This window comes from Canis aureus, chromosome 7 (assembly GCF_053574225.1).
Source record: "Canis aureus isolate CA01 chromosome 7, VMU_Caureus_v.1.0, whole genome shotgun sequence".
NCBI classification, from domain to species: domain Eukaryota; kingdom Metazoa; phylum Chordata; class Mammalia; order Carnivora; family Canidae; genus Canis; species Canis aureus.
Genome location: NC_135617.1, coordinates 15,612,193 through 15,684,281, shown reverse-complemented (window position 1 = coordinate 15,684,281; position 72,089 = coordinate 15,612,193). Strand labels below are relative to the sequence as shown.

General features: G+C 38.9%; 1 long non-coding RNA gene across 1 annotated transcript; it reads right to left on the bottom strand.

The window, feature by feature from the left end:
- Positions 1-18,371: 18,371 nt before the first annotated feature.
- LOC144316770 (uncharacterized) lies at positions 18,372-65,993 on the bottom strand. Its single transcript, XR_013382621.1, has 5 exons — positions 65,857-65,993; positions 62,782-62,863; positions 36,945-37,096; positions 34,308-34,361; positions 18,372-18,647 (listed from the first exon to the last, which is right to left on the bottom strand). It is a non-coding gene; the product is annotated as an uncharacterized LOC144316770 (long non-coding RNA).
- Positions 65,994-72,089: the final 6,096 nt, after the last annotated feature.

Sequence of the window (72,089 nt, the reverse complement as noted above, 5' to 3'; positions counted from 1 at the left end):
CTTAAACATTCTTGGAGATGATTGAATACTGTGGCTTTCAATACAAAGAAAGGAATTCTGATACAGCTCAGTGTTGCCCAGCTCCTGCTCTCAGGTACTTTTCCCCATGACAGGAAGAAATCAGAAGCTTGTAAATCATAACCAGAATGTTCTGAGAAAATTTCTGTTCTTGGTTTTCTCTGCCAATTATCTGTCCACTGACAAAGAATTAAAAAATAGCGTAAGTGATGTGACATTTTAAGGAGCAAGAAAAATAACAGACAAGCCGGTAGTAGGCTGCCAGGTGCATAGCTACTGAGCACCTTTACCAGTCCTGTCACGAAGTGAAGTTATGACACCAAGTTTTCCTACAAGAATCTTCTTTCTCTGTGGACTTCTGATTCCTACAAATCACTCTGTAATGCTCCTCCCTCCCCCCACACCATGATCTATCCCCCACTGCTCATCCCATTCCACCTCCACCCCGTGCTCACGCACACACAGACAGAAGTCTAGTTATATCACTTCCCTCCCAGATGCACCAAAAACACGATTTTGCAAAGATGAAGGTAGGGTTGCTAAGTTTTACAGCAATGGTGTGGGGCATTCTGTAGTTGCAGAATCATGCCCTACTAGAATTCTGAGACTTTGTAACAGTGGTACTCCAAGAATAAGAACCCAGCTACCAGCTTCTTCAGGAGCATTAAAACTACTTCCAGACAGGCACTGTATCACATGAACTCGAGTTTACTGGATAATTAATCATAATCAAATTGAAGGGATTCCTCATTTATCCAATTTTTACTTTATTCATATATTAATGTCACCTTGCCCTATTCCAGAAAACCTCTTTGGACTTTTCCTTTTTCTGGCCAGGATGATCATAATGCAACTCATCTGTATGCAAAATCATTTACAATGTCAGACTGCCACTGACCCATCCTTTATTCTGGTGCTTTTCTCTCTTCACATCACTCACCTACTGCTCCCTTTCTCCTGCCTTCCTTTCCTTTATCCTCTTGATTTTTCTTTCTGTCCCTCATATTCTACTCCCTTAAAAAGGTCTTTGTTTCTGATCATCTCTCTCTCTCTCTCTCTCTCTCTCTCTCTCTCTCTCTCTCTTTTCTGAAGCAGCACCCTCTGTGTCTCAGTACCAGTGATGTCCTCCAACAGGCCACCCCAGGTTTGGGGTTCTGAGTTGATAATAAAACCTTGACTCTGAGGTAGGGGAAGCTTTCCCACAACAGAGAAGGCTGTGGTCATGGAAAAGTCACTCTAGCCAAGTGGATAATTTGTATTCCCCTGGGAGGGAAATGGAACAGTTTATAATGGGAGTCAGATTTCTTTTACCAAAGGTCCCTACTTATATTCTTGTAGATGTTATCAAAAATACCCTTAATTTCCTATCCGATGATTTTTTAAAAACTTCCAACATTTTATATAAATTCATGCAAAAGGCAGTAAATGAAAATCTAACAAAATAATTGTAGTTATTCAAGAAATCCTACAAAGTGTTTAGGAAGAGAGGGGAGGAGGAATTGCTGATCTGATGAGTGCTTCCTTAGTGGACTCCTACAGAATGGGGGTGAGGCTGGAAGTCAAGGCATTCTCCCAAACCCTCTGCTCCTCTGCTGCCCACCCTGTTTACTTACCCAGCTCACCCTTGGGGCAGTCCTTAGAAGTGCACTCGACATTGCAGCCCTGATCCTGAAACAGGGAACTGGGGAAACCACAGTCCTTGCCCATGGGGTGTTTCTAATATCACTGGTAGATGGATCAAAGAGTCCCTTCCATAACCCTTTGGTCAATTATTAAACACATAAAAACAGGTTTTTCTCACATCTTGGTTTTCTAACAAAATCAGAAGTATTGTGTATATATATTTTTTTCAGATTAATTATGTTATCTGAGCTGCAAGAATCAGTGATCTACATTTTGAATACAAATACAGGGGCTTTTTATTATTGAACAGTTATTTTTAATCCAGGAATTATTATTTTCACTTATATTTTGGGTTTAATATTTATAAAGCCAGAGTATATTTTAAGAAATCTTAATGAAGTAAGCATTCACATAAGTTATGGTGGCATTTGGTGAATATATACTATAATGTAAAAAAGATAATTTTCCTATATTGCAGATGTAGGAAAGAGGCGGAAATCTTGAAAAGAAAATATATTTGGTGAACAGCTCCTGGGTATGTGGGCCAATCTCAGCCAATTAGAGGCTATTCATTAAGGCCCAAAAAGTGTTGCCTGGGTAGCAGATTAATAATGGCACAGACCTCTTTCAGGTTTCATGACAGGGCCTATTCTTTGCCAAATGTATCACATTTGAGAGTCTGTAGCTTGTTAAGTGTATTCATTAGAAAAAAAAATAATTATGATTTCCCAAGTTTTAGGGATTACTTTAAAAAAATTCTCCACATTTCCACTAAACTCCAATTTCCTAATAATGTTACCATCCAAGATAATAGTCGAAACTCACTAACTAGTAACTCTGTAGAAAAATTTTGTATGTATTGTGTGAGCAAATGTTTGGTAAATTTGAAATGCTGCTCGCAATTGCAGCCACGATTTATACTTTTGCTTTCTGAATTTCTCCGTTCTCCCTTCTGTCTTCCCTTTAGCTAAAACAAGGGAGCAGTTTGACGTAATTCCAGGGGGGCAGGTGGAACTGAGTTTGGTTCTCTGCTCTAAATTATCCCTTCTTTTTGTTTCTCTCCCTCCTGTCTTTCTCCCCTCTTGGGTTTTCTCCCTTCTTTCTGATGCCCTTCTCCATAGTAGTCATCATCACCATCAAACCTCCTCTGTCACTACCCCTGTCAGAGCTGGGTACTAGGCACCAGGGAAAGGGCAACAGAAGCATAGCATGCCTTCTTCCCTCTGGGAATTGGCAGCTTCATCAAGAAGACCAAACTTGTGCGCATATCCTTTCTGCTCTTATTCCTTTACCCTACAAACACTTCTTGAGCGCCTACTATGTGTCAGGTTCTGTGCTAGGTGGTATAAAAGACAGACCCCACCCTAGCACTAACTACCAAAATAAAGTAGCTAACACAGCAAAACATAGTAATCACCAAACGTCTCATAGGCCAAAGGTGTTCTGGAAGACCAGAAGAAAAGATTTCAAATTGAAGGGATCATAGGATCTAAACAGAAAAGATACCGTGGGAAACTGCTGTCCTAACTCCATGAATATTGAAATCTGCTCTATATAAATTTGAATAGCTCTATGTCCCTTCTCTACCATATGTCAGATAGCAGACATATGTTTGTGCTTGATTTGGAATTGTGGGTAAAGAACTGGAATCCAAAACCCGGTTTAAGTCCTCTATCTGTTCATTTAGCCAGCGTTAAATATGATCAGAAAATTAAAACTCCATCATAGATGTAAGTATTATTTGTCCCTAAAATGCCAGGTGATTTTGCTAAATTTCATTTCTTTGTCCTTTAAAAGTGACATTTATTGGTCTTGGAAAAAGAGAATTATTGAGAAAGCAGATAATAGCATCATTTTTAGGAGTCTCTGTAGTACAACAAAACTAAAGGGTCTGTATTTACAATAATTAGCAGAACCAGAAAAGGAATTCCAACTGTGAATGTACTTTGTGACATTTTTCTTCCTCGCAGATAGGTGGAAGACTAAGTCAAATGACACATTCTTAAATATCACCATACCTATACACACTTGATATGTAAATATATTGCCAGACACTATGTTCTTGACATAAAGATAAGTTGTTGCTGTTTTTTTAATTCTGACTCAGCCTCCTTCCAACATTTTTTTTAAAGAATCCTTGTAGAGTTTTCAAGCTAATTATTTACCAATTATTTATTTACCAAGCAATTGGAGGTTTTAGTCTGGAAAAAGTCCATTTTAATGTAATTCTCCTGGTGTTTAGCACATCCTAGTATTTGTCATCTGTTGCTCTTGCTTTGCATTCAAAAGGTTTGGGATATGATGCCCTTTAAAAAAAAAAAGAAAAAAAAAAAAACAACCTCCGTGGTATTGTGTAATACAGCACCACTTCATTGTAATGCAGAACGCATAGCTTCAAGTGTTTGCAACACTCTCCAGCCAGTTCCCTTCACACTGAAAATAGACATAGGGCCAATGTGAATGCACGCTTTTTTTTTTTTTCCAGCTCCACTAATCTTGCAGCTGACATCTTAGCAAACAATTAAGCATTCAAGAAAGTTTAGGAAATTTAAAGCCAAATTGCCAGCCACTCCCTACGGATAATCTCAAAGTCACATATTTTGCCAAAAATTGCATCAAGGAAATATGGTCATTTTAAAGGGACAAACTCGGTTATTATCCAGCAGCACAACTACCTGGACCAACACAAGCTGGCTATTTAACTTATTAAAATTCTTTTCTGTTATTGTTGTTGTTAGAAATAAAGACATTTGGGGGAACTTCAAGAAGGCGTCACCTGAAATTGTTGTCATTTATAAAACATTATGTATTTATTTTAAAGAAGCCTGTAAAAGCCACAGTGAATCTCTGCATGGCCTTTTTTTTTTTTTTTTTTTTTTTGAGATTATAGGAAAGAATGTTAAATATAAGAAGTTACTCTTCCAGTTCTAGAATTTTCTTTTTTTTTTTTTTTTTCAGTTCTAGAATTTTCCATTCCCAAGGGAGTTGTACAGATACTGTCATCAAATCACAGTTTTGGAGAAGAGAAGACAGACTCTTTCTCTGTTTTCTTTAAACTCATCATGCATCATAAGAGTGTAACACAGAAGTGCTTTTCTGGGCCACAACCTGGCCAGTTTCCAGCCACCCTACATTGTAGCCCCTCACACTAGGCTATGTGATCATAAAAGTCATTGACGGAGGCTTTTTGGGGGAGACAGCCTTCCTGGCATTTCTCTCACATGTTGAGTTAATTGACAGTTCTCACCTCCCCACCTCCAAGCCTGAGCTGGGTTACATGCCCTTCTCTTGCCTTGCCAGCTTCAGTCACTCGACCATTTTCCATGATCAGGTCTAAGTCAACCAAAGCCAAACCCCCATCACTGCTGACAACACTGCAGTGGTTCCACTGTTTCTGGCATAAAAGCAAAATCACTATTTGAGAATTCCAGCTCCGGCCCTTCTGCATCAAACAAACAGTTTTGGTCAGCACCAATACTACAATAGGAACATGAAGCACTTTCTGGATGGCTCTGCCCACCTGGGTGTATTTTCATAGAAAATGCTTACCATGTTTTCATCACCTTTGTCATTTTCAGACATTCCTTTGCTGCTTTTCCTCAAGCAGGCCCCGTTTCTCAGGATATTCTCCAGAAGGTTCTTTATAATCATCTCAAGTCCTTGACGCCTCCCCAGAATTTCAGTAGCATGTTACTTTAAATTCTAATTATCAGGGGATCCTGGGTGGCTCAGCGGTTTGGCGCCTGCCTTTGGCCCCAGGGCCTGATCCTGGAGTCCCGGGATCGAGTCCCACGTCGGGCTCCCGGCATGGAGCCTGCTTCTCCCTCTGCCTGTGTCTCTGCCTCTCTCTCTCTCTCTCTTCTATATCTGTCATAAATAAATAAATTTAAAAAAATTCTAATTATCGTTTCAGACACAAATATTTTTTTCCAGCTAAATTATAGGACAAAGATCTATAGGCAGTTTGTATTACAATGCCTGGGAAAGTGTACTCTTGGTATTTCAGAGAACTTTTTAAATGATATTTTCTAAAAAGCTACACCCTGAACAGAAGAACAAATACATAGATTCAAGATTGATGGTCTTTTGTAATGACCCTGAAACTTTCAGATGAATATCACATTAAAAAGAGTGGCCCCTGGAGACCCAGGATCGAGTCCCATGTCAGGCTCCCTGCATGGAGCCTGCTTCTCCCTCTGCCTGTGTCTCTGCCTCCCTCTCTCTCTCTCTCTCTCTCTCTCTCTCCTCTCTGTGTATTCTCATGAATAAATAAATAAAATCTTAAAAAAAAAAAAAAAAAGAGTGGCTCCTGGAATGAGGAAAGCGACTTGCTGGGTCTGCACATTCTGGATTCCACAACCTGAAATTAGCACCAGACTCTCGTGATCACCATCCTTCAATCCTGACTCCGTCTGTGGTCTTGGACAAGTTGGCTTATCTTTACTTTTTTTTCAGTTTGCCCTTTTTGGGAAAAAGACATTAAGATGTAGCTTTCCTGGAAATGTGGTGACACATTATGGTTTCAGAGAAGTACAATGTGCTTAAATCAAGGAAATCAAGCTAATCAAATGCTCATAGTTGTTTTCGGAAGGTATTTCAACAGAAGCAAGATGGCCTTTTTCTCATTGAATTTGTTTCACTGGATGATGACTTGACTACCAGAATTTGAAGTTCTCAAGCTTTCCATGTGAGTCTTAATCCCTGCCAGTTACTTAGTTTTTTTCACATTATCACTGAGAGAGAGAGCGCCCGTTACAGGCCATCTAGCTACCGCCAATACACTAAGAGATTTTATCTTTTTAAATCATTCTCTACATTCTGCATGTAACAATTTATTTGTTTTTTTTTTTTTTTTTTCCACAGAATCTTTACAGAGCTCTAATGGCATTAGATACCCGACATTCAATAGGTTGGATGGCACTTGGTGGCACTGGCCTCAGCGTAGTCAATGAGAATACTGTTTGGTTCTTTTTCATTTTAATTGCTGGAATGGCTGTGGATATAAGTTGCTCCGCACAAAAGGGTGACAAATAATGATGAAAGACACCAGAGTGCTCTCATGTGTGGCTTCGTCAAGAAGGAGAAAAGAGATTATTGCAGCTGAACTGATCACATGGAATTTGCTGGGCTTTCCTTTACCCTCCGCCCCCACCCCCATCGCCACCATGTCCCGCTACTAAAATGCCGTTCTTACAGGCTAGGAAGGATCCAGTTGAATAACACACAAAAATTGATCCTATTAACAATGATCTTTAGAATGTTCAAGGACATAACGCCGCTTTTGTGAGGTTCCAACATAAGCATTCTCAAATCCTTAAAGGAGCAAATTGTTTCTGCTCTGTTGTTTTCTTCCTAGGGAACTGTTGCCTCAAAATAGAGCTTCTTTCAGAGGTGGGGGGCCTGGGGCCGGGGGTGGGGGGCAAGGAGAGTACAGGCCTCCAGCTTAAAACAATGTTCACATTGGCCTTCCCAGCAACTGAGGTGGCACTTTATATTTTTAATTAACATTTTAATCCTTTAAAATCATTTAATACAAAGCAAATACGTCAATGTTGCAAAATCAATGCCAAGAAAAGCGTCAGAACAACATAGGTAAAGTTAATTATTTTAAGATCTACCAGGTTTTCAGTTGTTCTTTTCTAAAAAAAAAAAAAAAAAAAGGCAAACAAACAAACAAACAAAAACAATCCTTTATGACTCCTACAAGGAGTATTAACGATCTTTAAGGTAAGAATGAGTCTGTGTCCCAAATTACTGAATACTTATGTGCCTGATAAAGCCTGGATATTTCAGCCCCTCTCTCTGATGCGAAAGTGGCTTTTTTGTTAGGCAGCGTGGGCCAGATCTGGGCTTCCTCCTCCTGCTAGGGTTACTCCTCCTTTTTCCTCCCCTCTTCCTTCTGTTACAGGAATCGCCCCTGCTACTTCAGAGGTGGTTTTCCAAATATCCCTATCCTGTGCCCTCCCCAGGCCTCATTCCGGATGGCTCTGTGTCCCCTACTCTCTGCAGCCAGCCTGCAGGCCCCAAAGGCTGTGGCCCTAACTGCGGGCCCTTGCTTCAAAGTTTTTTTGGTACTTTTCTTATTTAAGCCATGGGAAAGATCCGATGAAAGACTGTGACTCATAATAGGATAAATAACTGTGTGCATATTGCACAAACACTTCGGCAGTGGAATGCTGGCTGTTTCATATTCTGTTTTTGGATCTTTCAAGATAGAAACATACTCTTTCTCTCTCTCTCTCTCTTTCTCTCTTTATCTCTGTCTTCATTCCTAAGCAAGCAGCGACTTGCAGGCATTTTCATTACTTCATGGGGAGCCTTATCCATAAACCCCGGGCTTTACAGTCCATTCAGATAAGGATTGTAGTTACTTCTCTCAATGGGCACTTTAGGAATCATGCCAATGGTGTCCATTCCATGTTAAAGGTGAACACCTATATTAGGCCTTGGACACACACGTCAGTAAGTTATCAGCTATGTCTTCCCACTAGAGCGCCCCATAATTTTCATCGGGGAATTAGAGTCAGAGAAATGTTTTCCCATTAAATCTTACTCATTCTGTGTTGGCTTTTTAAGTTCTTCAAAATTTGGGCAGTAGAAGATTTATGTGGAAGAAAGGCAGCCTCTCTATATACCTCCCCAAGCTGAACTTCAGAGAATAGGAAAAATGATAGGCCTTAATCATTTTTGCTAAGCCTAAGGTCCGTTTGTGTGACAATATGGCTTTTTATTGAAGGATCCAACAGTGGGGGAGGATTCGGGTTTATGTACAGATGAAGCCCTCAGTGGCTGGCAAAATGAAGTTTAGCGTCTTAGGACTGCAAAGATATTTTTTAAAGATGAAAGGTGGATAATGAAGTAGAATCTGATTAGAATTGAGGGGGGATCCCTCAGATTTAAGAAAGCCCCTTCCCATCACACCCAGGTCTTCTTCCTTGTGCTGTGAGATGGTATAAAAGCTCTCACATGGAAGCCCCTATTGATCCTGAATGACCACGGTACATTTCTGGGATGACCAATTTCAGGGTTTCCAATCTTCTACTGCAACTCATATTTTATGTGTAAAAAGCACACACACACACATATATATTTGCATATGTATATATACATATGTGTGTGTGCATATGCATATATATGTATATATATATAGTTGCTGATCATGAGTTAATTGTCTTCTTTGCTTGTTGTCTGTTTTTATAATACACTCAGCCAAAGAGAAAAATTAAGAATTAAGGATCTGTTGTTATTAATTCGACTTTCCCAATTTCCAAATTCCTAAGTAGGAAACATAAAAAGCCTCAGTAGACTGTAATAAACGCTAAGACCATGAAAGGTGTCATTGGCATCCACTCTCACAGCACTGTAGTCAGACACTTCTCTTTTTGAAAAAGAAACCCTGGTTTGTTTGTTGAGGCTGATGCTGTGGTTTTAGCAGGACCTTTCAACACTCCAACACCTGATGGAATCAATGGAATCAGAACATTAGAGCAAGTGTTCACGTGAGATAGCTATCCTGACCTGTGTGTTTAAGTTTCAATTTTTTCCTCCTCCACAACACACACATACACACATACACCCACAAAATCCCCCAAAAACTTGTTGATCCGAATAGTTTAAAATCATTTTCATTGCAAGTGGGAGGGGTGGCACTTCATGTCAGGGAAAGGTCTTTTTGAGCCTCCACGGAGCCCAGCATTTTATTCTTAGGGCGCATGTACAGTGGGAGGGAGGTTGAGAAGTGTGAATGGGAACGGAAAGCACGGTTCTTTGTGCAGCTCCCTGTCTCCTGATGTGGTATGTGTTCCAGGAAAGAGGACAGGCACTGAGACTAAACACAAAAATCCAAATGGACTTTGCTCCGCCTTCAGTAAACAGCATGGCACAAAAGTGCATTGTGCTATGAGATAACCGCTGAGATGAATGGAGTTGGCTGTCACGGAGGTGATTGTGGGGCCGGTCTCTATTGGATCACAGTCCGGGGCTGAATTCCTTTCTGGTTCATCAGGGTCTGTTGGTACCACAGGAAGTGTCATGATCCTTTTTTTCACTAGGGCCAGATGGTGTCCTTTCTGAGGCCTTACTAATGCCCAGTTTTCCACATGTAAAACTCCTGGGAAAATGACCTAACTCACAGCTGCTTAGTGAGGCTTGAGCAGATCTTTAGAAAGACTTCTGTCAGGAGCAAGAAGATTGTACCACTGGCAGGATAAAGGGGGAGGCTGGGGCCAGAAATGTATCAATTACAAACTATTTTTAAACTACTATCATCATTTGAATCGTGATTTGCACCATGTGTGTCCTCATAGGCAGTGGCTGTCAGAGTAGTTCACAAAAGCTACCGATTGCTAGGGATGCGGATTGCTTTCTTAGCAGAAGTTTTACCTTCCTGGAGAGCAGATGGCCTGAATAAGAAGAGAAAATGTGGTCCAGAAGGGTCGGGAAAGGACAAAAAGTGAAAGATTCCCTGGATAGCTGCAAGAGGCCTGGGGAGAGAGGAGGGATCTTGGTGTTAAAAGAACTGGGGGAAAAAAATGGAAACTTTTGATGTATGTGGATTGTATTCACCAGTGAATTGAATGATTCCCAGGGATGGATGGCTGCAGGTGTGATTTTCAGAAAGCAAGATGCCTTTTTTATTAACTGACTTATACTGAGAAGGCATCCAAGTTGTCAGAGGGGTCAGTGAGATTCCTCCTGAAAGTTACTGTAGGATTTTTCTCCCACACCAGAAAGCTCTGGTGACAATTACCTTTGGGCTCCAGCTACTCTTAACAGCCTCTTTGAATCTTTGCTAATTTTGGGGGCTTACATCGTAACTGATTCTTACTCGTTTGTGTGTTTTTCCCTTTGTGGGAATTTTTAAAAATTTTATCTTGATTGCTGTTTTCAACTTGTTTAAAGGGGCTCTTTCTAGCTTATTGAAATTTTCAGGACATTTTAATAATGTGTGACAAACTATAGATTTTTCACCTCACGTTTAAATGGAATGCTGATTTTTAAACCAATCTGAAGCCATGTAAAAATAGGTTTGTATGTTTTTATTCCAAACTGTAACTAAAAAAAATTAGTACCGTCACTTTGCAAACAAGTGAAGCATCAAGTAATTACCATGGTGATCTACTTCTATAAAGTTACTTTTTTTTTCCAAGTCTATAATATTATCCAAATTTGTTTAACTTTTAGGTCATAAAAACCTAATAACGTATTACTGGAGAGGAGAAGGGAAATTACTAATACACAACATTTGACTTGTGTTTTCAACCAAGTGCATAACATTGAGTCCACTTTTCAGAAGTGTCTCATTCACATATTTTGCCCCTAACAATGGCTTTGTAGCAAATGGCAGGTCAGTAACATGAGAAGGAAGCAATATCTCTGCAATTTGTGTTCTAGCTGAGATTTTTGACCAAAGCATACAAGATGATGATCTTTACTGCTCAGAAACTGAAAAGCATCAATATCCATAATTTGCAGATTATTGACTTAATTGTTTGTGAATATGTCACAGAACCTTGAGTCCCTTCTGTAACCCATTATGGCTTTTGCCAGGATGCAGACTGTCATAAAATAAGCCAACATCCATAAAAACATTTTCGTGAGAGCCTGCCAACCTCAAGGGATGATTGCTATTTTGCCCAAGTGGTGCCGGTTTTGTTCACACTGAAAATGCCCATCTCCACGGGGAACTTGGATTTGTACACTTAGGACACTAATCTGAGAGGGTAGGAGAGGAGAAACTACATTCTCCTCTGGTTAGCAACCAGCAGCATTAGGACCAAGACCCCAAAACTTTAATTAAAAGCATAATTTGTTTGTTTACTTGTCTTTACTTTCTCCTTAAACAATAGTAGCTTCAAATATAAATCTACTGAATGGTATCAGTTTCCCTCCTGCTTTAAAAGGACAACGGACACAGGTATCCTGCAAACATGTAAGATCCATGTTGAACAGCTAACGAGCCCTAGAGATAGAAGCAGGATTTCCTCCGCTGGGTCAGTTACATGCGGCAGGGCTTTTAGCAAAAACTAGCCTTCTGTCTCCTTCCTTTCATGGGCAGGGTTACATTTTGTTGTGGCACAAAGAAATCCTTCCCTCCCTTGTTCACAAAGCCCCACAGCACTGGCTCTCCTTTATCACTGCTCTTTTCTTCCTCTGAATGCTATATTTTTTTTATTTACATAAGAATTCTTGTAGATGTTTTATTTACATATGTATTCACTCATTTGGAGTGAGTGAAAGGAAGTGAGGAAACCCTAAACCCAAAAGCACATTTTTACAAAGACTAAAAACCATCCCTGCAACTTTTGGTGTCCCAGAAAGTAACCCTAATCTTGCTTTTATTTGTCTCAATTGTGGAGTCTTGCTTCATATCTTGGGTAGAAATCCGGAGGGTTTTCAGTGTCTTTCTAAGCACCAAGTTGGATGCTATATAGTTTTGTTCCGTGAAGACGAGGAAAAAGAGAAGGCTATCATTTGAAGAAGGGCTCTCTGATGCTGTTCAATTATTACAATGGGTCATCAAAGAAAAAAAATAACTGTGTTGAGCCCCATATGAGTGACCACAATTGCTTTATCTATGAATTTTTAAGATACGACTGGTGAAAAGCAAAGGATATTCTCTTAAGACAATCAAAAAGTAATAACCTTCAACATTGCTCATTATTTAAATAAATTCTGACCTTTTTAAAAAGAATATCCATTCAATCTACAGAGCTTGAAAATTCAGATTGGCCAGCACAATATTAATTTATAGCAGAAACTAGAGCCTCCATATTTTCCCCAATATTATAACTTCTGGTGGGCAGGGAAAGGCCTTGTTGAAAGTTTCAAAGTCATCTCTCAAACAAAAGACTTCATTAACTTTGCCAAAAAAACCATTCCGTTAGTTTTCATGGTGCAGGAATGTACAAAATACACTGTTCCCATTTTAAAAGGTGTACTGAATAAAGAGACAACTTTGTCCTCTTAGGCCTCCCACGTGTCTTAAAATGATGACTTCTCAGAATTTCACCTAGACTATTGGAATCTTCCAGACAAAATTTTACTCACTCTTGTTGTTGTTGTTGTGTCAATACATATCAGTCGGAGTTCCTATTGTCTCCAGGTAATTAGGCCAGATGTGAGTAGTACAAAAAAAGACTAGGACATAGACTTTCTTCTGAAGATATTTGTGGGATCCTCTGATGACAAGCCTGTTAGGGACAGACACTTCACGGACCAGAGGAGCTGGTTGGTCCTCCTGGATATAATAGTATGGCAACCCCAAGTTCTTGAAGATATAAGGCTGTATATACAGTAGAAGTTCAAAACACATTAACTGTTATTGATTAATTTCTAGTACTGTCACTCAACATGCCACTAAACAAATTTTACTTGACTCATTCTTTACATTATTCCTAGAGAAGCTGGCATTCCTCGGGAAGGTTTTATTTGCATTATTTGGATTACTCCAAAATCTTTGTTAGTTCACATTGTAAAAGTACTAATTCACTAGAATTGCAGATTTGTTATTCCAATTTGAGTGGTGAAAAGGTCCAAAACCTACATCATCTGCTCAATCGTTGAATCATGTATCTTTCGTTTAACATATCCATTTGCAAGTTAGCTAAGAAAGACCAGCTATCCATGCAGATATCCCTATGACACAAACATCATTAAGAAGGAAGGTGCTATAAATCCCCAGATTTTGCAGCCGGGAGGAAATTTCAAGATCATCCAACAATCTCATTCTATGTAAAAGAAGTGAAAGGAGAAAAGCACTTTATCTTACTTGTCTACACACCCAAGGCACAATTAAGATAATAATAAATAGCAGAAACTTTGTGCCTCGTATGGTGTTGAGCATTTTGTACACATTATCTCATCCTTACCATAAAATCTGAAATGGTGCTAATTTGTGTGTTTTGCAGATGAGAAAATTGAGACTCTTAAAGTAACTCGCTCAGGTTCCATAAAAGTAGAATTGCAAGGCAAATATGACTCCAAAGCCTAAGTTTCTTTCCCCACCCATTATTACAACCATATATGATTTTGTACCACATGAGAATAAATGGGTTGAATTCATAATATTACAATTTTCCATCCTGGTGGAAAGACAGAAGGCAGGAGGGAGGGAGAGAAGACGGAAAAAAAGAAACCCCAGTTCAACATAATGTTGAGTACTTTAACTTCCACAATTTCTAATTGGTATCTTTTACTTTGGGTTCAATATTACAATTCTTAAAACCAGGTTCTAGCAGATAATCATTCAGTGACTCTTAATTACTCAGCTCGGAAGATTAAGTAAATGGTAGCAGGTCAGTAAGATTAAGTTATTCTGTAATATAAAAATCTTCCTAATGTTGATCTAGAAATATTAATACTGGTACCTCACCAAGAACTAGAAAAATCACTTTAACACCTCTGCAGTTATGTAAATATTACAAACTTTAAAATTCAATACTCTAAATATACCTTACCAATCAAATACATTATCTTCTTCGCAATGGATGAACACCACATTTTACAGAAATTTCTTAAATAAAGGTATTTAAAGAGAAGCCCATTGGCCTAAAAAGTTGATAAGTTATTTCTATGCATGGATAAATGAATTTTTAATTTTTGATTTTTAGTATATTTTAAACTAAAATTTGTTTTCTTTATATTTATTCTAGTGTACATATATAAAATATGTAATAAATTAATCTTTAAAAAATCAAGATCCGCAAATTCTTCTAGTAATTTTTTTATGATACAATCCATGTAGCATATTAGCTATTATAAGATTTTATTACAATGTAAGCATGGATGAGAACTTTGCCATAATAAAAATTAGTTTTTCTCCCCACTCAGGTATTCTTCATAGAGCATTTTAAAATTGTCAAATAGGTTTCAAATGTACTATTATTGTCATGTTTAAATAAACTAGTATTTTAAAATTACACTATTATTGCCATTATTTAATAATTACTTATATTCCCTGCATTAAGTACCTGACCCTGTACATGACTCTGAGCCAGGAACTACAATATAGTCGAATACAGGAATGAACATATGGCGTTTTTTTTTTACTTAGTGAGTTTATTTGCTGGATCTTAATATTTTCGATATTTTAGGTTTATAGTGATGTAAGGAGAAAATGACAAAACCAGTGACCAATCCTTTATCATCTGTTTCAGTTCAGGCTATATCTCAAGCCAGATTTTTTACAAAGTTTTCTTATTAAGAACACTTAACTTACTTGGTTTTATAGGCTTAGTTTAGAATGCTCCCCTATAAAAGAACTAATATCATTTAAGAACATCTGACCCACAATGTTACACATTTACAAAGTCAGACCAATAGTCCTATGTAAACTCTAATTCCATCCATATTTTGGTCAAATATTCTCCACACAAATTTTTGTGTTCCCATAAAAGCAAAACAAATATTTTTCCTTGAAATAACTTCTTAGATGGCACTCTTAACAGGATTAGAGGGATTTTAGCTGTAATTTTGGCAGTTAAAAGATGGGTAGAGGGACGCCTGGGTGACTCAGCAGTTGAGCGTCTGCCTTTGGCTAGGGCATGATCCCGGAGTCCCTGGATGGAGTCCCACATTGGGCTCGCTTGTAGGGAGCCTACTTCTCCCCCTGCCTGTGATCTCTGCCTCTCTCTCTCTAGGTCTCTCATAAATAAATAAATAAGATCTTAAAAAAGAAAAAAAAAAGATGGGCAGAGTTACATCAATTATACTCAAAGAATAACTCCATAACGTGATAGAAACAATCACACCTAAAGGTCAATGGTATTGAGATTTCTTTACCTAGAAAAAAAGAGAACACTCAGGAAGAAGGCTAATGACTAATTATCTTCAGGAATATACAGAGTATTAAGGAAGAATCCAGATATATTCTTCTTTTCAAATAAAGAAAAGATAAAGAGCAAATAGACTGAAATTTCAAGAAGAGAAATTTAATTAGAAATAAGATATAATGTCTTGATGCTAAGATAATGAAATACTGTAACGGATTAAATAAAAATGTATTTTGAAAACTCTCTATTAGTTAAGGCTTTGATCCATCTAGGAACTGAGAAGTAAACCAGACAAACTCAGTTCAACAAAATAATCATGTAAAATACAGATCATCCACAAATAAATTCTCCTTCTAATAGGATCTCTTTTATTTTATATTAATGATATTTACAGGCCTATTTTTCCCTCTCATATTACATGTATTACTGTTATTTATGTGTGACTGAGGACACAAAATTTCACCTTAAATGTTTACCTTCCTGCTTGTCATGTAAGTGGAGACTCCTCTGATATGGATCAGAATTTTTATTTAGATTACCATTAATTGTAGACTGCTCCCCAAAATTCCCACTGAAAGTTCTCTGTAGTTAAAAGAGCTATGACCAATCAGATTTTTCCATTAAGTTTGCATCACAAGATTCAAATAGCCTAAGCTGGCAGTGATATTGCAAAGTAGCAGTTCTCAAATTTTTCCACCAATAAATTCTTGTATCAGTCAATGTCCAGTCAATAAAACAGAAACCAGTCTAGGTATTTCAAACATCAAGATTTTAATACAGGGTGTGGATCACAAACAAATTAGAAGAACTGGGAGAACAAGAAGAATATGAGAAGTAACTAAAGAAGAACAAAGCATGAGAAAGTTTTTACTTAAACATTAGGGAGCTGCTACCATCTCTGAGATGATGGTCATTGGCCCACATCACTGCTAAGTTGCAGGCATGGCTTCTGCAACTGGCACTGCTGTTGGCATCACATTGCTGCCACAGGACAAGAAATCAAGAATCTAAACTCCTGGGCACTTGGGTGGCTCAGTGGTTGAACCTCTGCCTTTGGCTCAGGTGATGATCCAGGGGTCCCGGGATCAAGTCCAACAATGGGCTCCCCACAGGGAGCCTGCTTCTTCCTCTGCCTGCGTCTCTGCCTTTCTCTCTCTCTCTCTCTCTCTGTGTCTCTCATGAATAAATAAAATGTTTAAAAAAAAAAAAGAATCTGAACTCCTACAGAGGCTGCTGAAATTAATGCTGTTGTTGTTGAAGCTCATAGCCATTCTTAATCACTCCCAGTAACCAACAACTGCTCCTGCTAGAAAGTCATGGAAAGGAAAAAGAGCCTTTCTCTTCCCTTCAACCATTCAGTGAGGAAGTGCAATCCCACTGGCAAGAATCTAATAGCAAGCTACCTCAGAGGAACTGGGAACAATCTGTTTGTAGACTTCCAACCCCAGCAGCACAAAGGACAGTATAAAATGGTGAGTGTGTATAAGAGTGTGCTAATGCCTAACACAGTGTCTATCATCTACCTTGTGCCCTACGGATATTTATCAAATAAGCAATTGATAGGGGGAAGGGATGGTCAAACATTGATAGCTCACTTGGCAATTTCTTCGTCTCTTGGTCATATTCTTTTGATTTCCCGCCAAACATTTTGAGATTGCTTATTATAAAAGAATCTGTACATCAGACAATTAAAATGAAGATAACATAGTAAGATTCACTTAATATGAGAATCAAGAGGACAGTTTTAGAAAAAAGCTGGGTTACAATTAATCAAGATTTTAAATTGTTTTTTGACGCCAAGTAGGTTTGCCAGATAAAATACAAGACATCCAGTCAAATTTTAATTTTACATAGGACATCTTTACATTTAAAAAATATGCTTAGGGTTGGGGATCCCAGGGTGACTCAATGGTTAAATGCCTGCCTTTGGCCCAGGGTGTGATCCTGGAGTCCCGGGATCAAGTCCCACGTTGGGCTTCCTGTGTGGGGCCTGCTTCTCCCTCTGCCTGTGTCTCTGCCTTTCTCTCTCTCTCTCTGTGTCTCATGAATAAATAAATAAAATATTAAAAAATATATGCATTATCTGAAATTAAAATGCAATTCTCTGTTAAAATTAAAATTAACTATTTGTATTTTTATCTGCTATATTTAGCCACATCGTGCCAAAGAACACCGGATCCTTTCTTTATTCTATCTCTCGTTATTTAACATCACATCATGAGACAATATGCAGAACATATAGTAAAACCTATTTAATATCAAAGTCTTCTATATTACTAAATTAAATTTTCTTACTTGACTATAACGCCTTAATGTTTGGATTCTCTCCCAAGGAAGAAGAAAAAATAACATGATGATTCACGTTTAGAGGTATTTTATATTTTACAAATATTTCACATATTTTCTCATTTTTAAAGCATTACAATCTCATGAGATCAGCCCAACTATTCTTATGTTTCAAATTAAAAAAAAAAAAATGGGGCTCAGGCACTTCAAGTAGTTTGTCCAAAGTCACAGGATTAGCATACATGCAGCCACTTGAACGCCCTCACCTTTACTCCCATGAACCTTCTAAAGCCCAATATCTCCAAAAACACTAAAACAAAAGTGTGGTTCATGTAAAGATGAAGGGTGAGCCTATTGGAAAAAGAAATCCAGGGGACAATATGCACATTAAAGGGAAGAAAGGGAATTTGACCTGCCTTGCATTAGTAAGCAACAGCAGTAGGCTTCAGTGCTTCATCACTGGCACACCTTCAAGCCTAGGCCTTTTTCAGAGCCAGCAAGCATTGCTCTGCATGTTGAGGACACAAAGATAGATAAGCTGTTGTCTGTGAGATTTCAAATTTACGGTCTTAGAGGAAGATAATGCTCATTGATGGAAAGTTGAATTACTCAACCCTTCTACCACATGTTGCTAAAGAGACGTGAACTGGACATTGTTTTCTTTCATTTTTTAAGATTTTATTTATTTATTTGACAGAGACAGAGAGTGTGCACACAAGCAGGGGCTGTGGGGCAGACAGAAAAGCAGACCCCCCCCCAACCCCGCCGGCGCTGAGCAGGGAGTCAGATGTGGGACTCCATCCCAGGCACCCAGGATTGCGACCTGAGCCAAAGCCAGATGCTTAACCGACTGAACCACCCAGATGTCCTTGAACATTGTTGACTGGTGCTACATTCAGGCTTCCTGAGGGATCCTGCCTGTATGATTTCATCCATCATCGCAATATCCTGCGGATAGAAGTGAAGACATTGTTTATGATAAGATATATATGTACATTTATATGTATACACACACATACATATGGATGTATACGCAGGCATATAAAAGCTCCTTTATTACTCAAATATTTCAGAAACAAGATCAATACCCACTTTACAGACCAACTGTAATGAGGGATTTTGTGCATGTGACTATTGCAATTTGGACAGTGAAATTCCACTCGTGGTCTGTCCGATTAGTTTTGTGATGAATCTCTACTGTATTTCAGATACTGCTGTTCAGAATCAGAGCTCTCATGGGGACCTCCAGAGGTCATCTCCTCTATTCTACTAGCCTCAGGCAAAGTTACTTCCAATAATCCAAGACAGAGTTCTCTTCCCCGTTCCTAAGAATTACCACGCATAGCAATTTGGTCTACCTCCTCCACGGAAGTTCTCATTTTAATACAAATTATTTTGAAAAAAAAAATTGCTTTGGAAATCCAGATTTCTTTCGAAGGCGTAAAAGCGTTCACCACGTCCAATCATTCGAAAGAAACTACCGGTCTGCAAGTTTAAGCTACCGTTTCAGACTCCTGCTTAACTGAAATCTATTCTAGAACAAATGATCGTGGCCAAGTGTATCTGATAAAGTTGCCCTGTTGCAGTTCAATAAGGGTTACTCGTTTCAGGTTAGCTTTCTTCGGAAGGCTTATCCGTGATTAAACCCACTGTGTTTTCCCCTTTGATAAACTCCCCTCTGTATAATCATTTTGTGTTCACCCGAGTTTATTAGGATAAATGATTGATTTAAAATTTTATAAGGTACTTACATGTCGGTCACATCTTCTTGTTGATCTAAATCAGTATTTTTTTGCTCATTTCCTAGGTAGATTGCATCTGGTCTGTGGGTAAACACCGAGGAGTTGCCCCCTCTTCCCAGGCTTTATAATGAGAATATTCTATCCCATCAGGTGCATGCACCCTGCTGTCATTTGCAGCCTGACCTGCAGGTCAGGGGTGATGTGAGCTGGCTCAGGGATGCATACAAATCACATCCTCTTGTCTGTCTGTTTTGTTGACTGGTTCTCCTCAGGGTCGTGGCTATCTTAAGTAGCAGCCTGAAGGATAAAGTGTGCCCTGTCTGAGCCGTAAAACTTTGACTGTGGACCAATTGCATCTGACATACAGCAGCATGAGGTTTGGTTTAGCCTTTGGATTCGGAACAAATCACTGGCTATCAATGGCTGATAGTGACATGCAGTTTACCGAATCTCTCCTTCTTGCTGACAGCTCTACATTGGGGAAGGAATGGATTGTTTTTAAGTCAGGGAGTTTATGTTTCCAAATGTAAAGTGTGCTCCACGTGAATTTTTTTTTTTACCATGAAAATAACATGACGAAACTATACATTTTTTTTGAAAGGAACTGCTTCATTTCGATACTCTGATTTCAACACAACATGTCGAGGCTGCAAGAGGGCATGTTTATGATAGAATTCATAGGAACATAGGAGGCTGTTAAATGTTTTCAATGCGATTTTGACGTAGATGAAAGTTCTAACTTCTCTACTTTCAGTGAAATGACTCTTTAATCACCGAATGTATCCACTGAAAGACAAGTTGAATGCCTTTCCTGTGTCACTCCCCCTAACACCAAAACTTATTCATATCAGATCGAATTAGATGTTTTCTCTAGTCTGTGCTAATATTTGTGGCATGTTTCAATTTTGAGAAACTTGAGTGCTTCTCCCTCCTATATAAAGACATCATACCAGTTGCACGGATGGACACAGAAAAATAAATAAGATAAGATTGAGGCCCTTGGGGATCCCTGGGTGGCTCAGCAGTTTGGTGCCTGCCTTCAGCCCAGGGTGTGATCCAGGAGTTCCAGGATCAAGTCCCACATCAAGCTCTCCGCAGGAGGCCCTCTGTCTCTCACTCTCTCTGTCTCTCAGGAGTAAATAAAAAAAATCTTAAAAAAAAAAAAATTGAGGCCCTCAAAAAGCTTATAATCTAACAAGAGGAATAAAACATAAAACAAAGCAAACTGTAATAAGTACTATCAAACAATAGAAAAATTTATGGGAGTTTAGAAGAGAGTATTCACTTCCAGCTAGACTTTAAGGAATGGCAACATTTCAAAGATAGAAAGGGGGGCTAAGCAAGGAAGGGCATTCCAGGAGAGAACAAGGTAAACCCTTAGGAATGTAGCTTAGAACAAAGGGAAGGTAAGGATGTCAAGTATTAGAAGAGGTGTGGACTCTGTGCCCCAGGAAAAATAATGCACTGATAATTGGGAGGATGTTTTATAACCAGGAGAAATTAGAGGTTAAAAGCCTAAGTAAGAGACAACAACAATGGGCTGAAGAGAAGGTAATAAGTTCCCACCTAGGGTCATTGCAGCCATAATGAAAAAGAGAAAATGATTTCCAAGAGATATCTCAGAGATGAAATAAATGTGATTCTTATTTAGAAAAGGGAAGTAAAACTTCCCTGAAGTACACTCCTCCACACACACGTAGGCATAGAGAATCTTTTGGTGTCTTTCCAGGACTTCAACAGCTCACTGAGCAAAGATCTATTATTGGGCTTATGACACTGTTAACTTTACCATCATATCATCTAGACTAAGCTTTATCTCCAGGATGGTATATGCTTGATAAATGATTATTGATTAAATAGATGTATGACTACACCATTTTAGTGTTTTGTTTCTGGGTTACTGGAGAATTATGACATCATTGATAAAATAAAAAATACACAGGAAGGGGAACAGGTTTGTCAAGGGCTATGAATTCACCTCTCTTCTCACGTCAGAATCCCAGAAACAGAGTCATCATGAGAACTCGAAGCAGCTTTTGAGTCTAGTTTTTGGATTATTTGCAAAATCAATTATGCATTAAAGTATGTATTGTATGTGTGTATGTAATGTAACTTACGTATGTATTCTAGTAGCATCTAGCTACTAGAGATATCTATCTCAATTTCTATGTCCGTTGGCATTGTAACTTCACTATTGACATTTACAATGAAATTAAATTATAGTAGCAATTATAATTGAAGAGTGAGTTGAGATTAAAACATGCAACCAGGGTTCTAAAAATTTAGGTTTCAATAGCAAAAGTGAAGGAAAACCATTCAGCCTCAAAGGTTCTAGATTTAGTTTTTATAGACGCAGACCAGATTAAAACAAGTTGGTTCTCAACCTTCCATGTCATCTAATTTTCCAATATTATATATTTTACTTTTTTAAAGATTTTGATTTATTTATTCATGAGCGACACAGAGAAAGAGAGGCAGAGACACAGGCAGAGGGAGAAGCAGGCTCTATGTAGGAAGCCTGACGTGGGACTCAATCCCAGGATTCCGGGGTCCCACCCTGAGCCAAAGGCAGATACTCAACTGCTGAGCCACCCAGGCATCCCTAATATTATGTATTTTCAGTCAACTACTCCCAAATTGTTTTTTTGTGTGTGTGCTATATATCAGGATACATTTTTAAAAAATATATGAAGAATGCTTACGAGAGGAAACCATTGATACTTTGTATTCAGGACAGGTTCATTAAGTATGTTAAGTCCAATTTGTATCTTTACAGTTTTATCAGCTCTGGTATCAGAGTTCTACTAAATGGACTTATAAAGTCGCGTGAGTAATGCTAAGGATAAGCAATGCTATATTTTTCATGGTCTGGAAGTACTATAACTGTGTTCACTCTGGAGCCATATGTCAATTCTGAGAAAGGAGAGAGAGAGTAGAGGGAGAGAGAGAGAGAGAGAGAGATCAGTGTTATGTTACAAGATGATCTGTAAGAATGAATTCATGGGGTACATTGTCTTCTGGCTTCCCATTGGAAATCACAGGCAAAAGATAGGGAGGGTTGATTGAAATAGCTTCCCTATGGGGTACTGTGGGCTTTCTGTCGGCACCTGTCCCTCTTTGCCCTGGGTTCTAGTAAATTATTTTCCCCCCTCAGGCTTAGGGGTGAGAATGAAGCCTAGTGTTTCTAGTCCTAGGACATTCTAGTCCTTGAATATTTAGTCCTAGCTGCTACCGATTATAAACAGTGTTTCTTTATAAACTCTCTCTTCATTGGCACAACTGGGTGGTTCAGTGGTTGAGTATCCGCCTTCAGCTCAGGATGTGATCCTGGTCTGGGGATCGAGTCCAGCAACAGGCTCCCTGTGAGGAGCTTGCTTCTTCCTCTGTGCATGTCTCTGTGTGTCTCATGGATAAATAAATAAAATCTTTAAAAAAAAAAAAAAGCCTGTCTCTTCAGTAAACTCGTTTTGAATTATCCCCATTTAACTTACCCCATTCCTACCAAGACATTAATCTATAGAATAATCATTAGAGATTGAATGTATTGATTTTTAAGAGCTTCTACAATTTTATTCATATTTAAATTTCACACATATTGAAAGTTTTTTTTTTTTGGTTTTAACCTATGAGTAAAACTGTTTTAAAAAAAATGCCCCTTTTCAGTTCATCTTGAGGATAAAGGGAATCATTAGAAGAACCCCAAAGGAATTTGTGCCATCTGAGGTCCCATATTTGACTGTTAATCCCCTAATTGTTTAGGGAAAAAAATGCACCGATACTGAAAATATAGCAAAGTTGAGAATAGACAATCAAATTGTAAGATATGATATTCTTAAATATAATTCAATATCATATAGAAAGTGACTTAATTTCTTGTCTTTGTGGATATCTCTCAATTTGAGGATGATCCAGACTGTGGTACTCACTCCTTTTCTCTATTTCATTCATTCCTTTTGATATCTCAACCAGTCTCCTGATTTTAAATATTATCTGAACTCTTACTTCTGGATGGCATGGAATAAGTAGCAGAAGACTAGAATTCCACAAGAACAACTATGAAACCAAAGAAAAGAAATCGATAATCATCTGTTTAACACTCACAGATTACTGCTGAGACAATAAGAACTGGAGGTGCTAAAACTTGGAAGAGGTAAGAACTTCCTAGAAGTGAACTGACTTCCTTAGCCATTTACTTTGGCCCACTTGTCAATTCTGAACAAATAAGAGGCTTAGAATTAAGCCTTTGTATGCATAGGGGGCCATTTCTAGGGGAAAGGGAAATTAGTGAAGATTTGGCAGAGACTTGAGGAACTTCATGCACAGGCACTGCTCTAGTCACTTGGGTGTCTTTGATGTTCAAGATATTTTTCAAATTCTAGTGCTGAATGGGGCAAGAGACCCAATACTTAAGCAGAAAACTTTTAGAGAGCATAGCAGAGCTTTCAGCAGCCTCACAAGGCAAAGATTAGAGTTTGAGACCTGCCAGTGGGGAGTAAGGGGTGGGCTAGAGATAGATTGAGTCTTACTTGAGCTGTCAAACAGCCTGCCCAGTCACCATGCTATTAGCCTAAGGAAGGGTGAAGGTAATCCTCTCTGGAGGATATGACAATATCTGCAGCTACCCTAATGTATGTGTTTTCAAAAAATGTACAATATCTAGCATCCAACCAAATATTGCTAGAAATGTCAAAAGAAAGTAGCACATCATTTAAAAGAGAGAGAGAGAGAAATAAAAGGCAGCCATTAGAAACCAGCTCTTACAGGATCTAGATAATGAAGTTAGGTGGAAAACGATTTTTAAATAAATAAATACCATCTCTACCGATCATTGTTAAATTTATATCATCAGCCTGGATATCTCTCTTGGGCTCCAGACTTATATAGAGAACTATCTACTTCACATCTTCAGTTAAATGGCTAATACATATTTCAAACCTAACATGTACAAAATAAAACTTGTGATTCTATCACTCAAAACTTATTTCTTCCCTAGTCATTCCCATTTCAGTAAATAGCAGCTCCATCTTTCCAGTTGTCCAAACCCAAAACTGAAGTCATTCTTAAATCTCTTGCTTTCACACCCCATATCAAATACATCAGAACATTCTATTTGCTTTCTTCCAGAATATATCTATAATCCTATCATGTTTTGCTGCTTCCATTGCTATTGGTCTGAGCTGCAATCATCCCTTGCTTATATAATGCAATAGCCCCCTTCTCATCTTTTGAATCTGCTCTTGCCCTTAATGGACTCTTCATATTACAGAAGCTGGAATAACTCACTTGACACAGAAGTCAAATTATGTAATTCCTCTGCTCAAAAACCTCCAATGATTTCCTATATAAATGAGAAGGAGCCCCATTGTGCTATAGTAACAAACAACCCCCAAATCTCAGTACCTTAGAACAACAAAGGCTTATCTCTTATTCATAGGACCTGCTTATTATAGGTGAGATGAACACTCAACTTCTTATCACTTCATCTTAGATATCCCAGGACTAGGTTATTATAGGAACCACCTATAACATCATCTGGCACAGCTCAGAGGAAAAGAAAAGGAAGGTGAGACACATAAGTCAGACAGAGTAACAATGTCATTGCTGCTCACGTTTCATTGGCTAAAGCCAGTCACTTGTCAATCCAAAATCTAAATGGTCTGCAATCCTCTGCATTGTCCTCTTCCTACATCGCGTTAGCTTCTCTTATGTTATCTTACTACTCTTGCCCTCAATCACACTGCTCCAGTCACAGTAGTCTATCTGATGTCCCTCAAACATACTGCATGAACTCCTGACTTATAATTTGCTGTGCCTTCTGCTTGGCACCATCTTATTCCAAAAATCCCTTCCCCAGCCCTTTCAAGTCTTTGTTCAAAGTTGCCTTCTCACAAGCCTTTCCTTACTATTCTAGTGTACATTTCAGTTTTTCATATCCACCCCCATTACTCTCTATCCCCTTTCTCTTCCTTATTTTTCTCTAAAGTATTTATCATTATGAAATGCTATAAAATTTACTTCCTTATAATGTGTCTCCCCTCAATAGAATATAAGCCTCATGAAGGCAGGGATTTTTTTTCAACTAATTTATTTCCAGTACCTACAGGAATGCCTGGTACATAATGGATGCTAAATAAATATTTGTTGCATAAATATAATACACCATCTTATTTTTATAGGACTTTAAAATGTACAAATCCTTCTGATATACGTCTTCTCATTTAATATTTACAACCACCTACAGAAGTACTAGCATGCAAATATATATATATATTTTAAAAACTTGCTTTAATACAATACCAAATGTGTAACTTGGGCAAGTGTAGTTTGAAGTACCCAGTGATAATCACCAAGTTTAATATAATGAAAAATGGGTAAGAGAGATGGCTCAAATCATCTACTGAAATGTAAACATTTTACTGCCTGCACATTTCTAATAAGAATTGATGTGGTGTGTCATCTGTAATTTAATCACCAGCATTACATCTTGATAGTAAACGAGGATCACTAGACTATTCCCTATAAAGTTAGATTACTACACATACAAAATATACACTGAATTTGGATAGTATTTCAGGTGTGACACGAGATGATAAATGGAAAGAATTCAAACTTAACATAGCACTCTTATAGCTGATGCTATCATGCCTCTAAATTTTAGTGCTTACTGTACCATATCACCTGTCCAGTCCAACCTCACCCTGAATATCTGGTCACAGGAGCAAATTAAGCCCTGAGTTTTATTTCTGGATTTAAAATTATTTCATTTACTTGATGTATCATTTTCATTGTATTGAGGAATTTTATCAGGATTTATGATATAATAACAGTAAAAATAATTGGTCTAAGCAACAGCACTATAAGAAATGCATCACTTATTTATAACTATAGATTGGAATACTTCAGTTTTAAAATATCTCAAATGAAATTTGTTTTGATTTTTTCAAAAAAGAAGTTTTTAAATACATTTTATAAGTATATTGTGGGTAAAGGCTCTTTGTTGATTCCTTTGACTCCCTGTACACAACAGAGTAACAGAATCCATATAAATGCAGAAACTGGACAAAAAAATGAACATTACACACACACCACATATTTACCAGGCTATTATGATCTTCTGAGGAGTTAATGATTTGTTTCATTGTTTTACTGTTACACAAAGCTTATTTTTGAGCTATAAAAACTAGACTGCAATATATATGACATTAAACAGTTGGTGTAAGAGGGGTCAGTGGTTTATAGTCTATATAGGCCACAACTTTGCATGCAAATGAATAAATAAGAAATTAAGCAAAATATTCCTTCTCGAATCAAGTGGAAAATTAAATGATTATAAGAAAATACTGCACAATAAAGGCTTCCCCTAGGTTCTTTTACATCTGGAATTCTACTGCTGTAGTAAGGGTTATGTGAGCATCAGGACCACGGACAGCATCTTGGGTTCCATATGAATGGATGTTTCTATAATAGAAATTAATAATGGATTCTTAAAAATCCACTATAAGCAATGTTATTTGATGTTTGTCCTATTACCAATAAATTAAAAATCAATTATTATTAAAATCTTTCACAAATTCAGAGGACCTTGAAGTACTAACAGTTTCTTGAAGGGATGTCAAACCACATTTTCCATGTTTCCATATGTAAGAGTGATCAAATAACCACTTTTAGAGAAAGATTATTTGATTCTCAACAAAAGGAAAATCTGAGTCATCAAGTGTTTGTTAATTTGGTTTTGGAGGGAGGGGTGAAAACATCATTTCCTCTGCTTCCTTCACCATCATTTCTTTGTAGTCACACAAAGATATTCATATACATAAAATGATTTTAGATTACTTCTTCTCAAATTGTGCATCTATTACACTTTTTCTTGCATTGATCTTATGATGCAGTCTTCTGATCTTGGTTCAAATAAAAAAAAAAAAGTGAACTTGTTCTGAACTTACAGAATCAGGCATTCTAATCACAGGTCCCGGATAGAGAAGCTGATGTTTGATAATCTTCACGGCAGAGCTGGTGGTGTTTGCTTGAGAGCAAGTTAGCATTAATGTATTTGTCCTCACACTTAATTCAAAGCATCTTACACAGACACCATTAATGGTATTTTGCTAGCACTTTCAAATGACTTCTAATGTAATTTAAATCAATTCAATTTAACAGCCATTTATTGTGCAAAGATCTGCACTTTGTGTGTTTTAGGTGATACAAAAGGTTGGTCCCTATCTTAAAGAATATTTTGGTCCATCGAGGAAAATGGACATAGGCATCACTCACATTACATAATGGAGATTATAAAAAGTGCTATAAGGGAGGCTCAGCATAGTTCTAGGGGAGCACAAAGGAAATGGATGGACTCTGATGGGGATTAAAAAAACAGGAAAAGTTTTAAGAAACTAAAGATTTGAAGGAAAAATAAGATTCGAATAGCCAAAGATATTGAGGTTAGGAAAATGAGTTAGAAGAAACAGATTCTACATTTGAAATATGGAATGAAGTTGCAGAAACAACAATATACAGAATGTGGCAGACACTGTAAGTCACCTTGTGTAGGGCACACTGGGTGGGAACATGACCAACCTGGAAGCTACACCTAGAGAGATAAATAGGGCCAGACCAGGGAAAACTTTGAACATTCAATTAAAGTTTGAGTCTTATTCTTTAAACAATGTAATTGGTGGTGGGTTTTGAAGGACATTTTGATAAAAATAAGCGTAGTATAGCATGATGGATGAATTGGGGAAGCAAGAGAGAATTTTGATGTGGAAGCTGAAAGAGAAGTTTTAAAAGTGCCTGTGATTTTGTAGAAGATTGTAGAGGGCAGCACTGCAATTTTCAGATGTAAGGAATGCCAGAAGAAAGGGTATAGACAGGAAGATGATGACTTCAATTTCAGACTTTGTCAGTTTCAAATTGCAGCCTAACATCTAACATCTCTGCAAAAACAACTAGTAGGCATTATAAAATAATTATTTCCAGGGGAAAAGAATTTGTCATGAATATTTTTAGATAAATGTTTGTTTCTAAAAAAACAAAAAAACAAAAAAACAAACAAGTCTACACCATTTTTGGAACTTATCTACAGAATTTACCAATTAAAAATAATTATCAGTAGTAGATACCTTGGTAGAAGCTTTTTTAAAAAACTGCTTTTTTTCTTTTCAGAAAAGTAATACAAGCTCTATTGTAAAATATTTGGAAATTCATATTAAAAAATAAACAAAAAATTACACTTCATGCCACATCTCAGAGACAATGACTGCTGACTGACCTTTTGGTTTGTGTGTTCAAATCTTCGTCCATGGGTAAATACATGTGTGTGAATGCACATGTACATGTATTTTAAATAAAAATAGGATCATAGAATTTTGTGATCTGCTTTATTCACTTAACACATTATGGGTACTTTTCCATGTCATTAAATAATGTTTTATAGCATATTTTAAAAAATTAACTGAATTTTTAAGGGAAGTTTTAGATCTAGAGAGAAGTTGGGCAGAAAGAACAGAGTTCTCATATACCCCCAGTTCCTCCATATATTTAGTTTCCCCTATCATTATCTTGCATTAATGTGGTACATTTCAATAATTGATGGGCCAATATTGATATATTATCAACTTAAGTCTGTAGTTTACCCTAAGGTTCATTCTTTGTGTTCTATGGATTTTGACAAATGCATAATGTTATGTATCCACTATTACAGTCTTATACAGAATAGTATCACTGTCCTTAAAGTCTCCTGTGTTCCACCTATTTAACCTTCTCTTCTCTCCCCTAAATGCTTTCTTCACTATACCTATAGTTTTGCCTTTTTTTAATTTTTTTTAATTTTTTATTTATTTATGATAGTCACACAGAGAGAGAGAGAGAGAGGCAGAGACATAGGCAGAGGGAGAAGCAGGCTCCATGCAGGGAGCCTGATGTGGGACTCGATCCTGGGTCTCCAGGATCACGCCCGGGGCCAAAGGCAAGCGCCAAACTGCTGCACCACCCAGGGATCCCTGGTTTTGCCTTTTCCAGAATGTCAGGTAGTTAAAAGTATTTAGGCTTTTCAGAGTGGTTTCTTCCACGTAACAATAGGTATTTAAACTTACTCCACATCTTCTCATGGGTTGATAGTTTGTTTCTTTTTATCACTGAATAATACTCCATTGTATGGATGTACCACTGTTTATTTATTCCCCTCTTTAAACACATCTTGGTTAATTCCAATTTTTGGCAATTATTAAATAAAGCTGCTACGAACATTTGTATATAACTTTTTGTGTGGATGCAAGTTTTCAATTCATTTGGGTAAATACCTAGAAGTACGATTGCAATACCCTATGATAAGACCATGTTTAGCTTTGTAGGAAACTGCCAAACTGTCTTCCATAGTTGCTGTATCATTCTGTAGTCCTACCAGCAATAAATGAGAGTTCCTGTAGCTTTACATCCTCATCAGCACTTGGAATTGTCAGTGTTTTGGATTTTAAGCATTCTAAAAGGAATGTGGTTGGATTTCATTGTTGTTTTAATTTGTATTTTCCTGATAACATATGATGTGGAGCATCTTTTCATATGCTTATTTGCCAGCTGTATATCTTATTTGATGAGAGTGCATGTTCAAATTCTTTGTGTAGTTTTTAATTGGGTTGTTTGTTCTCATATTGTTAAGTTTTAATAGTTCTTTGTATAATTTGGATACAAGTCCTTTATCAGATATGTGTTTTACAAATATTGCCTCCCAGTCTATGTCTTGCCTCCTCATTCTCTTAACATTGCCTTTCACACGACAGAGGTTTTTAGTGTTAATGAAATCCAACTCATCGATTTTTTTCTTCCATGGAATGTGCCTTTGGTATTCTATCTGAAAACTTATTGCCAAACTCAAGGTCACCTAGATTTCCTCCTAGAGGCTTATTTTTAATGGTTCCACGATATTCCAGAACTAACATCAATCCTCTATTTTTGGTCATATAAATGATTTCCAATCTTCCACTGTTACAGATAACACTGTGATAAATATCTCTTTAGTTATGTTTTTGGGTGCATTCATAATTATTTCTGTAAAATTAATTCCTAAAAGTAGAACTGCCAAGTGTGGCAGAAACCAAAGTTGGCTCATCCACATCTAATCCAACCTCTTTCCTGACTGCTTTTGTATACTTCAAAAGCTGAAAAGCTGTAACTTACTTTCCTGGAACCCAAGTCAGCTAGAATTCTAGATGTCATCCAGATTTTGCTATGGGTTCTTGAATTCAGAACTAGTAGAGAAAACAGGCTTGAGGCATTCACTAGTAAATCACTAGTAACAGAGTAGAAGTGACAAGGTTCTAGAACTAACTCTAAGTGCAGCATCTTCCCACTTTGACATATCAGGTCAGTGGCTTGCCTTTGGTGACCAGTTCTACAGCGTGTCTTGAGAATTATTTCTGGAAACCCAACCTCGAGTCTCTTTTATTGTCACCAATTTAATTGTCTAATAATCTGCTGATTAGAATAAAAGTTTAGCAAGGGGGCAAGTAATCAAGGAAATACTAATCAAAATAAATGATACCAATTTCCACCTGGTAGAGATCTAATTAATACTAACACCTTATATTAGCTGGGGTATAAAAGGATGGATAAACTCAAGAACACATGCTACAATATTCTCTTGTTACATACATTACATTAAAGCATACATTAAAAGACTTAAAGAATCTTTTACCCAAGAATTCCATTTATGGACATTTGAATCCTTTAAAAATTAAAGATATGCACAAATACATGTGTTCAGGGTTGTTGACTATGGTAATATTTATAGTTAAAAAGTACAACTAACAAAAATGATCAAAAATGTGCTAACAATGCATTGGATATTCTTGGTTGTTTATTGAGCAGTCATCTTGTCCTTCTAATGTACAAAGTAGAACCCCAGTTTGATTCAGTAGCAGCCAGGAGCTTCTGTGAGGATGAGCTCTCTCTAGTCAAGATTTGTGAAGCCTGTCAGAATGATGCTATTTCTATTGAGTGATTTTTAAATGAGCATGTGACAAGTTTCTGGCCAATGAAACATGAGAGCAAGTATTCCTCTGGCAGTTTCCCTGGCTCTTATATAAACCATTAGTCAGAGATTTTCTGTTTTCTTCTAGTTGGCATTGATGTATCTACATGCAATGCTTGGAACCATGCCAATGTCTTGGAACCATGAAAGCATCCAGCTTAGCCCAATAAGCCCATATGCTGAGAAAGAATCTAAGAGCAGGGAAATGGAAAGAACTTTGATGCTGTTGTTGAGTTGTTGGATTAATCCATTTTGAAAGAAGTCCACAAGTCCCCTTGGTATGTGAAATAAGAAGTATCTTTATTATTAAGGCTACTTTTAATTGGCTTTTCTGCTTTACCTAGAGTCAAAAGTAAACCAACTGAAACAAATGTTTACATAAGTTGTAGTATAACCATTAAAAAAGATAAAAAATTATTTAACAATATTGTTAACAAATCTTTTAAAAGCTCCTTTGAAGCATATTAAGGAATCTCTACAATTTCATCCCTGTATTTATAGATGAGAAAAATGAGATTGAGGTAAGATAGGGATTTGCTTGGGTTCAGACCACTAGTAAATGGTAGATAGAGGATTTGACCTCTGGTAGAATGTCCTCAACCATCCATTCATAACCTCTGGGCATCACTGTCTTGCACTCTACCATATATCACTAAAAATCGGTGTGGTATGATCCTGTCTTCATTTTACAGATATTACACTTATATAGATGCACCTATAGGCACAGAGTAAAGGACTGGAAGTAAACACACTGAAATTTGAAAAATAGTTATCTATGAATGTTTCTCATGTGATTCTTTGAGATTTGCTTTATTTTTCCAGGAGTTCTATAATATACAGATATAAGTTTTCTATTAAATAACAAGTCATATGAAATGTTACCTAAAAAATGTGAATGTCAGATGGAAGTTTCATATTTAAGAGAAAAAGACATTTTGAATAACATTTCATAACTTTGAAATGATAGGTTTTAAAAAGTATTACATAAAAAAATAAAAATTATTACATAAAACCTAAAATGAGACTCAAGACTTGCTAAAAAGGTATTTACAAACTGAGAATAATTACATATTATCTGGAAATTGGAGAGTTTGGGAAAATACATTATAACTTTCTATATATTGAAATACTTATTTTTATTGAGATATATTTGACATACAACGTGGTGTAAGTTTATGGTATGTGATGTATTGTTCTGATACATTTAAATATTGTAGTATGATTATTAGAGGTTAACACCTCTTTCATTTCCCATAATTATCATTTCTTGTTTGTGGTAAGAACATTTAAGATCTAGTTTCCTAGCAACTTTGAAGTAGATAATATAGTATTCTTGACTATAATCAAAATGCTGTCCATTAGATCTCCAGAATGTATCTTTCAACATCAGTTTTGTCCCCTTTGACCAAGATATCCCCAATTTCCCCCCAAAATACCCTCTCAGCCCCTGGTGACTACCATTCTACCTCTGTTTCTATGAGTTTAGGTTTTTTAGATTCTACATACAAGTGATATCATGGGGTATCATGGGGTATTTGTCTTTCTCTGTCTGACTTACCTCACTCAGCATAATGTCTTCAACATCTGCCCATTTTGTCACAAAGGACAAGATTTCCTTCTTTCTCATAGCTTAATAATATCCCATTGTACATATATACCACATCTTCTCTGTCTATTCATCAATCGATGGACACTTACGTTGTTTCCATATCTTGGCTATTGTTAATAATACTGTAGTAAACATGAGATGGCAGATATCTTTTCAGGATGGTGATTTTGTTTCCCTTCAATATGTAGCCAGAAGTGGAATTGCTAGATCACATGGTAATTCTATTTTCAATTTTTTGAGGAACTTCTATACTGTTCCTCACACTAGCTACACCAATTTACAATACTCTCCACAGCACATAAGGGTTCTCTTTTCTCCACATGCTCATCAACACTTCTTTCTTTTTTCTTAATAGTCATTCTAACAGGTTTCTGTGATGTAATAGTCCGTGAGTTTTGTGTATAATACCAAAAGTACGTGCAATAAAAGCAAAAATCAACAAGTGGGACTACATCAAAAATACATATTTTTACCATAATTTTTATAGGCTTGTTTCTCCTTGCTGAAGAATCTTCAGAAAAACTCTGATGTGCTTATCTCGATGACTGCAAACTTAATTTGGGCAAGTTTGGGAATAATAGTCACCCCCTGATTTACAGTGATGCCTAGTTTTCATAACAAAATGTCTACTTTAAAAATTATACTTCCATAACCATTATAATAGCCAACACTTGGATGGTGTTTACTTTGTGATAAATACTATTCTAACGTTTTCACTGTATTAATTCATTAACACTCTCAACAATTGTCAGATAGGTACTATTATTATCCCCACTTTACAGGAAACTGAGGCACAGGGAGGTTCAGTAACTTGACTAATATCCCTAACCTAGCAAACCAAAGACCAGGTTTGGCATCCAGGCAGTCTGGATCCATACTTCCTGATTATCACGACTGCATATTGCTCTCTCTTTAATTAAATGGACTTCTTTGATTTCAGAACTCAAATGGCTAGTCTCCATCATCATCTAGGTTCATTTAGCAACCTCTAACTAAGTAGCCTTTTTTATTTTTGTTTTAAATAGCACTGTCAACCAAAGACTGAAAATACGAAGTGTGGAGGAAACCTGTTAGTTAACTTCAGATTTACCAGAAGTGCTATCAAGAGGTCAAATTAGATACTAAAAATTCATTGTCCCTAGCATATTAAAGTGCTTTCTTAAAACAAGTGTGGATTTTTATTTACAAGGCATGTGCAAAGCGTCTATTTTAAAAAGCAGTACTGTATTACTTACGTATATCACTTCTTTCAGAAATCAGTGTATCTCAGAGACCAGCCACGATTGGGTCTGAGGAATGAAATACATACATATATTAGAAGTACTCATAATATAGATTTAATATGCACATTATATATGCATATTTATATATTTTTTCTTAGTCTCCCTCAATTAAAAATATGTGCATAATATTTTTTTTTGCACAGTGGGATTAGCACACATTGAAAAACACAAAGAGCTGCAATTTGAATGTCGCTTTTTCTGTGCTGGATTAGCCTCTCAGCTCTTTAACCCAAGCTGTAAATTTAGATGTCTTTGTTCAGTCTGCTTTTTGGTTCAGCACACACGGACTGGCCGAGCCAAGGCTGCGGAAGGCGCTTTCTCCGCCCCTCTGAGAGCTGCAGGAGTGATTCCGTATGCTCCAAGCCAGAGGTAATGTAATGTCCAGAGCTTTATTCACTGAGTCAGTCAACCATCCTTTCAGCCTTTGACTTTCTGGCCGCTGCTAATCTGTAGACCTCACAGAAGTCTCTAGACAAGGGAGATGTCGAACATGTGCTCCAGCAGCAGCAAAGAGACCCGCCGTGCGGGCAGCCAGGCAAGGACCCGGGCTTCTCATTTACACCGGCCGTGCTCCTGGGGTGCAGGACCAGCTCAACTGCACAATGGACTATAAAAGTCAGAAGGAACCCCGATTCCATTAAAAACTGCAAATAAAAACACCTGTTATAACTTTTCCTTAATGCTGCAAACAAGCAATTGTCCCACAGTACAAATATTTTCCAATCCCTAATAAACGTAACCTTCTTTCTTCTCTTTTGCTCAAGGGGAGGAGAAGCTTATGCACATACAACCACTTCAAAGAATTGCCTCTATTCTTTTTTTCTTTTTTTAGCCGGCTTCAGAGTGTTAAATCGTTCAATTTAAGGCACGAGTACAATGTAGGTGATGATCTTACTGCACTCTTTTCCCCAGATTTATTTACTGTCCAAAAGGTGTATAACAATGTGTGCATTCATTATCCTTCAGAAACATAGAGAATTCCAAAAGCAATTCTTTGACCCTTTTTATTCCCTTTGATACTAATGAGGCTTTTTAACAATATGCCCTAAAACATTATCTTCAAAAAATATATTTAATATATTGCAATAATTTTATATGGTGACAGATAGTAACTACACTTATGTGGTGAACATTTTATAATGTATATAATCGTTAAATCTCTATGCTATAAACAGAAACATACAATATTATATGTCACCGGTGTTTCAATTAAAAGTAAAAATTTTATATATATAAAATTTAAGCCACTATATTCAGTATATAATTATTTATCCCCAAAATATAATTATTTGAGGGAAAAAAATTACTATTGCTTGAGTATCCCAGTCTAGAACATAGAATCTTGAGTCAGAAAAGCAGTCTGATTCAACAAACGTCTGTTTGGCACTAATGATGAAAAAGGGGAAAAAAGAATGACACAGCCTCTGCCTTCATTAACTCACAGTCTCACTGGTAAGATAAGACACAGATAACAATGTGAGACAAAAGGGCAATCAAAGCCAGGCTTAAAATAGGAAGGCTATTGTGGCAATTTCTGTAAGTAAATATGATAATCTGTAAAATGAATGGAGAAAAGTAAGCCTGCAAACTGAATATACTAGGAAAATCTGCTTTCCAGCTATATATCATGTGGATGTTCACACTATGTGAAGGGAGCAGTGTGGGGATTAACTCATGACGATCTTTTGCCAACAAGGGAGCCTCTAGAACAGGTCTCATGATAGAATTTTCTACGATGATGGAAATGTTCAATATCTGTTGTGCTGCACTGTCTCATACGGGTAGCCATAGCCACCTGTGGCTACTGAGCACCTGAAATGTGGCAGTTATAACTGAGGAACTGGATTTTAATTTTTTTTTATTTTAATTAATTTTCTGATTTAAATGACCACATTCAGCTAGTGGTTGTCACATCAGACAGTGCAGTTCCACAAGATGTGTTCGGTATCTTTTGAGCAAGAAGTTGCACCGCTGCCCTAGTGCTAGAAAGTCGACAGCACTGGAAATGGCCCTGCTAGGGCACAACTCTAGTATTTCTCAGAAAATAGTCTAAAACTTGCTCGCTATCAAGTGCCTACGGAGCATATTCTCTGACCCTTGTCTCTGGGCCTCTAATGTAGGATGGTAAATGTTCATTTTCTATTTTTCAGTTGGGGGGGATGGTAAAGCACACTAATAATTAAAATTTTCCAAGGGTACTAATGATTTCATCATGAAAGAAAATAAGGCTTTTTGTGTGTAAACCACATCAAGAGGATGAGAATAGGAAATGTGGTGACAATCAGCTACACATGAGGGATCCCTGGGTGGCTCAGTGGTTTAGCGCCTGCCTTCGGCCCAGGGTGTGATCCTGGAGTCCCGGGATTGAGTCCCACTTTGGGTTCCCTGCATGGAGCCTGCTTCTTCCTTTGCCTGTGTCTCTGTCTTTCTCCGTGTCTCTCATGAATAAATAAATAAAAATCTTTAAAAAAAAAATCTGCTACACATGAGAAAATGTTTTCATGCAAACCTATGCTGAACGTTTCTGCCACAACAATATAGACATCTTCAAATAAAAGGATTGATTATAACATTGCAGATAATCCTTACTAGGGCCTGGACATTAATGGCAAATCACCAGCAAAGATATTGCTTCCTACTCAGGGCCCCTGAAGTAATCAGAGCAGGGTTCGCCACAGGTCTTCACGTTCATTGTTGCAGGTGTTGTAGGTAAAGTAGAGGAACACGACGACTCTTGAAGGCTGGGAGAAAGACAAAGTGATGTGAATCCGTGGCCTCCCTTTGAAATGCTTCCCTAGAAGCCTGTCCTAATGAGCCAAGCACCGAGAGTGGCCGCCTGGCCGGCTCCTGCACGCACAGCAGATATTGTTAATGAATGGTGTCGTGTTTTCCTGGTGACCGGCTCAACACGACGCCCCACAAGCAGTCTACTGGGATCGGCGCTAGAGCTGAAACCTATTTTCTGACTCCTGTGCTGCTGTGCATACCTTGGTCTTTCTGAAGTGTGTCATAAAAGTACGAAACAAGTAGCAAGGTCTCATTATGTGTTAAATTGTGGGTGAAAAGCTCCCTGGAGAATCTCTACACTTTATCAAAAACCTTCAAAAGCAAAGTTTTGTTGTTGTTTTCTACAAATTGTTTCTAAGAAGGTACCCCATCTAAGCTCCCGGAACAGCAGGAATTATGACTTGGATCAAGGAATCTGTAACCAGTGGGGGGGAAAAAAACCTATCAAGTGAGGTTTTTAGAAAATACAGGTTCTTAGCAAAACAGAAATGTTCTTTCTCTTAAGTCTCTGGTGCCTGTAAGCTTGGGGGAACTTCAAGGTACCGTTACTATAACAATTTTTTTACAGTAGAAATTATAATTGAAATTTGCTACTACAAGGATAACTAAAACTCAATCATTTTACACTCTCCCATACATGCCTGAGGATACTTGGGTGTAAATAGATTTCTTGGAAGCAGTCACTGACTATGGTTAAATTACATCTTACCAAGTAAATTCATTGGTTTTTTAATTACTCTGCTGATGTCCACATGCTGTCTCCCCTATCTCATACTGAAATGATATCGATTCGATTCCTAACTCTGCTATGCCAAGGAGAAAAAAGTAGAGACTAGATTTTATTTTGGTTTCTACTTTAGAAGCAAGAGCCAGTTATTAGAAGCACACGTATATGGGGCACCTGGGTGGCCCTGTGGCTGAGCATCTCCCTTTGGCTCAGGTTGTAATCCCAGGGTTCAACTGGAATCGAGTCCCACATCAGGCTCCCCTCCCCGCAGGGAGCCTGCTTCTCCCTCTGCCTATGTCTCTGCCTCTCTCTGTATCTCTCTGAATAAATAAACAAAATCTTTTAAAATAATTCAGGTATATGGTTATTTTTTTAAATCTGTCTGTGCCATAAATTGTCACCATTTGATATTTGCTTTAAGTGGCTCCCTTTGTGTACAAGCATCGGAGTAAGAGTCTCATCATCACTGCCCTCTACAGAATCTTCACAAGAACAAGAAGTGCATCTCCAGAGGTGACAGTGGAAATGAAATGGTCATAAGTAGAAGTTCCCATGTGCAAAACGATATTAGGGAATAGAACTGAGGGGAAAGGGAGCTGTCCTCATGTGATATGGAATAATTTAAAATTTTGCAGCAATTTAAGCACAATTAAGAGAGTCGATTTTCCTTAAAATAAAAAGTAATTTTATCTCAGGTTGACAGCAATGAGAATAAAGTGCTATTTTCTTTTGGAGTTCACCCCATAACTACTATTCCCTTGCTTGTCAGGAGCCCATTGAAATTGTTTCTGATCATCTCTGCTGAGGACTTCATTTCCGTTTGGTGGCCTAGTTAGTCACAATGTTGTAGCATGCTGGCAAAGCAAAATGGGGAATTGGAGGCAACTAATCACATAATTAAAGCCAAAAACCTCAGGTAATTCAGGTCAACGAGGGTTCTGGGTGTCAATTATCCAGACAGTCATTTCAATCCTTCATTTCAATAGAGTGACCCTAATTCTTTAATTACCCTTAATTAATAATAGTGCCAGATCTATTAGTTACAACCTTTTAATTTGCTTCTATATGTTATATATCATTCTAACTATTCAAGTTCCAGTTTTTTGAAAGCCAAATTCTTGAATACTTACCACCATGATTTCACATAATTGAACAATAAATAATTTTATGTCAACTAATTGCCTGTTTATTGCCTGAGCCTGATGCATAATGAAGCAGAGTCTCCTAGAAAGAACTACAGCCAGCTCAATACTCAGGGGTCAAGTTATCGTTGCACAGCCATTAACAAGTTGGGTTCAAAACCAAGTTTTTTCTTTCTCATTATAGCATGAAAGTTCCTTCACAGGCTGGCCCTGATCTACCCACACACCCTGTCTCCTACCAGTCCCTGTCCCCGAGAATCTGAAGCCTCACAAGTCCCTCCCACGAAGCTTCTCACTATTTTCTAAACAACTCATGCTCCTGGCTAACTCTGTGCTTGAGCATGTGTCTTCCCAGCAACTTGGACAGTTCTCCTCACCATTGACTTGTACTGGTGTTTTGACATTGATATTTCTGTGCTTCTCCCTTTTTCTTTTTCTTTTTTTTTTCCCAAAGATTTTATTTATTTGAGAGAGAGAGAGAGAGAAAGAGCAGGAGCAGGAGGAGGGGCAGAAGGAGAGGGTAGAGGCTAACTCCCTGCTGAGCAGAGAGCTTGATGTGGGGCTCCATCCCAGGACCCCAAGACCAAGACCTGAGGCAAAGGCAGACACTTAACCAACTGAGCCACCCAGGAGCCCCTGAATCTCCCTTTTCCTGCACCCTTAGCACTTTATCTGTGTCTCTCTTATTTCCCTTACCACACTTACTGTTGTAGTGCTTAGGTCTCTCCCCTCTGCTCACCAGGAGTCCTTTCAAGGACATCAAGCTGTGGCAAACTTTGGGGAAACATTTAGTGAGGAAGAGTAGGATGAAAAGATTCTCTAAGGACCATGGAATACAGTTCCTTAAGGACTAGTGAGGCATTTGGGGGTTCTCAGATTTGCCTAATGCAGAACATAGGCTATCCATAGAGTCGCTGGGCTTTGTGGTGCAGAGATTTCCTTCAACTTCCCAGTTGGAGCTTGACTGCAAAACTTTCTGGCAGCCTGTAACTTCCATGCATAGGCACAGTAAATGGAAAAATGACACTAAGGAATTTATACATGTTTACAATGAGTATTATTTAAGCAGAAGGGGGAGGAGGCAAGATGTGAGCTCTAAAAAATAAAATTTGAGGTTGACCCCAAATTCCTTTGTCTGATGTAGACCAAATGCTTTGTGCCAAAGGTGACAAAACAATTTCTGACCTTCTTCAGTGCCTAGTAAAAATCTAGAGCCCTGGGTACTAGGATCCTTCTCCACTTCAATTCTGCTGTAAGGCATATATAAGCTTCTGCTTTTCTACATTTTCTATAGAATTTACTTAAAAGGGTGATAACGGGAAATATATAACACACTAATGATGTTTTTGTGATTTTGTTGTGATATGAGTTCTGTGTATGCATGACACAGATGGCTCTATTTTCTATGGCACCAAGATATGTGGACTATATCAGAAGGTACTTTGAATGTAGGTAAATTTCATTGTAATGTAAATTAAAGAAATTAAAGAAATGTAGTATGAACTAATTCAAGATAATAATATAAGGAGTGCTATTCCTTATTATTTCCTGCTACATGGAACTAAGGAATGCATGTAATTATGTGGGACACTTCCAGAGCTGAATAATGATTCATTTAACTAGGATTTCACTGATGACAATTGAAAAGGAACTGCAAAAGTATAAAGATTGCATGAGAAGTTTGGGTACTATTGTAATTAATATATTACTTCCTCTCTATATTTGTGATTCAGTTTTCATTTATTATTTTCTCTTTTCTTCGTGCTTCCTTTCAGTAAGACAAGTTCTAAAATCCTAAGTGGTGTATGAGCTATTATATAATTGTCCTTTTATGGCCTGCATAGACACTGCACTCTAGTACATTCTTTTGTGAAGTAATTTGGGTTACCTTGGATGTGAAAGACCATTCCATTGTAGCACATTCCACTGTGCAGCCAAAGGCCCAAAAAAAAAAAAAATACAGAGTCCTGGAATGGTCTCTGCAGCAAATTAAACTTCAACCATCCTTCATGAAATGTTGAAAGTTTCCAGCCAACTAGAGGATTTTGGCAAAGATCAGCATGACTTGATTGGAAAAAATAGTGTAAAATGTTATTTAGGCTGTTACAGAGTTAGGGTTTTTCTGATGTGACAAATGTAGTATTTCATTGATGTTTCAGGCATCTCTCTAACTCCAACACCTAGTAGCTTAACACCACAACAGTATATCATTTCTCATCATTCTGTGGGTGGATTGGATGGTTCTTCTGTTTTGGCTGGGCTCATGAGTGTAGTTAAAGCTGATCTGAGTTGGGTATCCCAAAGTGGCCTCACCCCCATGTCTAAGGGTTATGCTAACCAGAACTCTGTCACCTTCTGATCTTTCATTCCAGGGGTTCTACACAGCCTGTCTCAGGGTCCTGAGGAGGTGAGGCTGAATTTTCAAAATATCTCTAGAACCCTTGCAATTGTAACTTCTGCTACATTGTATCCATCAAATCCAGTCAAGGGCAGCCCAGATTCAACAGTGTGGAGAAATAGACTCTACATCTCAACAGTAGGAGAAGCAGCATTACATTGCAGAGCAACAGGGACACAGGGTGGCATGATTCATTATAGGCCATTATTATAACAATCTACTATGACAGGAATTTCAAAAAGGAAATGGATCTTTATTGTATTAGGTAAGAATAGTGCTTCCTCTGCCTATCTAAAAAGAAATGTCAGTTTGGATTTCAAAAAGAACTAATATGAAATAGGAGACTAAATGTTACATACATGATTTTGCCTGCCATTTTCTGAAATTCATATTTAAACCACGTTACTTAAAGATTGCTCCTGATGTGCTGGGGTTGGTCCTACCTACACTGAGGAGAACACAAGATGGTATGAAGTGATGCTTTATCCCATGAGTTACAGAAAGCTGTCTCACCAAAGAAAAATACTCAGAAGGCACCTTAGGTCATGACAGAAGATGTGACATCTGGAGATGTTTTATCATAAAGTAACAACTCAAAATTCAATGTTTTAATGATTTTTCCTGTATAGCATTTATATATAATGTTTAAGGGGATGGAATTTTAACGAATTGCAATAGAATGTCTAGTGAGGAGCCTTAAAATGATAAATGAGAGTTGCCATTTTCGTGCCTACCTCCTATGTCAACAATGACATGTAGCATGAGTTGACAATAATCCTTAAGAGAGCCAATTGACTAAATTTCTGCGATAAGTGTCTTCCAGAAATGACCAGGCTTTATCTAAGTTAAAAGTAACTGACCAATCTTCTGTACGTAGTACAGAAACACATAGTAACATGTATCGGAAAAGATCAATTAAAATGAAACCATATCTCCAAAATCTTCTAAATTATATGCTTTTCTAATATAGCATGCGATACTTCAGCAATATTGTATTTCACATGGACTCATGTAGTTTCACATGGACTATCTAAAATAGGCTAATACATTAGTCTATTAATTTTAAAGCATTAAATATAGTTTTATATAGACTTTCCAACTTTGAAAAATAGAAAACAACCTAATTCTAGTTAATCATAGGAAATATCCTTTAACTCTGGTGACATCAAAGGAAAGAGGTCGCTAATGACTAGCATTTAGATTTGTATTTGATTTGCCTTGTTTTCCAATTTTCTTTATGTCAAATGTTAAATACTTGTAAATGCCAAATCATCAACTAGAATAAAAATTTCACTTTTCAGTCATTCATATATTCAATAAACCAGTCTTCACTGGGTACCAGTCTTGCAGGACACTGTGTTCAGAAAGCACACGAGGAGACGATGATGAACATGGTACCACCATGCCAGAGTTTGGCACTGGGCAACTCACAGCTGCATGATGTTTAGACTGTGCGCTAACATTTTTTCATCATTACTACCAAAGTTCAACTGAGAAATTTAACTATGTGGAGTTGTAAAACTGAATTCAGTTGCTATTTTCCTCTTATAACCTCACACTCTCAAAACCCGATTTCTTATGCTTGTTTCTCTCATTTTCTTTCCCAAAAGTTACATCTTAGAGGAAAGTTCAGGTCTGAAATCTGGTCGTCACCATTCAGACTACTGACCTGCTGTGCCACTTTTTTAAACAACCGATGCAGAACTCATGGAGCAAGTTTGGGGATTGTGGATCATGTTCTGTGATGAAAAGCTTAAAGTCTAGTTCCAAAAAGAAAAGCAGTTTTATGCATACACATTTGATGTTACTGGCCACCACTCCATTCTGTCATCCCCGAAATGTCACCATGATGCTCACGCCGAGGAGTGGTGGGGGCTGGCGCAGTAGACCACCCAGAATCCCTTTACACCACCCAGAATCCCTTTACAAGGCTCTTGTTTTGTTTGTTTGTTTTTCTAAGGCCAAGGATAAAATCTAGGTCCATAGAACAACAATTTTATCTCTGCTAGGTTAAATAGCCTATACAGGGAAAATATGCCTCAAAACCATGATTTAAATAACTGAATGAGACAGCCAACATCAAAAAAAATTTTTATATCATTTAATAAGGGCTTGGCAATTGTTTTGAACTAGGTGAAACCGAGTTTAGGAAGCATGAGTGCTATACAAAGACTAAGTAGGGAGCAACACGAATTGATGTTAGAGACACCGAAAGACTTATTTAACCAAAGAATATTAAAATGTTTACCAAAAAAGGGGAAGAGATATTGTTACCAAGGTCACTAGGCATAGGATGCTATCCCTCTTTTGTGTACTCTAAAGAGTTGGAAGCACCACAGAGATTCTTTCAGGATGTGAGGCTAAGGAAAGTGAAACTCCTGCTGGTCTGAAATAAGGCAAAGCCAAAGAGAAGCCGGAGCAGGACACCAGACTGTAGGAGAAGCACAGAGAGTGATAAAGGAGAGATCCCAACGATAAACATCCATATTTCACTATTTCGTCTAGAGCCAGCCCTCTGTGCCCAAAGGATGTGTCTTTCCCTCTGCAAACCTGACGTTCTCTTCAACTCTTGAAGTCTGGAGTCCCGGCTCCACTTCTATGACTCCAGTGGCTCTCCATCTGCTTTGTCATAGAAGCTCATTTTTAGCCTTCTTCCGATTGGCAGTAGCAGGAATCATAGTTTGTCATTCAATCCACAACTCTTCTAGCTAGTTCCATGTCAGGGCACTGAATCAGGTTTCTCTGTGCTCATTTGCTTTGATTCTTTAGCTCCAGCCCAGTTGGTCTCCCCTATGCCTGTGAACACATCATATTCATTCCTTTGACCAGGCCTCTGCTCAGTTTTGTCTCCCTTGATCCCAATGCAGCCTTTTCTTTAAAGTCTAGATCAAGAACCATCTGTCCCATAAAGCCTCCTCCAACTATCCCAGTCTATTATGCTTTCCCTCCCTACTCTGAGCTCAGCGCTTTCGAAGTCAAACCATTAACTCTTAAATTGCTTCACAACTACTAGTCTTATCTTCTATTATTGTAATTTCTGAGGCATGGGGCCATGACTTGGACTCTTTTCAATATTTCTACCATATCTTAATATAGGCTTACACATAATAAAGCTATTTATTAAGCATGTATTGTTTGATAGAGTGACTTTTATCCTCTATTCCTGTTTCCAACTCAGTTCCAAATTTCTCTTTAAAGAACCTTTTATGATCAGAGCAATGGAGTTTAGAATTAGATGTCTTGCTTTCCAGCTACATAAACAGCTAATCATAAACTCTAATAATAACAGAATGTAGCCCTGAAAGCTTTCATATTATTACCTAAATAAATGTTTACAATGTACATACATACCTATGCGCTCCAAAGGGTTAATGCTCAATGAGGGGTTTTTTATAGTTCATTAATTGTTATATTGCATGCTTTTATCCAAATTGTTAGTGCCCTGCTTAGTCAACTGAAACATATTGCTTTGATATCAAAGCTGCAATCCAGACCTTTATTTCTGGTGTATGTTCTATTCAGAAATGCAAGTCCTTCTGCACAGGACAGCAAGAATTGTCTTAGAGACCTTTGCAATTCACTATGCCACATGCTCAAGATCGAAACGACAAATTTAGTCCAAAGACTAACATATATAACAAACTTCGCAATAAAACACACGAGCTAGAGGGCCTACAGTTAGGAATCAGGGTTCTATTATTTCCTTGGTTGTGGATCTGATTTCGATTTTGGATAAGCATCACATCCCCATTCACAAATACTAATACTTTGAAGAAAGAAGAAGCTACTGAGGAAAATAGGAAGGGAGGGGGAATTAATTAGAACAACCAGGTTATTGTCGATCTAGGATAAATCATGTTTCAGTAAACTGAGTTTTTAGTCTGAAAAAAGTCAGACATCTTATGTGGCATGTTATGGTAAGACTTAATCATAAACTGATGAGCATTACGGTAAGAATATGGTTCAGAGGGTAAAGTTTTTTCTTCAAGTTATATAATAAAAGAAAACGTGGATTCATTTAACTTAACTTCTAGTATGTACCTCCTTACCTTTAGAAATACTACCCATCCAAATGCCCTTTTTTTTCTACTCACAGTTTGGGTCTATAAAGAAAACTCAGGCCATACAAGGATGGCTCAGCTAATCTGACCAGTTTCTAGTTAACTTATTATTATTATTTTATTTGGTAAGATTCCCAACTGTATCTCTAATTAGGTATCACACAACTATTCTAGAATGGTCATTAAGCAAGTCAGAAAATAAGTATGTTGTAGAATCACTGATGTTGTCCTATTATATATAGAAAACCTCAAAGTTTTCCTTACAAACCCAAATTCTTTAATAACCATCTACAAGAGGTCAAAGCTTATTCAAACATTCAATTATTCATTAGGCACGCTGCCTAATTTTTTGAAAATCTGCCCTAATTTCTTTAAGTCCTGGGAAGCAGTGCAGGTGGACTTAGCAAGTAAGTAAGTAAACAGACCCACAAACACTGAGAACAAGTTCCACAGAACGCTTGGGAAACAGAAGGTGAGACTTGAGTGGAATTTGAAAAATAACCAAAGCCAGAGAAGAAGTCAAAGGACATAAAAGAGTGAGATCTTCCAAAAACTGAGAATGACCTGTCTGGGGGGACTTTGATCCCCCACCCCCAAAGAGAAGAGACCAATGGCTTAGGAAAAGATTAGGGGTAGAGGAATTGCAACAACAGGAATTAATGATAAAGAACCTTTATAGATTTCACTAGTAGAAGAGTCCAGGTAAGGTTGCATTGTAGCATCCTCCCTAAGCAAATGCTTCTTTCTTCCTTTATGCATTCTCCTTTGTCAGCATAACACCAGATATCGTGCCAAGATTTCTGACCTTGGATATGGTGTTATCCAGACCCATCCTCAGGGAGTACTAACCACCCAATCCTTCCCTCACAAACGTACACAGACCTCAGGATGACAAACATACTATGCATATATCCGGGCCCCTTAAGTTCAGGAAGAAAGGTTTGTTTCTCTCACTGACATGATTTCTTTCCTGATTTGAGGTCTCTCCTAAAGTCTACCAATGCTTTAGAAACCAGGCTATCACATTTCTTTGCCCATGTTTTACATTTTTTTCAGGGGCATTGCTAATAAAAGTCATAGGGGAAAAAATATGGTTTGTAAAGAAATATTTTAAAATAGTGTGGATGGCTCAGTGTACGTAGTTAGTGGATATGGGTTAAAAAAAAATAAACAAAACACCATTTCATAAGAACACATCAGAAGCCCAGTCCTGATATAACCTATGGCATTCTGAAAGAAGTCAATAAATAAAAAGGCAATGGCACTTTTAACCACATATGCTAACTAGGTCATCTAATAATGATGACATGATTCTAGTCATGCAAGGGTATCATCTACTCATTATGATTCAAGTTATGGTCGATGACATTGATATAACTTAGAAGAGTATAAGATAGAGGAAATATTTCATAGTAAATAGACCAAGAATGATTCCCCTTGGAATAGTAAAGGTACAAATTGCTTTAGTTTTCATTTCCATGGCGCTAAATTTGTATTTCATGTGAGGGCCTATAATTGATGACTGCTTACTTGTCTGAGGCGAAAAAGGATCAAAAAATAGATTATGATTGTCAAGGTTGTTTGTGTTAGTAGCTAAAATGGCAAGCAGTACCCCGAAGTCTTTGTAAGCAGCACACAGATATTTTTCTTTTTAAAGAAAACAAAGTGTTAGGCAAAAAGTTACAAGCCAAAATACCCTATATCATCCAGCTGACATGGTTCACAGTTTTTCTCGGAACAATGATTGTATCACAGCAAAACACTGCTATGCATCCATCCAGATCAGTCCTAGATTTTCTCAAAAGCATTACAGGATTGACGTTTTTTTTTTGTTTTTTGTTTTTTGGGTTTTTTTTTTAGGATACAAAATATCTGCAGTTGTTCCACATTTTGGTATTCTCTTTTAAAAAAAAAAAAGTCTAAGTTGGTTAACAAAAGCATCTCGATGTTGCTATACTTAGTAAATAATTTAAAATTCATAATAATTACTTCCATATGTCAAATTCCCCTCTTCCCCAGATTCCCAATTGCCTCTCATTATCTTAGATAGCCCTATTTCTAAATTTCTCTTGATGTGTTGTAGATACTATTATGTCCTACTTCTGAGAATAATTCATTACCATTCTGCGTATTGAAGTATTAATTTATATAAGCAAAGGGGCAATCACATTTAGTTAAGAAAAATAAGAAGCTATTGTTCTAGTGAGTATTCATTTTGGTTCCTACCCACAGAAGGAGTGCACGTGTGCATGTGTGCACGCATGCAAGTGTGTGAACTAAATAACTGACAAATCCTCACTTTCCAAACCCTCAGTCAGTTTGTTTCTCATACAATGAGAACTCTAACTTTTTAAAAAGGTTAATTTTGAAAATAATTATAAATTCTATAGTGACTTTTTATGCTACCTGATATTTACCCATTACGTCAGTGTTTCTCAAATTGTCTGTGGTTTTAAAAGAAAGAAGGGAAGAAGGAAAGAAGAAATCTTTTCTCAGGTTCCAATTTATCATGGACCATGACTTCTGTTAAGATACAAATATATATATATGTATATATATGAATTTTCAGTCATATTTAATCCTTACAAACATTTCTCAGTGCTTGCTATCAATGTTGGTTTTGTCCCATTGCAGACCAGGGAGCAACAGTAGTACTGCTTTAGACTTGGTATCTCCTCAAAAGGAAAGCATAGAATTTTGTTTTTAGAAAGTTACTTCAAATGCTATAGAAATACCTAAGTTTGTTTTTGTGAAAGCAGAAAACTATCAATCTTTTTTTCCATCTGGCATGCAATATTAGAGATTAATGGTTGAGAGATCATTGCATCTGGGTGATTTGAATAAAAATTAAGGTGGGTGGGATTTGGAAGAGGCAAAAGGTAAGGAGGGGAACTCACTGGATTTTGGCAAGGATTTCAAGTTGCAGGGCATGGGGAGAAGTGGGGAGGGGCGGGGATGTTTTGGATCTTATGGCATAATTTACTGACATCAGTAATAGATATTTACAGTGAAGCTTTACCTGGGTAGTCAATAATATGCCTAACAACTTTTGAAAAATCCTATTTAATATTGTTAAGATTAACTCTCACATTAACTGGTTTGCAGTCGACTTTCACTAGGAGAAAATCTAATTAAAGAGTAGATTAGACAAAATAGAAGCTTATATTTACTCAAGTAGAAGTTGTTCTGATAAAATAGTTTCTAGTATTGGTTCAGTGGTGCACAGATCAGTGCTACTGAGACCTCTGGATTTCTTGTCCATTTGCTCATGGTCACAAAATGATTGCCAAAGCTTTAGCCATCATATCTGCATTATCAGGTAGAGAAAAGAAGGAAGTGACAAAGTGGCATCTATATCAGCCAAAGAAGACGGCTTCCACTTATGTCTCATTGGACAAAGCAAGTTAAATGGCCTTCATAACCACTAGGGAGGCTGGGAAATGGGTGTCTTTAACTGGATTTGGCATGAACCAAGAAAGAAAGGAAGAAGGGAAATTCTGACCAGAGTTTAGGACCACATGGGTTGTTGGGATTCCCGCCCCCCTCCCCCCCGACTTAACTTAGTTATAGCCCATTCGTTCTGAGTCTCTTAAGCTGAAGGTACAAAAATATAATGAGGATTCTGTGAAATTTAATGCACATTTTAGACAACATTACAAGCAAAGCTTACTGAAAATCTGAACTACAAATAGGCAACTAAAGTAACTAAAAGGGACGCCTGGGTGGCTCAGTCGGTTAAGCATCTGCCTTCAGCTCAGGTCATGATCCCGGGGTCCTGGATCAAGCCCTACTTTACAGAGCAGGGAGCCTGCTTTTCCCTCTCCCCCTGCCTGCTGCTCCATCTGCTTGTGCTTTCTCTCCTCTGTCAAATGAATGAATAAACTCTTTTAAAAAGAAAGAAAGTACCTCTAAAAGTGTGATATATCACAATATCATTAACCAGCTAAATACAAATGTAAGTTTTATTTGGGACTGCTTAGGTCTACACTGGCCCATACCTCAGCTGTCTTGGGTCTTGGGCTGGTTTACTTGCTTACAGAGTTGCAGAACATCTCTAGTTCCCTCTCCTGGAGAGGTGAAAATATCTTTTCCCACGTGTGTTTCAGGAGGCTCACAAATGCATACTATGTGCAGTCAAAAAGAAAAAAAAAAACCCTTTTGAGCCGTATATAGATGCACTCTGTGATGGTTAATTTTGTGTGTCTGCTTGGCTAGACCAAAGTGACCATTATTTGGTCAAACATTATTCTAGATCTTTCTGTGAAGTTTTTTAAAGATGAGATTAACATTTAAATCAGTAGACTTTAAAGAAAGCTTACCCTCCATAATGTAGATGGACTTCATCCAAACAGTTGAGGGTCTAAATAGACTAGTCCTCAGGGACTGACTGACCTCCCATGAGGAAGGGAATTCTGCCAACTGATTGTCTTCAGATTCAAATTAAGATATCAACTTTTCTGTGGGTCTGCAGCCCACTGACCCACCTTGCAGAATTTGGACTTGCTAGACTCCATAATCGGGTGAGCCAATTCCTCAGAATAAAACTTAACATAAGTTTCTAGACAGATAGACAGACGGACATCCCATTGTTTGTTTCCCTGGAGTATCCTGACTAACACACTTCAATGAGTCTCACTCTTATCTCTTTCTTCTTTCCTCATTTTACCTCTAATTTTCTTCAGTTAGATACTTCATGTAGTACTACTCTGTTTTGGTTTCTCTCAAACTAGGAGGGTATTTATATCTTCTATCAAACTCCTTTGTTTATGTGGGAAAGGATTAACCTACCACCAGAAAGATCACCCCCCACACACCCTTGTTTGCATTGCTCTCTAACTCACACGTTGGCGATAGAACAAGCTTTTTCACCCATAAAGAACAGACCACAGCAAGGATCAGACCTCTCCCCTGCACATCAACTTAAATGCTGTGAAATTGTTCTGAATCCCTTACTACCTACTGTATAGTTATCACCTGAAGACCTTGATTTACACAGTAGCTTCTTTTCTGTATTAGGAAAATAAGAGAAATGACCTTTTGGCCTCCCTCTGACATAGAGGAGCTAGAAACCCCAGTCGGAATACATGCCTTTCAGGCCTCCCCACCGAAGACGTGCTGTTTCACCTAGCTGTCACATGCCCCCTTGAACACCTGCTCCCCAACACTGCTGTGCCTGTTGAAAGACTTCTTGCTCATAGTTCCCAGCACTCCAGACCTCTTCTGCCCCCAAAGGAGCTCACAAGAGCTCACCTCTATCACAGAAGCCAGCTAAACTAAAGCATGTCTAACCAAAGAAACATAATTTTAAAAATATGCATTACTAGTTTCTGAAAGCCCACTATTGAGCACTTAGAATAATAACACCGTCTTTGTGCTTATCAAGCTTGAAGTTTCAGAGGTTATGTTAAACATCCTAGCTAAGGAGAGACATATACATGCGCGTGCGTGTGCACACACACACACACTTATAGGTAAACACATGTATGTGTTCACTCAAAGCCTATCTATTAAGCCCCTGCTAGGAGTAAGAAAGCTGCCCAGGCACTGGGATGCTCTACATTGTCACGTCTCTGTAGTTCCTCCCCCACTAGCATCCCCTAAAATGAAATCACAATCTGCTTTTCAGAGGTGCCAAACTTGATAAGCATGTGTGATAGGGATAGTGATTCGGTCAAATTTTTTCACAAGGCAGTTAAACAAAGGGTTCTTAATCCATGCTATCACCACTAGCGAAGTTTCTTTCCTCTGTTTATTTCACAAAGATTGAGCACCCACCGGATGCCAGGGCAGCGGGCTGGCAGGTACCAGGAAATGGAGAAAATGGACACATTCTCTGTCTGCCGGTTGCTCCCAGTCTAGGTGAAGAAAGCAAGGGTCTGATTTTATTTCTCCAACAGAAGTTGAGTGAGCTTTCACACATTCACGGGACTGGAAAACTGCTGTATGCTCAACAGTCGCTGATGGCTGCAGAAGAAATTATACAGGCGGCGAGAACAGTGCAAGGCCTCCTCCTTTTGTTTTTCAGTATGACCTCTTCTGGCCCATCTTTGAGATTTTTCTTTCATGAGTTATACCAATGAAAAAAATCTCAGTGGAGTCATGAAATGTGTTAGGAAACCCCCCTGATTAAAAGGGGGGTGCCTTGCGTCACCTTGGGTGGCTCAGTCGGTTAAGCATCTGCCTTTAGCTCAGGTCATGATTCCGTGGTCCTTGGGATCGAGCCCCACATGGGGGTCCCTGCTCAGCAAGGGGCCGGCTTCTCCCTCTTCCCCTGCTTGTGCTCTCTCTCACTCTTTCTCTCTCTCTCAAATAAATAAATTTTTTTTTTTAAAAATGTTTTCTGCCTTATTGAGCCTTTCGTTGGTGAACCCGATAACAGCCTACCATATTAAAATCATACTAAAATTTCTTTTTGCAGTTCAGAAGAAATCAAACCTGAACCCTTCCTTCAAGCAGCTTCTTTTCCAATGGAGGAGCCTACACCAGTAGCTTTTCTGCACAGTATATCTTTGACTCTTTCATTTGTTTACCTTTGTATTATAACAAAGTGGCAGACAGACAGACAGACAATCATGCAAAGCTCATTAAGAAATGTCTCGTTGTGAAATGTCTGCTGAGACGCCATGTCCATAGTGAGCAGCTTGTGGCCAATGTGTGAATGGGGCAGGACAGGAACATTCTGATTATTCAGCTACTCTCCACCCCAGTGTATTTATGAAGTAATTATTTCCAAACTTGACATCTTTTGAGGTCATTTTTCTTCATTCTCTTTTTCTGGAAGAGATGATAGTTTTTAAATTTAATCATTGCAGGCTTGAGGCATAAATAAGAATGTGAAATTGTGTCATGAGCTCACACAAAAATTTGACCCCTCCCCCCAGATTTTTCCAGTTTAAAGGCAAGAGTTTGCTCTGTGGAGATGACAACAGGGTGAATGTGCTTTCAGGGGTCACAGAATCGGATAGGTCCATCTTTACGCATCAGATCCACTGCTCAACTGGGAGCTGAGCGCTGCTGGTTTTGGGCTTTGGGTCTGCCCTGTGGCCAGCCATCTCTTCTTTCAAATCTCCATGGAAGAAAGTCGCAAGTTCTCTGGGTATTTGCAATACCGTCTAACAACTCTTGTGGAGGAAGCCAGTTCTAGACGACATAAGAATGTTTCTCTTGCCTCCTACCACTGCTCTTTCCAACAGGTTTCCTGTTCCTGCACACCTCTACTTTCAAACCTGAACCCCCCCCAAATCGATAACTTGACAAAGTGTTGACGATCTTACATACAAGATGGAATATCTAACAGCCTCCACGGGACACAGAAATAAATCTCTAATAGTGGAATGTGCAGTGCTGGAAAAGATATTTTGAAGAAGGGCATGGCATTTTCTCCATGCCCCTCAAGTCATAACATGTCGATGGCTGTGTATTACACCTAAGCCATCTGTAAGAGATTTTTCTGGGACAGTCATAAGCCAAAATATTCCATCCATCTGTCCGATCGTGTGTCAGACCATGTGTCTCGATTTCTAGTTTAGAAAATATGGCCCCTGTACTTCTTACCTCAGTCCCATTTACAGTCACTTCTAATCCAAATGTCGTTGGGTTGCTGTTGGGGCTTTTGCCTTATTCTTAGCTGAAATGAAGAAAGTCACTCACCACCACCTCCTCTACCTCACCTGATGTTTGAAAGCTGGTGCCACCTCCCTCCTTCAGCTTTCCTTCTCTAGCTAGACACCTCAGTTCTCCTGGGTTCCCACATTGGGCCAGCACGGTCTCTGGCACTGAGAAGCACTTAATAAATGTCTCTTACATAAACAAATGTCAATCTTTTCTTCCTCCCCTTCCCCTCATCGCTCCACCCCCATCCCCACCCCCCAGGAGCTGAAGCTCCAACAGACCTCTAGAACTTCATAGAACCTGCAAAGATAAATAATCAGGAAGACATCACCGAGAAAAGAAATGAAGAGCCCTCACTTCCCCATGGACCTGAGCCTTCTGAACCAGCGAGGGTGTTGTGTGTGGGACAAGAGTTCCTGTAATTGCTACTATGTGACATTTAGATCCGTCAAAGTAGATCCCAACTTGAGTAATGATCAGATTAGCATAAACAGTGTGTTTATAACTTCAATGAATCACCTACAAATATTTCTCCTATATCTGTCCCATGAATTGTACTTCCCTGGAAGTAGTGTTTCAAGTAGTGCCTCTTAAGTCTTGGGCCCCCAGAATATTCTATGCATGTGACCAGATGCTGTGTGGGTATGAATGGGCATATCAATACTACCTGTCCTTGATGATTTCTAGGATTTTTAAAGACTTTAGCTAAGTGAACATATTTAATGCTGTCAAAAATAATTCAACATGAATTTGTCCACTTATTAATTAAAATGTGCCTTTATGGAATACCTACTATGTGCCAAATATTACTTTTCTTGTTGGGGAAAAATGGTGAACAACATAGATGAGGCTCTTGCTCCCACATAACTCACAACCTAGTAGAAGGAGACACATTTAAACATATAAGCAGAGAAATAAATCATTGTTTCAGGCAGTGATAAGAGGAATAAAGGGGGAAAAGAGAGTCTGGGAACTCCATCTTGCTCTGATGGTTCTCTGAGTTCTCTTTTTTTCTCTCTCCGCCCATGGCGCTGTGAGGTAAGACAAGGATCAGAATGAGGCCAGAGCATTTATCTGCCTTTGGAGCCAGCTTCCCTCTGAGTCTTCTACTCTCCCTGCAGAGCAGACAAGCTAGGGAAAGGACAAGGGGCAGTGGAGTCCTCAGAGTTCACAGGAAGCCAGCAACTACCCGCGGTAGTTCTCATTTATTAGTCCCTGAGTGCTCTAAGAAGTGGTAAAAGAAAAAATAAAAAAATAAAAAAATAAGAAGTGGTAAAAGTGATGGGTCATCCACAATACACACACACACACACACACACACACACGAACACACACACTTCCTATGCTTAGAAGGAGGCAATGAATTAGTGACTCCTGCCTGTCATGTGGTTTAGAGTCATGATGTCTATTCATGACCTGACAGGCCCCTCCTCAGAGCATCCTCCTGAGCCCACCCCCTCAAGTGTGGAGGACACTGACCACTTCCCGAAAGGGTCCTATCCAGGCTTCCTCAACCATAGTGAGCATGTCTGAAAACTCAAACCATAACTTTACCAAACATAAAACAAAGGAAAAATCGCCTTTTGTAATCAATGTGTCACATCACCCTCATTATCAGCAGATGCAATATTGTTCCCTCAATATTGGCTCTGTGCAAAGCCAGTCTCAGAGCAACAAGGACATTTTTCCTGACCTACAACTGCTTAGAAAGGAACTCAGGGAAATAGAACACATGTGTAAAAATGATCAGCTTTGGAAATCTAAGGTAAATAATGCAATTACAGAAATATCAGAAAGAAAACACAGATGAGTTTTTTTTTTTTTTTTTTCGATCTCAGGATGAGGAAGATGTTTCCAAGCATGGCACCAAAGACAGAAACCCTTACTAATAATATTTATGGCGACGATGAATATACTAGTGATGACAATAATGAAAATCCTTGACTATCCCCACTCTGGAATTGAACTGGCACAGCACTTCGAGTGATGCAAAAGAAAGGAGCACAACTGAACAATGAGGAGAGTCATTCGCCTTCACCCTCTTCCTGCTCAGAGTTTTTGGCCGACTGAGCAAGAAATAAGCAGGGAGCATCACAAGTATACAGGACCCCAGAAATGCTCAACTATGCCTGCTTGATTTACATATTTATTCCAAATCAAGCCCACCTCCTCCGTTCTTCCTTTGACACCATGCCACTCCTACTTCGGAGTACCGCCCTTGAGGCAATCCTGACCATCCTGGGCAGACCCCAAGTGTGACCAGTTGTCTTGCACCAAGTTGGATCATACAGACACCTCCACGTATGACTTTGCATCCTAATATGGGGCATGTTTTGGTGTCCCAGATTTTCTTATAGGAAGCCTAGACACTTCTTCTTGGAAGACAATACTGAGATTTTTTTTTCTTCCAAGTGAGTACAAACCATATTTTGTTTTTGTGCTTAGAATGTTCAAAGTAGAGGCACCTGGGTGGCTCAGTGGTTGAGCATCTGCCTTTGGCTCAGGGCGTGATCTGGGGTCCTAGGATCTAGTCCCGCATAGGGCTCCCCATGAGGAGCCTGCTTCTCCCTCTGCCTGTGTCTCTGCCTCTCTCTGTGTGTCTCTCATGAATAAATAAATGAAATATTTTAGAAAAAAAAAGAATGTTCAAAGTACCAGAGGTTTCTTTTCTGTTACAGCTTACAGATAGTATTAAGCAAACTTGTTTTTCCATTACTTTGGGGCTTGGTAATTTGCACAACTTGTTTCCCCCAAAATGGTTGATTTTACTGATTTCTAAAATGCTATTTGAACTTGAAGTTACAAATGTATCTTATTTGCAATTTTCTTTGCCATAATTACTCTCAAATAATAGCAAAACTAATTGTTAATATTTACTGATTCACATACCTGCTGTATCGAGCATCTTTCTTTACATGTATCATCTTATTTGATATCCATCATGAGGTAGGTACCACTGTCATCTCCACATTACAGGTAAGAGAATTGACACACAAATAAAGTAAATAATGTGCCCAAGACCATGCAGGTAATAAGCAGCAGAGGCAAGATTCAAACTCAAGCTGTGTGATTTGAAAACCTGAGAAAAAATATTTAAAAATATGTATCCAAATGTAATATTCCTCAGCCATTAGAAATGACAAACACCCACCATTTGCTTTGACGTGGATGGAACTGGAGGGTATTATGCTGAGTGAAGTAAGTCAATCGGAGAAGGACAAACATTAATGGTCTCATTCATTTGGGGAATATAAAAGATAGTGACAGGGAATAAAGGGGAAAGGAGAAAAATGAGTGGGAAATATCAGAAAGGGAGACAGAACATGAGAGACTCCTAACTCTGAGAAACGAACTAAGGGTGGGGGAAGGGGACGTAGGCAGGGGTGGGGGTGACTGGGTGACGGGCACTGACGGGGGCACTTGATGGGATGAGCACTGGGTGTTATTCTATATGTTGGCAAATTGAACACCAATAAAAAATAAATTTACAAAAAATATAAAAATATATATATATAAAAAATAAAAATATGTATCCATATTTCAAATAATGTGCAACATATAAAGAGTTCCTATCTACAAAAATGGCGATGGGAAACTTCCAAAGAATGTATATAGATGTTCACTGCAGCCGTGTTTATATAAGACCAAAGATTTTTTTTAAAAAAATCAGAAACAATCCAAATTGTCCCCAGCAATAAATAGCTTGAGTCAGTTATGCTTCATTTACATTATGGAATACTATGAGGACATAAGAAAGTAACTAAGATCTATATTTGTTGATACAGAAAAAAATAAAGGAGTTTGCTAAACAGTTAGCAGAGTACTGTTGAGTTTTTTAAAAATGAATATGTGTGTAGCAACACAGAGCTAACTCTTAAAAAATAAATACAAAAATATCAGCAATGGCTACATCTGGGTAATAAAATGACTAGTGGTTTTCAATTTATTCCTTTTTTTTTTCCCGTAGGGTCTAAGATTTTTCGGAAAGCCTGGATTCTTTTCATAATCATAAAAAAATAAAACTGTCCCCAGACAAGTAACAGTACAAATTACGGGTTCAGTGTCAAATGAATGACATAATTCAAGAAACCGAGGCATGGTCCCCTGTGCTCTCTGGATTCCAGTGTTCAAAATGCTAAAATGTTGACGCAGTTCTCCTCATTCAGGACTGCTATCCCTATTCAATTGGAAAGCGCTCAGAAGCCAAGAACTGGGCCCAGTGCCTTCCCAGGGGATTTATAGCAACTCCTCAGGCAAACTGCAGAAAGAACCAGAAGAAAGATGGCCAATCAGCAGCTCACACACCACGTGGCTCCCAAGGGAGAGAAAACTGGGATGCATGCTTTTCCAACCCCATCCTTAGCCCAGGCTAACGATGGAAACAGGCCAGGGAGAGACAAAAGGGGGGGGGGGGCGAGAAAAAGCTCATTTCTCAAAAGTTTTATTGTTAATATTATTGCCAATTTGTCATTATGTACATTTCAGGGCCCCAGTTGGTCCTCTTGCTCATAACAAAAGGTCAGAGACTGTTCTTATTGCTTCGCTAATGCAGAATTCAACAAATGGACACTGGTGAACTGTCAAAACCCTGCAAACCCCAGTGGCTTCTTATTTACATGTGTATCTTTGTTATCCTGGGCACGTTCTCCCAGCCCTCAAAGGAACTGTAGTGTCACTGCAGCTGACAACGGCCAGAGCTCCTGGTTGCGGAGGCTGGCCCTTGCCAGGATTTAGCCTTGGACAGCAGGAGGATCTGGCTCTCCTCATAACATGTCTGCTGCTTTTCTATTCCCTCCATCTCCTCCCAGGGATGTTTCTGCAATAAAGGGAAATCATTTCCCCCTCATATTCCCTGAGATTGAAATGACTCGCCCGTGTACTAACCGCTGTCAAAGGGGCATCTCGGCTGTGCCTCAATTAACACGAGGCCAGAGGAACAGCTCCATTTGTGAACACCTCTCAAGTCAGGCCTCCTTCAAGACGACAGCCTCTGGCATAGAACAACTTGGAATGAGTTGTCCAGACCTTGGATGTTCCCTTCCAGAGGCCTGGGAGGGTCTGCCCTAGACTGGGCCCTGCTTTTCGTCTCTCCCTGCCTGCCAACGTGCCCAGGGACAGGAGCCGTGTCTGGCAGCAAAACATCTGGAGCATTGAATAAAAAGCCCATTTGTGGAATTTCTTTCTTTGACGTGAAGCCCACCTCGTACATGAGACACAGCCAAAAGAAAAACTGAGGTGATGATCCCCAAAGAGACTTTTGGCCTATGATGGAAGGGTAAGAACCAGTGCGAATCTCCGCCTGGTTCCCCGGGCTGGGCCAGCCAGGCTGTCACACATGTGGCCGCTCGTGTCTTCCCCACACGACTCTCTGCTCTGTCCTCAAGAGCAGTCAGGTTCATCCTGGCCACCGAAGACAGAAACACTTTGATCTCCCAGGCCTCTCTACCAATCCGGTTATCCTCAACCCCGATTTTCAATTTCACCGGAACGCATCGAGCCGTAGTGGACTGTCGTGGGCGTGTGCACATCAGGCCCAGCAAAGAGGCCACGGACTGGGCTGTGCCCCTTGAAGCCCACCTGCAACGCTCTGATGGCTTTTCTTATTTTTCATATCAGATTTCCCGAGTAAGCTATTTAAGATTCATCTCCCTATTTATGCCATAAACGCTCTCATTCCTGAAATCTTTCCAGACGATGGTTCTCTGCAGGGCCGTGTTAGCAGGAAGCACTGCAGCCTGGGCAGTTTTGTTCACAATAGCAAACGCCACTGATTAAATTAAAAGGACACCTGTGAGGTTCTTCCCCCCCACCCCCTTTGTTTCCTATGAAATGCTCCAATAAATAGGTTAAATTATCTGTATCTGAAGGAGAAGCAAACACCGCCTGGCTCTCATCCCACCATTCCACTTTTTGCTGCTGCAAAAGAAACCAACCTGTACTCCAAACATACAGTGTCCTCATCCAACTAGCCACCGCATGACATCAAAATTCTTCTCGCAATGAACCAATAACTATTACTTACCCCAAAAGTCCCCCCTGGTTCATTTGCCAGCCCTGTGTACCTCCCTGGACGCTTTTCTTAGACGGCCTCTAAACCCATACCAGAGAGCATAAAAGTGGTTTTCCAAGGCGCTGGGTTATTTATTGGTAGTTCTTTCTGGCAACTTCCTGTAGCTTGTCAGAGTGGTGGCCTGAACTCGGCCAATTACCACAGGTGAAACAGACCGATGCTCCTAAGGAAAATTTGATAAGCTTGGTTTCTCTTTTCTATTACCTTTTGGTTAGAATTTCACAGGGCTTAAATCAAGCAGCATCTCTTAGGGACTTCAGAGCTGTTCCTTTCTCTCTGAGCACAGGGGAAAGGGCAGGAAATTGGCACTCTAATCGAATTCAGACTTCGTGCGATTGACAATCAGTGGGTTTTCACATTTGGGTCTGGACTGTTTGCTGAGCTTCGCTGTTAGGCCCACGGATAACAAGAGGCCAATAAAGCGGAAAAGTGTATGTCCTATAACATCGCTTCTCCTTGTTATCCGGAGGACCCTGGAGAATCACAGAGGATAATGTAATTAGTAGGAAGGTGTCATTGTACCGGAAGGATAAGAGGAAAGAAGACAAGTTTATTTCTGCATATAAGTAACTTAAATACAGCTTAATCCAGCGGCCCAGTGGACCATCGGAAAACACTTTGACTCCGAAAGCAGGAGCAGCGGAGTCAAGAATTAGAACTAATTGAGAGGCAGCAAAATGGAAGAGTTTTGTGTGGCTTAACAAGTCTATCTGAGGAAATACCGCACCTCTGCCAACACGTTTTCATTTGTGGCCTCTCCATTTTTCACTAACATCGGTGTACCGTGCAAAGAAATATGCTTTGATTTTACAGTCAAGAGAGTACATCCTTGGGGAGAGGCTTCAGACAGTCCCAAAGAGAGACCCCTGAAATGCTTTGTTGTCACCAAGAGCAAGAGAGTCATAATGACGCCAGCCAGGGTGCTCAGCCTTTGCACACACATCCCACCTAATGCTGCCCACAACCCTACGAGGCGTGTTCTGCAGCTCGCCCCCATCTTACAGATGAGGAACCTGAAGCTGAAAGAGGATCAGTAACTCCTCAGGTCACAGAACTGCTGAGGGGCAGAGCCAGGAGCGACTCAAAACCATGCAATGAATCACTACCCCCTTATGTCCTTGGTTACATCTTCATTCGGAGGGAGTTTCCAGAAACGAATCTCTTTTACTGATAAATTCCTCTTCGGGCAGGAGCATTTACTGCAAACCTATTAGCAAGACTATTGGTTGGAAAAGTGGGGAGATGAGGCCGATCCGTAAGATTTTTGCTTTTAAGCTACCATGGGACAATAAGTTGCCCTTGACCTTCTCCCTATATCACTGTGACTATGCATATTTATCCCACAATCCTCTCTTTTGACATCTTCTTCTCCTTCTGTCTCTCAGAAAAATTACTATTGTGAACTTTACGTATCGTTTTATGTTCAACATTTAAATGGAGAGGAACATGTTTGGTAGCGATTGTATTTTCTTCCCCAAAAGCGGCCTCTTTCTTCCTAGATTTCTCTCTTCTTTTTTCTGATGCTCCCTCCCCCTCTACTCCCTTTATTATCTTCTCTGCCACACTCTCTTCCTTGCTCTTTGCCTTATTTCACTCTCCTGAAATCATGACCCTCAGAGAGTGTATACACAATGCATTCATTAAATTGATCTTTATTCTACCCACTTTCCTGTGACCATCCCAGATTGTCTGCTTCTTTGATTTTGAAATTACATTCCTGGCATGAAATCCGCCAGGGTTAAGGTATCCAGAAACTGAACAGGTATAGGGCTATCCTTTCTTTAAGTACATTTCCTATAACCTGGAATTCTTGCTGAGTGGCTGCGTTCCCTCTATCTCTATTGTTCCTATGTCTGCTTTTCTTCTTATAATAATTTATTATTATAATTGAATTTGAGACAGGGAGGGGATGGGGCACCTGGGTGGCTCAGTCAGTTGAGTGTCTGCCTTCGGCTCAGGTCCTTGGATGGAGCCCTGCATCAGGTTCCTTGCTCAGTGGGGATCCTGCTTCTCCTTTTCCCTCTGCCTGCCCCTACCCCTTCCTCTGCTCATGCTCTCTCTCTCTCTCTCTCTCTCTCTCTCTCTGTGTCAAATAAATAAATAAAATCTTAAAAAGGAAGAAAGGAAGAAAAGAAAGAGCGGGGGGAAGGGGAGGAGGCTTGTGAAAAGATGAGATTTAGTGAATATTGGGGGGTTGAGAAGACAGTCTCTCAGGCAGCACTGCATGGCCCTGGCCTTCCTCACTCCTCGCTGCCCCACACATGACCCAGCTGTCTGACACCCCACAAACTCAGAGCACTAAGGGTGATCCAAGGTGCCAACAAACTGATTTCATAAATAAACTCCTCTATGTCGAGATAGAAGTGAATGTCACAAAGGGCCTCTGGGGAGAAATGGCCCTCAGTCCTCTGTGTTCTGCTTTGCTTTATTATCTAAGGCCAAGTAATAGTGTTTGTGAGGACAGGAATTTATCCAGGTGTAGGACCTTGGAAACACAATCCCCTTATTGATAAGCCCAGGCTTCTAAATATGTCTGGGATCATGCCCCTAGATGATTGCTTTGGCCAGTTTTAAAATAATAAATCTGACAAAGAACAATCTTTCTCTTCACAGAACCAGACTTCTTTGCCTGCCTTTTTACAGGTACTTCAGGGACAGTTAGTGGTCTGTGCATCCTGCCATGTATACTCTGTAAATCCCGTCACCTTGAATCTGGAATGGCCACTGTGGCTCATTTTGGCCAGTAGAATGCAGCAGAAGTTATGCCACATGGCTTCAGGGACCAGGTCATAAAATGATATGCTGCTTCATCTGGGTCCTTTGGAATTCTTACTCTGAGAAAGGCCAGCCACTTGGTAAGAAAGCGGACTCCTCAGATCACCACAAGCTACCCAAATAGAGAAGCTCCACGGTGAGAGAGACATGCCCAGCCAGTCCTAGCTGTTCCAGCCCTCCCAGCAGAGGTGCCAGGCATGTAAGTGAAGATGCCACCTTGGACATCCAAAGCCTTCAGGTGACTCAGGCCCAGCCTCTGTCCAACTCTTCTTATATGAAACACTGACTGCAGTTGGTCCAAAGAACCACGAGAGGTAATAATAAATCATTGTTTCAAGCTACTAAGTTTGGGGATGGCTTATCACACAGAAAAGGCTAAGTAAAGCATTTGTCTTTCATCAAAACCAGTCCCCAGACCCAACTTGGACTCAGAAGAAACCTGTTCTCCCCAAGGTCTCCTTTCAACCCCCAGAGAATTCACAGTACATCAAGTTCCACACTGAATACTAAGAAAGAGCCCTATGGAACTCCTCTATGACAAGGGACACAAAAAGTCCAAAGGGGACAGTTACTATAAAATAGTAAGTTGCCTCACTGGTGTGACCCTTATTTTCTTTAGCCAATGTCTAAACCAGTAGCCTGAGAAAGAGCATATATCAAAATATCAAAAAGTAAGTCAAAGAATCTGAGAAAACAGAGCAATAGGGAGAGTTCATGATACCCCGGGTTTTCTCAATCCAGAGTTTATAAACTCTCATTTGCACCCTCACTTGAGATTGCTTGTTGAAGGCATTATCATCAGGGATGGAATGAAAGATGTTCATTTGAGGCAGCTGATAACCGGAAGTCACTCACCATGTTACGCCTTCTGCCCTCATAGAAAGTCAAGTTGTGAATCCTCCAGGTGTCTTTTACAAAGCAGGTTGAAAAAGGAGATCTGCAAGGAGGAAAGAAATTTAGGAGGATCTGATTAAATATTCTATTTCTAAACAGCACCTTTGTAGTGTGCTCTACACACAGGACTCCATAAATTCTTGCTTAAATCTAATTGTAAAAAAGAAGATATTTTTCACATACTAATTATCTCTGTGAATAAATGTGCATATTGGGAGTTGTCAGAAAGCGAGACTTCTATAAACCAATGTCTTTGTTTGCCTTTGCTTCTAGAAACCAGAGTCTAGGGGGATCCCTGGGTGGCTCAGCGGTTTAGCACCTGCCTCCAGCCAAGGGCATGATTCTGGAGTCCCAGGATCGAATCCCTCATCAGGTTCCCTGCATGGAGCCTGCTTCTCCCTTTGCCTGTGTCTCTGCCTCTCGCTCTGTGTTTCTCATGAATAAATAAATAAAAATCTTAAAAAAAAAAAAAGACAGAAAGAAACCAGAGTCTATGCAATGCCTGAAACCCCTAAAGTCTTCTCCTTCCTTCAGAGAGTAGATTTTAGCCCTTTGAAACATCATACCAAGTTTAACCTGTAAATTATTTCAAGAATTTTTTAAAGTAGGAAAATGTCCAATGTTTAATAAATTCAGTAGGCTCTAGCTACCAAATCGTCAGCCAAACTGAACTATCTAAAAATGTTGAGAGTGTGTGTACCAGGGCCAGTGCTAGATGTGCGTTACGGGGCCTCTGACTGTTTGTGATGTTCTCGGGGTGCTCACTGAATCTAGACCCATGCACCCACAGTGAAGGAGTCCATTTCCATCCTCCCGTGGCCCTAATGGTCAAAGAAACCTTTTTCAAAAAAAACCTTCTTTTAAAGGACAAAGGTATCCCCCCAGCTCCCACATTTATTGCTAACAGAGTTCCTTTTTTAAAGTGTGACTACTTCTATGGAGAATTAGGTCTATGAGGCTTTCATACATTAGAGAGAGTGTCTGTGATCAGACCCCCTGCATCACTGTACTCCCCGTGATCTCCTTTTACCCTCTGCTTTCTGGTGGAGTATGGGAGGAGAGGACAGCAGTGGTGCCGCCGGGACAGCTTGCCCAGTATATATGGTTATCCCATCGTTTGTGCTCAGCGAAGAGATTAGGCTTGGGTGTAAGACGGACCTGGATTTAAATCTTCACTGGGCTGCCAAGCACAACAACCAGTCTCTCGGGCTCTGCTCCTCTGGAACAATAAAGGTAATGATACTCATCAAGCACAGACAGAGTGGGCATTCAATGGGGGTCTGCAGAAGGAAGGGCTATCGTATGGATTAAATTAATTTTGCAAATTAGTCACTGAGATCTGGAAAAAGCAAAGCTGCCTATATCAGAAATGGTGCAAATATTGGGGCTTCCAGGAGTTTCTTAAAATGTAAACAGTAATTGAATGTAGGCAAAAAGAAAGTAACACAAATTAGGTATTCAATAAAATGTTGTGTTTTTTTTTGTTTTGTTTTGTTTTGTTTTGTTTTTTATCTTTCCTGCCCAAAAAGGCTTATACAAGTGTGTGTGCTCTGCACAAGCACAGAACTCCCTGAGGACTGAGTGGTGGGAGAGAAAGGGAGCCAGCCAGGTTAGAGGGAGATGCTCTCTATAAAGCCAAAGGTAATATGACCAACATTTTGTAGTTTCAGTGGTTAGAAAAGTCTACTTACAAACGCTCTTGTCTTTTTTATATATGGAGTGCATTCTAATGTAACCGACACTCATATATTACTACACATCTATGTGATTTTGCTATTCTTACTTAGCTAGAAGGAAATCAGGGCACACTCCAGGGTATAACATCTGCAGCAGAAGCCCATATGTGCTGTTTATTTTTATGAATCGAGCACTCTGTTTATAGTTACTTGCTCTTAATTTGAGCCCTGAACTAGAATTCGTTCTTTTGAAGATATCTAGTTAATTATAAGAGCACATAAACTAGAGACTGAAACACATTCCAGGAATATTATGTATGTTTGTAATCTGCGTCAAAAACAACTCATTTATATTTTTGTAAATCTGGAGGAAAAAATGGCAAAGATATCTATACCAGAAAAGCAGTAAAGTTGGATTCGAATTTGGTATTCTCATTAAACTATTAGCAAATTGTGACTACACTTGGAATACCAAAAAAGAAGAAAACAAACAAACAGGAAATAATACATCTGTTTAACATAGATTCATTGCAGTTGGGTAGAGGTTAAAATTATCACAGTGACAAGCTAATGATCTGATGATTTTTTAAGAAAGATAGATGATATTTTGATGATAGAAAAAAGCATCATCCACCAATGCATCTTACCTTTTGGTTCAGCTGCTTTTCTCCTTCTTAAGGGTCATAATGCATTGATTCTAATATTTTTTAAGGATTTTATTTATTTATTCATAAGAGACATAGAGAGAAAGAGGCAGGGACACAAACAGAGGGAGAAGCAGGCTCCATGTGGAGAGCCTGACGCAGAACTCAATCCCAGGACCCCAGGATCACAACCTGAGCCAAAGGCAGACGTTCAACCACTGAGCCACCCAGGTGTCCCTTGATCTAATTTTTCTAATTTAGCACCATCCTTTAAGCCATTCTACCCCGTTAGTAGAATGCCCTTTCACTAAGAGCACCAGCAAGACCCCAGTTCCCATTATGCTTATTTTGTCCAAGAAGAAAAACTGGGTTCCCCAACCATACACTCCACTTAAATCGTGTTCCAAATGTGCTTTCCAATAGCTGCTCCACAACTCCTGTAGATGTCTGAACTTGCCAGACATATATCCCAATTTATTTTAGGTATGAAAATTTAGTCCCGATTATAAGAAGGACTGAGAAAGAGTGAATATCTAAACTTGTCACCACCACTAAAAAATTAAATTCTAAACCAAAAACCAGAGTGAGAAAAATTAAGTTTTGAAATATTTGCTTTTTTTCCCCTGTCCTTGTCTAAATTCTTAAATATTTTTACAGTATAAAAAATGCCTTCAGGAAAAAAAAAATGCCTTCAGAGCAGTCAACGGTGTGTTTACCTTTTGCCACGAAGCCTTGACTTTTCCAGAATAATTTCTCATGAGTTTGCAGGGTAAAAATTTGTGCTGTATCTTTTCTCATCTCCAGCCCCAGCATCAGATGATGCATCTTGGTCAGATATTTCTTACTGAATTGTCTTGATAAAAAAAAAAAAAAAACAATAGCTTTAAAAAAACGTATTTTTCACTTGTTATGCAACACGGAGTGATTTCTTGACAGGTTATCTTTTATTTGAAGACCAAATGAGATCAAGTAACATCAGAGACTACTTTAAATTACAAAATGGTCCATGTACATAATTTTGTTATCATCGATATCATCAGTGAATTCATATCACTGCAAATCTCAGAATATAAGATTGGAAGAAAGAAAGAAGAGTGAAAAAAAAAAAAACAATTTTCTACATGACAGTAGATGTCAGAGCAGAAACTTCTTGGACCTAAAGGTGGACAGAGAGAGTTTTTCCTCAGGTGTTCGGGCTGGCACAGTCTGGATGGCTGGCAGGTCCCCCCAGCTACAAACCGGGGGCACAGCCTTGACACCACATGGCCACCCACCCCACCTGCCTCTCTCCAGTCTGGGACTCTGCCATCTGCTGCTTCACACAGAAGGAACAGGCTTTCCAACAAGTCAGGAAATAAACTAAAGTGATAAAGAGCACAGAAGGGTTTTTTTTTTTTTTCTTCAGTTTAGGAAAGTCTCTGTTGGAAAGGCGACGAGAAGCTAAAATGTAGTATTAAAAAAAAACCAGGAGCAGTGGACCACCAATAGTTCAGAAAATAAGGCTGCTGATGCAAAGTCCGAGTTAAACTTATATTCAGTTCCCCAAAGAAGTTTATTCTTACTTGTTGTGATTATTTCCCATAAAAACGTTTCGGCATATGTGCTTAATACTGCAGAAGACACCTACTTCGGGAAACACCATTATGCTCATCTTCTACTGGAGTCCTCATAATTGGTTCTATTTCAGATTTTGCCTATTTCTCACAGACTATCGGAACTAAATTTAAAATGTGAGATTCTGCTATAATTCAGATGACGAGGTAGGCTGGAGGCCTAGCATCTCCAGGAACTGGTGTCATCTACACTTACCAAATCCACTTCCTCAAAATCTCCTCAGTTCCACTTGGAGTTAATTTGACGTATTCCCTCACCATTCTACTGAAACAGCTTTGCCTGAGGTCACCCGGGACCTCCTAACATCCAGAAAGGGCTCCTACATCCCCTGACGGCTCTCCTGACCACGCTTTCTCTCCTGAGACTCTCACTGAGCTTCTGACGTTACACCATCCTCACCCCCTCTCTCCCCTTTCCTCTGCTAATTCCCCCTCCTCTTTCTGTCCCCATAACCGGTGATATTCATCTAGCTTCCTTCTTCTATCTTCAGACCTTTCTTCATTCCTTCTTCCTCAGAAAACCCATCAAGTCATAGGAATCCCGGGATTTGGGGGTATCTGAGGTTTCAACCTAGACTCTTCTTTTTTCTTCACTACACTCTGTGGTGCAGTGCTTCCTCTCAAATGCCTCAAATATCTCTTGCAGGCTGATAAACCCCATATTCAAAACTCTTCTCCCCAATCTGTTATGAAAACCTGCCTATTATACCTCTTCAATCTTTTTTGAGTATCCCTTTGTCCCCGTTTCCCACTGACACTGTCTTAAAATGGGCCCTCTTCATGTCCCCTTCAAAACTAAAATAGTAATATCACCAAAGGCCTTTATTTCAGCCTTTTCTCCTTCCACTCGATTCATCACACTGCTGCCGGAGCAGTCTTTCTAGTCCTTTCATTTTTAAAATGAGAATTGTATATATTTAAGACACACAACCTGATTATTTGATACACAAATATAGTGAAATGGTTATTACAGTCAAACTGATTAACAGCTCTTCTCCTCACATGAGAGCACCTGAAATCTACCGTCCTAGCATATTTCCACTATTCAATAGAGTATCATTAACTATAGTTATCATTTTGTACATTAAATCTCTAGATTTATTTATCCTACACAACTGCAACTTTGTACCCAGTATCTCCCCATCTTCCCCACCTCTCCACCCTGTAGTCATTGGTCTACTCTACTTCTGTGTATTTGACTTTTTGTCAGATTCCACAGATAAGTAAAGTCATGCAGGTTTTTTCCTTTCTGTACCTGGCTTGTTTCACCTCACATAATGTTTTCCAGGTGCAGAAATTGTTAATTTTATCATGTTGCATCCAAGCTTAAATTAGTCAGAGAAACCCATAACCCATAGGATGGAGTCCGGTGCTTTTGGGCATCCCATTTGGATGTTCTACGAAGCAGCTCAAAGTCACCAAGAGCCTTGCAAGGCCCTCCTTTGCTTAACCTCTGCCCACCTCTCCCAGTTTACCTTTTCTTCTCCCTCACATGTATCCATTATGCCAACCAGATCTCAAAGAGTCCATGCTCCCTTTTGCCCCCCATATAATATTTTCACATGCTGTTTCCTTGATCTTTCATACCCTTTACCTCTTTCTCTTCCTGATTAACCTCTACTTGTTCTAAGACACAGTCCAGGTGACACCACCTCCAGGAGGCTCTCCCATCACCCCTACTCTGAGTTGACTGTCATCCTACTTGCTGACATCCTACCACAGACATGAGTCTTTTAGCCCTTAGCAAACTGCATTGCATGATCTCCCTACCTGCTCTTCAAGGACAGAGACCACACTTCTGTGTCTTTGCATCCCAATTCCAGGCTCAGCATCTGGCAAACTGCTGATGCCAATCACTTGGTAAACAAATAAACAGGTGAAGGAACTGAACTATAATCTTATCAGGTGACCCCTCCCCAAAATCTATATCCAGAGCCCTGACCTCCCCTTATGGTCCTATATTTTCAACCAAAAGCTGTACATATCTACTTTGGTATCCCACTGTCACCTCAAAATTCAAACACCTAAAAATAAATTTGTCATTTTCACTCTGAAACAAGTTCCTCTTCTGTCATCCCTACTTCTATTCCTGGTACCAGCCTTCTATCAATCAAGCCTCCTCAAAGCCTTCAAGTCATCCTGGGCTGCCTCCTGCCCCTACCTCGCATAACAAGCTGGTTTCTGAACGCCAACAATTTTTTTCCATATCGTCCCTTCCTTGCTCAATCCCTCTGCCTCCATCTAAGCCTTTCGCATCCAATTGTGAAAACTTCTTGTGGGTTTTCCCAGGATCTTTCACGCCTTGTACACATAACACACAACCACCAGATTCTCGCTAAACATGGCTTTCATTTGATCAGGCCTTTTGCAAAGTCGGTCATTAGATCCTTAGGCTCTTAGAAATAGAGGAAAAACTCCTGAATCTGGGTTTTGCTCCACCTATGGCACCCATACTCCTTAGGAGAGATGAGCTCCTTGGGACAGAAACACAGGTTTCAGTGTCTAGCCACTATCTAGCACTCTTCAGCACACTTAGGCCCTTGAGATATAGTAGTTAAAGTGTTAAACTTGACCTCCACCTTCATGGTTTTAGACTAAATGTCCTTAAAAGAGGCATTGGCCCACCTTTCCAAAAGGACTGTATTCTTTCACACAAGAAATTTCAGTTTAAACTGAATGAGTCTTCTCACTACCTCCTCAAGAATTTCATTTAGGTGGTTCAATTAGGCCTCTACATTCCTGTCTTCTGAGAATTCTCCTGCCTGGATGTTCTGTAGTACCCTCTCAACCCTCAGAGAGCATACCTATCCTTCAAGTCCCACTTTCCTGTGTAATTACAACCTCTGAATCAAAGCAGAGTGAGAGCTTCTGAGATGGGCAGGGGGCTCCCCTTGAATATTCAGCTGAGTTCTTGTCCATGAATGTATATGAGCAAACTACATGCTGTCTAGGAAAGAGTGACGTGAAACAACTAGAGTTAATAGTGCCCAAAGCTCATACAGGGCTAGGAATAATGCCTGTTCCCACAGCCAGCCTGGAAAACCTTACAGCTCACAGTGTGTTTGGGAGAGTATATATTTGGTAGAGGTCTTACCTCAGTAGTAGAGAATGATTAGACCTGTAGTGAACACTGCTCCAGACCCATCTAATAAAATGAAAAAGAAAAAAAGCAAAATTCAAAAGGATCAAACTACTTCCACATAATATAACTGCATCCCAGATATACATAAGACTATTTTCGGGAATGGAAAAATATCTAGCACTGAATAAGTTTAAATTTGCAAGATTGTACACTGAATCAAAAATCAGCAGTTATGCCAAGAAACAGAAAAATATGGCCTATAAATCAATAAATCTGATAGATATTAGGATTAATATACAAAGACATTAGAAATGAAAATATTTAAGTTGAACTCAGAGAAAATAAAAACTACTATGTGTTCAATAAAAAATGCACTGGGAGTAGTATTAGCTGGATTAGACCTTACAGAAGAAAAGATTTATGAATTTGAAAAAATAATAATTAAAACTATCCAAAATGAAATGAAGAGGGCAAAAATAATGAGCAGAGCACTATATACATAGTATAATTGAAAGAGAGCACAAAAAAATTTTAAAGAAATAATGGCCAAATTTTTTCTGAAACTGATGAAAATTATAAGCCCACAGATCAAGGCAACTCACAGAACCCCCAAGCACAAGAAACATAAAAACAATTTCACCAAAACGTATGATAAGCAAATTACTCAAAAATAGTGACATTGACCAAGATCTGGAAACCTTGGAAGTGTTCATAAATGGATGCATGGATAAAGAAGATATGGTGTATACATATACAAGGGAATATTATTCAGCCATGAAAAGAAAGAAATTCTGCCATTTGCCACAACGTGCATGGCCGCTGAGGATATCATGCTAAGTGAGATAAGCCATACAAAGGAAGAAAAATAATACATGATATCACTTGAATGTGGGAATATAAAAAGCTGAACTCACAGAAACAGAGCATAGAATAGTGACTAGGTGTGTGTCAGGGGAGAAGGGTGTTCGGGAAATATTGGTCAAAGAATATAAACTTGCACTTAGAAGGAGAATAAGTTCTGGAGACCTCAAACACAACACTGTGATAATAGTCAACAATCCCATCTTATATACTTCAAAGTTGTCAAGAGACTGTATTCTAAATGTCACCATGATGTGATAGAGGTATTGGTTAATGTAATGGTGGGAATCAAATGACAATATATAAATATTTCAAATCAATACGTTGGACACTTTAAACTTACACCACGCTATGTGCCAATTATATCTCAATTTTTAAAACTAATAGGCAAAATAAAGAGAAATTATACCAAATCTACACAAATTCTTCCAGAATATTAACAAGGAGCAGTGCAGCAAATACTTCCTCATTCTATAAAGCCAGCATTAATACCCTGACAACAAAACCAAAAATATCACAATAAAAAAACAAACTACAGAATAATATCCCTTATGAACATCGATTCGAAAATTCTAAACAAAATTTTAACAAATCCAACAATATACAAAAAACGTATACCTCATGACCAAGAAGGAATTCTCCTTAGGATGCAGGTTGCTTTAACTATCAACAATTGTTAAATTATTGGGTGGCTCAGTGGTTGAGCATCTGCCTTCAGCTCAGGGTGTGGTCCCAGGATCCTGGGATTGAGTTCCTGCAGGGAGCCTGCTTCTCCCTCTGCCTATGTCTCTGCCTATCTCTCTCTGTCTCTCATGAATAAATAAATAAAATATTTTTTAAAAAATCAACAATTAATGCAATTAAAAAACAAAACATAACGCTAATATTATTTAAAATGGTCTTATTTTTAGTGGCTTTCATTTTAATATTATAAAACAATAAAGATTTTTAAGGGCTTATTTATTTTAGAGAGTGGGGAAGGGCAGAGGGAGACAAGCAGACTCCCCACTGAGGGGGAGCCAGACTAGGGGCTCAATCCCAGGACCCCGAGGTCATGACCTGAGGTTGGAAATCAAAGGTTGGATGCTCAACCAACTGAGCCACCAAGGCGCCCCACAGAAAAGGTTTTTTAATATTAGAAAACAACAGAAGAGGTATTTGAAAACTCTCACTATATAGTTTTTTATAGAAACTCAGAACAAACTAGAAATCTATTGAAAGACTCTCTTAATCTGATAAAAAGCATATATTTAAAAAGCCTGCAGCAATATCATACTCCATGATGAAAGACTTAATGATCTAACCCCTAAGGCCAGAAACAAGGAAAAACTTTGATCTTAACCATTTGTGTTCAAAATTTTAGTGGAGTCCACCCAGTGCAATAAAGTAAGAA